The 72,089-nt window shown below is 38.5% G+C and overlaps 2 protein-coding genes across 10 annotated transcripts; both read left to right on the top strand.

Annotated features, from left to right (window-relative positions):
• Positions 1-34,020: 34,020 nt before the first annotated feature.
• Positions 34,021-44,411, top strand: LOC107801450 (transcriptional corepressor SEUSS). Of its 9 annotated transcripts, XR_012697289.1 has the most exons (13): positions 34,036-34,306; positions 34,748-34,894; positions 35,298-35,435; positions 35,502-36,169; positions 36,307-36,426; positions 36,671-36,719; positions 36,842-37,059; positions 37,190-37,258; positions 39,138-39,235; positions 41,129-41,222; positions 42,036-42,105; positions 42,550-43,847; positions 43,933-44,411. XR_012697289.1 is itself a non-coding variant. In XM_075226470.1 (12 exons), exons 2-12 carry the CDS (start codon positions 34,807-34,809, stop codon positions 43,575-43,577), a joined length of 2,640 nt encoding a protein of 879 aa, XP_075082571.1. In that variant the 5' UTR covers positions 34,036-34,306; positions 34,748-34,806; the 3' UTR covers positions 43,578-44,411. The 9 variants fall into 9 exon arrangements, 5 of the variants coding, with proteins under 5 accessions (XP_016480264.1, XP_016480263.1, XP_075082571.1 ...); XR_012697287.1 differs by having other exon boundaries at positions 34,021-34,306; positions 34,748-35,435; XR_012697288.1 differs by having other exon boundaries at positions 35,298-36,169.
• Positions 44,412-45,175: 764 nt separating this feature from the next.
• On the top strand, positions 45,176-53,803 carry LOC107801448 (transcriptional corepressor SEUSS). The gene is made up of 10 exons (XM_016624776.2): positions 45,176-45,545; positions 45,853-47,188; positions 47,326-47,445; positions 47,684-47,732; positions 47,897-48,114; positions 48,239-48,307; positions 48,935-49,032; positions 50,598-50,691; positions 51,606-51,675; positions 52,148-53,803. Exons 2-10 carry the CDS (start codon positions 46,175-46,177, stop codon positions 53,188-53,190), a joined length of 2,775 nt encoding a protein of 924 aa, XP_016480262.2. The 5' UTR covers positions 45,176-45,545; positions 45,853-46,174; the 3' UTR covers positions 53,191-53,803.
• The last annotated feature ends 18,286 nt before the right edge of the window (positions 53,804-72,089 follow it).

The following is a 72,089-nucleotide window of genomic DNA, read 5'->3' as shown; positions in this document are numbered from 1 at the left end:
TCTCAAATTCATCCTTTTACCTTTCTTTCAAAGTTTAAAGCCTTCTGCGCAGCCTAACTGACCATTCTTGTCCTCCGTTAAGGTTCGTTGCCGTGATTGTCATAAAGCCGTCGCTAACTCAAGAAAATGTAAGATTTTGCTATTTAAAAAGTGTGGGGTTTGGCTTTTATAACAAAAAAAAGAAAAAACTGAGAATGAAAGGTGTTACTAATTTTCTTATTATATTTGGGTTTTACTTTTTTTTTAATAACCATAGGGGTCGTTTGATAGGATACATTAGATAAAATAATGCATGCATTAGCTTTGTGTATTAATAATACATTATTTGATACACTTTTTGAACTTATGCATTAGTTATACACCATATTTGGTATTATCTTATACATAAAAAACTATAGTATTAGCAATGCAATATGTTTTAATGCACACATTAGCTCAGTTAAAGACAAAATTGTCCTTCAAAATTTATACTTGATTAAAATATGCTATTATACTAATGCAAGTTTAAAATAATCCAAATAGTGAGAAATAAAATTATATCCCTAGTAAATAAATAAATACTTAGCATATTTTCTTTTTTTATAAATAAATATTCAGTTCTATACTACAATATAGGTAGACTAATCAGATAAATTTTTAAAAACTTTTTCATATAAAAACATTCCTCAACATATGTTTCTTTTAAAAAGACAGAGTGATGGACTGGTTTTGAGAGCATTTTTGTAAACAAATAATTCTTTTAGAAATTGTGCAATGCCTTAATACATCAAACCAAATAATGGATAAGGAATATGTCAGCATAATTAATGTCAGCATAATTAATGTCAGCATAACTAATGCAAGCATAACTAATACCAGCATTACTAATACACTCTATTCAGCATTATTCTTATGCACCCTACCAAACGACCTCATAGTGTCCAAGCCAGCTTGCACGCACCTCGACTAGTTCCATGGGATACCTGCTATCTCTCACCAGCAACAAATACTAGGTAACTTTGTCCACCAAAACTTGAATATATAAGAAGAAATCACCTAATTTTTTTGCGTCCATTGAAATTTGTTACTTTTTTTTAATTAAGGACAAATATTTATCATGATTGATTTTTACTTTTCCAAAAAATATACATCATCCTTTTTCAGATGACAACACAATAGATCCACAATATAGTCATTAAAACCCTTATTTAGGCAGAGATTATTCTCTCATAAGTTTTTATTCTTTCTTTTATCTTAGTTTATGTATCTATAGTTTAATTGACCAAATCATATTAAAGTAGTGTGTCTCTTTTAATATATTTTTCTTTGTTGTGTGATTTATCTTCGTTCAAGATTTGCTTTGTTATCTTTCACATGATACTTGAGTTATTTCGATCCCAACAAAAGGAACAAGATACTTAGGATTCAAAATGGTGGAACTAGGGGTGCGCATCGATCAGATCGGATTGGAATTAGCATATTTCGGATTTCGGATTCTACAAAATGCAATCTGAATCCAATCTGAATTAACGTCGGATCTATCACGACCCCAAAATCCCACCTAAGGTAGTCGTGATGATACCTAGTCGCTAAGACTATGCAAGCTAATATTCATAAATAACTTAATAGAATTTAACAACTAGATAATAAGATAATTCGATAGAACTCATAATAACTCTAAAACAGAACTTCTGTAATAAGATTTTCAAAACCGGTGGAACTCAGTCATAAGCTCTACATAGATGGTCTAAACACCTCAAATACAACACTGTTTTGAGTAGAAGCTAAACAATGGTAAAAGTAATGACTGAAGGTGACTCCGAGGCATGCGATCACCAAGCAGGTATACCTTGAAGTCTCCAGAATGTATAGCCAAATCACTTATGCCTAGCATGAGATGAGGTACCTGGATCTGCACAAAAATGTACAAAAGCATAGTAAAAGTATACCACAACAGTACCCAGTATGTATCAAGCATAACCTCGGTAGAGTAGTGACGAGGCCAGATCAAGACACCACTAGGATAAGAAAAAAAACTAAACAAGTATATTGTATAGTCTGATAATATAAACAATGAAAATAGTGACAATAAAACAATACAATAAGGTAAGCTAACAACTGAATTTAAAGCAACAAAAGCAACAAGGAGGGAACACATGATAAGAACATCAAGGAAACAATACAGACACAAACAAGTGAGGTAACTAAGATATAACAACAAGAATCACAACCGAGGTACCGCCTCGTAACTTTATTTCAGAATCGCAATCACAATCTTTCTTTATACCGCCGCGTGAGCCTTACATTTATATAGTTTTGAAAATATTTTTCCCGAAATAACTACACGCACTTTAGCCAACCTTATGTCGCCGCGTGACTTCAAGTAATTCACTTACTAGCAGCACACACATAAATCCTACCTTATGCCGTCGCGTGCACATTAACCCCTATCCTTATACCTCCGCATGCACATCAATATCACAACACAATAATAACTCGTACCATAAGTGTCCATATACCACAACTTATCAAAAATCAACAATAAAAAATTTTCACAACATATAGCCTACGACTCAACCACAAAATGAACAAGAATCTCAATAATAACAATAAGAACGAGAATTTCTCAACAAATAAAGATATCTCAATAATCAACAATTTCAACCTCAAGGTGATATTAGCTTTCATAACTTCAACTTCAACAATTCAAAATGAAGGTATTTGCACTGAATGACAATTTTCAATTTCAAAAGTACAATGTAAGCTTAACAATAAGAGAGATGTTATGAAGTAGTATCTATATCTAAATACATGGAATAACTCAACAAGGAAGTACATCATGAAATAACAACTCTAAATAAGAATAACTCGACAATAAAAGAGGTATGATGACAATAATAGAGATAACAAATACAATTAAAGCATAAAGAATAGAGCATGTGATAACAACATCAAGTAAAGTATGTAAGAGCAATTTAGCAATGGAAGATATAACATGACATTACAATTTCTAATTTAATGCAGGAAAGAGTCCAAGAGTCTAGTTCGGTCAAAATACCATACATAAACCCATGTACACACTCATCACCTCGTATACACGTCTTTCACATAACTCAAACAACATAAATCACCCAATTCCTAAGGGGTAGTCCCCCCCCCCCCAACAAAGTTAGGCAATATACTTACCTCAAGCAAGCTAAACTAACCCACTAGTAAGCCTTTCCTGCAAAAATCCAACTCCGGACGGATCGAATCTAACCAAAAAAATTTAATACCATAAATACAAATCATAGGAAACAATTCTGGATCATAACGTTGCAATCTTTAAAGAAAATCAAAAATTCAACCTCGGGCCCGTACCTCAGAACTTGATCAAACTTACAAAATCTGAACACACATTCAATAACGAGTCCGACCATATTAAAATTATCCAACTCTGACCTCAATCGACCTTCAAATCCCCAATTTCCATTTTAGAAAGTTTTACAAAAATTTCCCATTTCTTCACTTTAATTTACTAATTAAATGATAAAAACTAATATGGAATCATGATTAATTAACAAATCCGAGTCAAAAATACTTACCCCGATCAAAAATGTAAAACTTCCCTCCAAAATCGCCCAAAACCGAGCTCTACAACTCAAAATATGAAATAATAACTCTAACCCTCGATTTGAATTTTTAAATTTGTTGCACATATGTTGTGCATCGCTATCGTGGGACCCACGTCGCGATCGCGAAGAACAAATAATCACTGCCTCCAAAATGTTCTACGCTAACGCGAAGACACAGTTATGAACGCATGGCTTACCGGGTCTGATTCTTCGCGAACGCGTGCACATCTTCGCGATCGCGTAGGCTCCAGCTGACCACTCCTCTGCGCGACCCCATGAACCTTCTCGCGTATGTGATGACCCGAGCCTCAAAAAGGTACGCGAATGCGAGCTTACTAATGTTAACGCGATGAATAAATTCCAGCTGCCAACAATAACTCTTCGTGATCATGCCCCTACCTCCGCGACCGCGAAAGAGGAAACAAGATACAGAAAATCAGTAGTCCAACAAAGTCCAAAATGGAGCCAGACTTGATCCGAATCACCCAAGGCCCCCGGGACCATGTCCGGACATACCATCAAGTCCCAAAACACATAACGAACCTACTTGAGGCCTAAAATCACATCAAACAACATCAAATCTATCACGCCCCGACCTCGGGGAGCGCGACCGGTGCTCAATAGAGTTATCCCGGTCGAGCAAGCCCGCACTGTGCCGTCTACCCAACTCGCCCATGAATAAAGAGAAGAATACATTTCATTAATCAGACAGTAAGAGGTCATGTGAATAACACCAGTTCATTTCCATTAGTTACGTCATTAACAAGTCTCAAAAACAGTACATTGTACAATCATAGTTAAAGTGGAACATATGATACGATTACAACATTTTTAGTTTAACCTTCCCAAAAACAGATACAATCCACACTATGTCTATGGAGCCTCTAACAGAAACAAAAGAGTGCTACGACAGTGCCGGCAACAAGGCCCCGACTATACCTCAAAATGCTATGCACAAAGGATAAGAGATATATGACCCCGAAATGAAGTGGGGCTCACCAAGTCAGTTGAGGAGAGGGTGTGTTGCTATCGCTGATCAATACCACATGCTATGGAACCACCTGCATCCATTAAAGATGCAGCACCCCCGACAAAAGGGACGTTAGTACATATGGAATAGTACTAGTATATAAAACTAAACACGCTCTCAATATAACGAGTAACAGTAAATGGAGAAGAAAACATGAAATCAATAAGAGACTCAAACAGTGTCAAGGTGACAAGTTAGGGAAAGGTAAATTTCAAGTAAGTTTCGGTATTTTAAGTTGAGAGATCTTTAGCACCGATACACCACCGTATTTTTAGCGTGGAGTCTGATCACAGCCCGACCTGCTAAGCCATCTCACCTCGAGACATTCACTTACAATACCACTATGTGCGCGACATGGCATCCGATCTCAGCCCGATCGGTTAAGCCGTCTCACCACAATGACGTGTGGGTCGACATCACATCACATCTCGCTATCAATAATCTCATCCCATTCAAGGGGAAACATCTCAACACATCATTCTCATCCCATATAAGGGGAAGCAACCTCATCACATTAAAACGGGGATTTACCCCTCAATCACTCCTACACCAGCACATGTAGTTTCGGGGTTAGGTTATTTTGACCTACCCTTACTCGGTGACTAAATGATACTCACAAAGCATTTATTTTTAAAAGGATTCACAACTCATTTCAACATCTTGTTCTTGCCACTTTGTTTTATTGTCACTAATGGCCCCAAATATAAAGTCATTGTTGGCACGTTGACCGTATTTCATATTCTTTATTTATTGTTTCACTTTTAAACATTATCACGGATCGTCAACAACAAACATTTCTATTCAAGACTTTAAATACACATTTGAGCAACTAACCAAATTAAGGGTCTTAGGCATATGTGATTTCTTACACAATTCGATATGCTAGTTTTCATTAGAATCACGTTTTCAAATCATAACATATTAACACATAGCCCATGCTTAATCACCTTCTTAAATAGTAACTCAACATAACAAGAACATTTGGAATACAAATTGAACGCATATATCTTTTGACACAAGGCTTATTCGAAATAATCAATTTATAATGAGAAACACGAGACTTACAAGGATATTGTGGGGTTCAATTTTAAGAGAGAAGTTTAGCCAACATACCTCGCTTTGAGCTTTCTTTAATTCGCTACACCGTTTCGGAAATCCTAGCAACTTTGATCTATTTAGAGGTATAGCAAAATTGAACACAAATTAGGGAGGAGTCCATGTTTCCACCTCATTTGAGCATTTTATCAAACACTAGGTGGGCATTATTATTTATATCTTCTCCTGTGGAGGATTTTCGTCACCCCATAACCCAAGGTCTACCCATTTGAGTTCAACTACCTTCCCACAACTCATAAATGTATATGCATGCATAAACAACAACCCTCATCCTCAAAATCTTCCTACCTATTACCTATTCCCAAACAAAATTTTGAAATTGAAGGTTATGGCTAGAATCTTACCTCTTTGTTGAAGACCTTGTGAGCTTTCTTGTTGAATTTCAAGGCTTGAGCAAGATTTTGGATGAACAATTAGCTTAGGGATTTCACCTCACACTCTAGGGCACTCCCCCTCTCTAAAAATACCATATATTCCCTTAAACAATGGTCCCTTATGTCTAATTATCGTGATATGGTTGGGTTAAAAATTTATAAATACAGATCTATGGTCGCATATGCAATCGCATAACGCTTCTGCGGTCCGCGGAATGGACCGCATAATGGCCCTCCAGAACTGGACACTCCTACCTCACTTTGCGACTGGTCTGCGGTCCGCGGACCTATTCTGTGTTCGCATAATGCGCCGCAGAACTTCCCTTCGGAATTGTTTTTATGTTGGATCTGGATGGGTTGTGCGGCCCGCGAAATGATTATGCGGCCGCATAATGGTCCAAAAATTTGCCCAAATTTCTGCTTCAGTTTGCGGCAGATCTGCGGTCGCCGCGAAGAACCGCATAATGAACTGCGGCGAGCTTAGAATCTCTACAATCATCAATGCATAAGTCTACCTCGGCATCACAAAACCCCGGGTTTTAGGTAAAATTTTACGGGGCCTTATAAAATATACTAATCGCACCCAAATTAAAACATATTGAATCAGTGAACATTCAACTTTCAAAACTAACGCCGAATCATATCACATCAACACCGAATGAGCTCAAATTTACTAGTCCCAAATGACATAATAGACCTATGACAACTTCCAAAATCACAGTCTGAACTCGATATCAATAAAGTCAACCCTCGGTCAAACCTATCAACCTTTCAAATCTTTAACTTTTCAACTTTAGCCAAAAAGCCTCAAACCAACCTACGGACCTCCAAATCAATATCCAGGCATACGCCTAAGTCCAAAATATCATACAAAGCTAGTGGAACCATCAAAATTCCATTCCGGAATCGGCTATATAAAAGTCAAACTTCGGTTAACTCTTTTAACTTAAGCCTCCCACTTTGGGACTAAGTATCCCAATTCACCCCTAAACTCACCCAAAATCAAATCAACCACCCCAGCAAGTCACGTAACCTAAATTGAACATAGAGGACACAATAAATAGGGAAACAAGGCTAAAATATGCAAAATGACCGGCCATGTCGTTACATTCTCCCACTCTTAAAACAAACGTTCGTCCTCGAATGAGTATAGAGATATACCTGAAGTACTGAAAAGGTGAGGATAACGGCTACGCATATCATGCTCGGTATCCTAAGTCGTCTCCTCGATTGTTGACCCCTCCATTGAACCTTCAGTGAAGCAATGTTCTTTGACCTTAACTTTCGGACCTACCTGTCCAAGATGGCCACTGGCTCCTCGACATAAGTCAAATCCTTGTCCAACTGGACTGAGCTGAAATCTAATACTCCCTTTGTTTCAATTTATGTGAACCCATTTGACTGGGCACGGAGTTTAAAAAAACATAGAAGACTTTTGAATTTGTGGTGTAAAATGAGGCATATATATTTTGTGTGCCTATAAATTATTGCATAAAGGTAAATTATTTTCAAATAAGGAAAATGGTTATTTTTTTGGCACGGACTAAAAAGAAAATAGGTTCACATAAATTGAAACGGAGGGAGTACATAGGACGGATCACCGTGATACTTTCGAAGCATGGAAACATGGAACACCGGGTGAATTGTAGACAAGTTGGTGGGTAATGCAAGCTATTAGTCCATCTCCCAGACTCTCTCAAGGATATCGAAAGGACCAATATACCTAGGGCTCAACTTGCCCTTCTTCTCGTACCTCATCACACTCTTCATTGGGTGAAATCCGCAGCAAAACCCTCTCTCCCACCATAAATGCTACATCACGAACCTTATGATCATCATAACTCTTCTGCCTAAACTGTGATGTATGAAGCCGATCCTGAATCAACATGACTTTCTCCAAGGCATCCCGAACCAAATCAGTGCCTAACAACTTAGCCTCTCGCGGATCAAACCAATCAACTGGAGAACGACACTGCCGCCCATACAGGGCCTCATAAGGAGACATCTGAATACTCGATTGGTAGTTATTGTTGTAGGCAAACTTTGCAAGCGGCATGAACTGACCCCAAGAACCCCTAAATCCATAACACAAGCACGTAGCATATCCTCTAAGATCTGAATGGTGCGCTCAGACTGCCCGTCCGTCTGGAGGTGAAATATTTTACTCAACTCAACTCGTGTGCCTAACTCATGTTGCACGACCTTCCAGAAATGTGATATAAACTGTGTGCCCCGATCAGAGATAATGGATATTGGCATGCCATGAAGTTGAACAATCTCGCGGATATAGATCTGAGCCAGCTGCTCTGAAGAATAGGTGGTCACCACCGAAATGAAATATGTTGACTTGGTCAACCGATCCACAATCACCCAAACTGAATCGAATTTCTTCCAAATCTGTGGGAGCCCAACAACGAAATCCATGGTAACACGCTTCCATTTCCACTCGAGAATCTCAAGTCTCTGAAGCAAACCACCCAACCTCTGATGCTCGTACTTCACTTGTTGACAGTTCAAGCACTCACATACTCCACTATATCTTTCTTCATTCTCCTCAACCAATATTGTTGCCTCAAATCTTGATACATCTTTATGGCACCCGGATGAATAAAGTACCGCAAACTGTGGGCCTCCTAAAGTATCAACTCATGCAACCCATCCACATTGGGCACACATATCTGGCCCTGCATTTGCAACACCCCGTCATCTCCAATTGAAATCTCCTTGGCATCTCTGTGTTGCACCGTGTCCTTAAGGACAAGCAAATGGGGGTCATCATACTTACACGCTTTGATGCACTCATACAAAGAAGACCGAGAAACTATGCAAGCTAGAACCCGACTAGGCTCCGAAACATCCAATCTCTCAAACTGATTGGCCAATGCCTGACATCTAATGATAATGGCCTATCACCAATTGGGATATATGCAGGGCTACTCATACTCTCTGCCTTTCTACTTAAGTCATCGACCACCATATTAGCCTTTCCAAGGTGATATAGAATAGTGATATCATAGCCTTTCATCAGCTCTAACCACTTTTGTTGCCTTAAATTCAGGTCCTTTTGCTTAAACAAGTGTTGTAGACTCCGGTGATCTGTGAATACCTCGCAAAACACATCATAAAGATAATGCCTCCAAATCTTTAATGCGTCTACTATAACTGCCAACTCTAGATCATGAACGGGGTAGTTCTTCTCATGGGGATTCAACTGGCGCAAAGCATAAGCAATCACCTTACCCTCCTGTATCAAGACACACCAATACCAATCTGCAAAGCATCACAATATACTATATATGACCCCGATGATGAAGGCAAAACCAGGACTGGAGCTATGGTCAAGGCATTCTTGAGATTCTAAAAGCTCTCCTCACACTCATCAGACCACCTGAATGGAGCACCCTTCTGGGTCAATCAGGTCAAAGGTGCACCAATGAACGAGAAACCCCTTACGAAGCGGCGATACTATCTTGCCAAACCAAGGACACTCCGAATTCTCAGTAGCTGAAGACGGTCTAGGCCAACTCTAAACTACCTCAATCTTCTTTGGATCTACCTTGATCCCCTCACTAGATACCACATGACCCAAAAACGCCACTTAATCAAGCCAAAATTCACATTTTGAGAACTTTTGCATACAACTTCTTCTCCTTCAAGGTCTTGAGCACTATACTCAAATGCTTCGCATGATCCTCTCGACTGGGAGAGTACACCAAGAATTCATCAACGAATACGATGATGAAAGAATCAAGATATGGCTAGAATACACTATTCATCAGGTGCATAAATGTTGATAGGGCATTAGTTAGCCCAAATGACATCACTAGGAACTCGTAGTGATCGCACCGAGTCCTAAAAGCAGTCTTCAGAATATCCCGATCTCGAATCTTCAGCTGATGATACCCTGACCTCGAATCAATCTTCGAGAACACTCTGGCTCCCTGAAGCTGGTCAAATAAGTCATTAATGCGCGGTAATGGGTACATATTCTTCATTGTAACCTTGTTCAACTACCGATAATCAACTCTGCCGGTGCCATATGATATGGTGGAATATAAATGGGGCGAGTGACCGGCAACAACTCAAAACCGAAATTGATATCTCTATCGGGCGGCATGCCCGGAAGATCTACTGGGAATACATATGGGAAGTCTCTCACTACTGAAACTGACTCAACGGTAGGAGTATCAGCACTGACATCTCTCACAAAGTCTAGATATGCTTCACACCCCTTCTCAACCATCCGATATACCTTAAGAAACGATACAATCCTGTTAGGAATTTAGTCCAATGTACCCCTCCACTCCAACCGCGACAAACCTAGCATAATAGTGTCAAAGTCTTGGCGTGACAATCTAGAATAACATGATAGGGCGACAACCAGTCCATGCCCAAGATCACATCAAAGTCTACCATATTGAGTAACAATAGGTCAACCTTCGTCTCAAAACCACCAATAACAACTAAACACGACCGATAAACATGGTCCACAATAATAGAATCTCCCACAAGCATGAACATATATACAGGAGAGCTCAAAGAATCACGGGATATACCCAAATACAGAGCAAAATAAGATGATACATATGAGTAAGTGGAGCCTGGATCAAATAAAATTGAGGCATCCTTGAAACAGACCGGAACAATACCTGTGATGACTACGTCTAAAGCGGTAGCCTCCGTCCTACCCGAAAAATCATAGAAACGAGCCTGGCCTTCCCCTCTAGGGCTACCTCTACCTGCCTGACCTCCACCCTAGCTGGCAGTGCAGGTGGGGCGACAACTGGAGCAGCAACCATGGCATGTGAACCTTGTGGATCCTGTGGAATCCTGTGTTGTCAGTGGAGGTGCACCCCTCCTGAGTCTGGGATAGTCCTTCACCATTTGTCTAGTATCACCACACTCAAAACAAGCTCTCGGTAGGTGTGGCTGCTGAAACTGACCCTGGCCTGGTCGGTTGGACTGAACGCTGAAAGCACCCCGTGCAGGAGGTGCACTGGTCAGTGGAGGTGCATAATTGGCAACCTGAGACTTGGAAGTAGCCGGAGCACTGCTAGTAGCTGGAAGTGCTAAATGAATTGGCCGACTCACATATCCCCTACCATAATAGACTGTAGTTGCAACGTGGCCACAACTAAATCTTTTAGTACCTCGAGGTTGTTTGGCCTCTCTGTCCTCTCTCTCCCCCCACACCGCATACCCTCCAACCTCCGGGCGATCTCCAGCACCTGCTGAAACGGAGTATCCGTCTCCAACTCTCGAGCCATGTTGAATCTAATATCATAGTTGAGCCCCTCGATGAATTTACGGACTCGATCTCTGACTGTAGCAACCAAAGCAGGCGCATGTCGGGATAACTCACTGAATATGATAGCATACTCTAACACTGACATAGCACCCTGACACAGCTGCTCAAACTATGTGCGTCATGCATCCCGAAGGGTCTGGGGAACAAACTCCCTAATGAGCATCTTTGAAAACTGATCCCAAGTGAGTGAAGCTATATCGGCTGGGCTACCCTCCTCGTAAGCCTGCCACCACCTGTAGGCCGCTCTAGATATCTGAAATATAGTAAACGTAACTTCGCTTGTCTCCACAATACCCATGGTGCGGAGAATACAATGGCACTTTTCTAGAAAACCCTACATATTCTCGGTAGCTAGGCCACTGTAAGTAGGAGGATGATACTTCTTGAACCTCTCAAGTCTGAGGTTCTCCTCCTCCGATGCTACTGCCCTAACCTCGGGCTGAACTAGAACAACATGTTGCGCTGACATAACCTCCGGGACCTGATCAATATGGACCCGCTGCTCTAGAGTTTGGGCCGCGGGAGTCTGAACTCCTCCCCCACCCTGAGATATAGCTGGTGTAAGGGGAATCAATCCCGTCTGAGCTAGAGTGCCAAACATGCTCAAAACATGTGCTAAGGTCTCCTGAAGTGTGGGGGACAATAGGCGCCTCGAGGGGCCTGTCCCCCAACTAGAGCTATTGGTGGCTCCTCAGTCGCTGCTCGGGCAGGTGCTCTGGCTGCACTACGTGCTCCTCCTCGGCCTCTACCCCAGCCCCGACCTCTCACGGCTCTAGCAGGGGGCACAGGTGTCTGATCATCAAATCTCTTAATGCGTGTCCTCACCATATGTGAGAGAATAGAAAGACAAAAACTTAGATTTCGAAATCAACAACTTCGCACGATAAGGAATCAAAGAAGTGGAATTTTTCCTAACAGTTTCGTAGCCTCTCGAAGATAAGTACAAACGTCTCCGTACCGATTCGCAAGATTCTACTAAACCTGCTTATTACTCGTAACACCTATGAACCTAGAGCTCTGATACCAACTTATCACGACCCCAAAATCCCACCTAAGGTAATCGTGATGGCACCTAGTCGCTAAGACTAGGTAAGCCTGACATTCATGAACTTAACAGAATTTAACAACTAGATAATTCGATAGAACTCGTAATAACTCTAAAACAGAACTTTTGTAACAAGATTCCCAAAATCGATGAAATTGAGTCATAAGCTCTACAGAGATGGTCTAAACACCTCTAATAGAACATTGTTTGAGTTAAAGATAAACAACAGTAAAAGTAATGACTAAAGGTGACTCCAAGGCCTACGAGCACCAAGCAGGTATACCTTGAAGTCTCCGGAATGTATAGCCAAATCACGGATACCTAACCCGAGATGAGGTGCTTGCTGTCATGACCCAAATCCCACTATAGGTCGCGATGGCGCCTAACGTCGCCATTAGGCAAGCCAATGATGAACTAACAACTTAATTATTCATTTTATTATTTTTGAAATCATAATTGTAATTAAGTAAGGAAGTTTACACCTCTAAAATCACGGGTATCTACATAACTAGTAGTCTGGAAAAGGAAATGAAAGGTGATAATAATATACAAATCCATAGTCATCACCTAGAATATCCCAAAACTCGGTGTCATAAGTGCATGAGCATTTACTAAGGAGTACAATAATAATACAACATCTGTACGAAATGTAAATAAGATAGGATAAAGTAAGTAATACGATGGAGACTATGTGGGCTGCGATACGTAGCCTGGAATTTGCAGTTCACCATAAAGTCCCCTCAGCAGCTGCGCCTATGCGCCAAGGTGACCACCAATAAACATGTTAGATCATGCACATTTAGTGTAGAAGTGCAGCATGAGTACGTAAATCAACACGTACCTAGTAAGTATCTAGCCTAACCCCGGAGAAGTAGTGATGAGGGATCGACGTCGACACTTAATAAAGGTCCAATAAAGCAATATAATAAAACATAAGCAGATATGAAGCACACAACAATAATGGGGTAAATCTGTAAGTTACATAATCTTCCAAAAAAAAAAATTAAAGGTATGAATTTCTCAGTCTTGTATTCTACCTCAACAGCTCAGATGTATCAAGTACCAGTATCAAATAGATAAGAAATACCATATAAAATGCCAAGCATCAGTGGAAGGATAATCTCATGAATATTCGGACTGCCAACGAAATAACGCACGATTATGCTGAGGTCATTCGGCCCGATCCAGAATAATGTGTACACTACCGAGGGTCGAGCGGCACGAACCATAGATGCATCTATTATACTGCCGAGACGTTCGGCCTGCTCCACAAGAAAGGAAGAAAATTACTGAGTTACGAGACACATGCTTACAATACAGTACATGAGCACAAAGTGAATATAACCTTTACCGTTTCTCAAATAACTTGCCAACAACTCAAGGTGATAAGACTCGGCCTAATATATACATCTATTACTAAATCAATTTCAATTAGAAATTCAATTAATTAAGCCAGCAGAATGAGTTCAAATAATTCAAATATTACATGATAAAGTCCTACCCGGACATAAATATGCTTTAGCTACATACGAACTCTCGACATCTCGTGCGTACATAGCACCCACAACTAGTAGCACATTACAATTACATCACATAGGGGGTAGTTTCCTCCTCACAAGGTTAGACAAGAGACTTACCTTGCTCTGAAGTTCCATAACCAGCTCCAACGTCACTCTAACACCTCAAATTGATGCCCGTCGCTCCAAAACTAGTCAAACGATGTGCACACCAATAAAAATATACTCTAATACTCATAATAAATCAATTTTATAAAAATTTCCAACTCCGTTCGAAAAGTCAATAAAGTCAACCCTCGGGCACCACGTGCTCGGATTCCGAAAATTATTAAAAATAAATATTATCCATAACTCCTATGGTCTATATCCAGAAAATCATCCAATTTCGTCCATGAATCAACCCTCAAATCAAGGATTTACCATTTCTCAACTTTGGGGCTCAAAATCCTAATTTCTATAATCCAAATACGGATAAAAATAATAACCAACGAAAATAATCATGGAGAAACATCAAAATAAGGTTAGATGTTTACTCCCTTGTTGGGACTAGAACAACGTCGTGAACATCACCTCAAACAGAGCTCTAGAACTCAAGATATGCCCAAAATACTAAAATTCTCGGTTTAAAACACTGTTGAGATGATTTTTATTCATCGCCTTCGCGGGAGACCTTCGCGTTCGCGAAGAGCAATTTTTCGCGTTGATCGATCAACCCATAAATCCTTCTTCGCGTTCGCGGAACCTCTCTCGCATTCGCGAAGAACAAAGCTTCGCACCATAAACCAACAATTTTGTCTGACACCGAAATGTGCATAACTCTCTCATACGACATCGAAATTCGACGATTTTTATTGTTATGGCTCCATAATTACAATACTGATCTAATTGTTCAATTCAATCATAAATCAAAGGTCGTTGGATCAATATAGTTCCCTTTATGCCCAAAGAAACGATGTCGAAACATCAAATAAGAGCGCGGCACAACCTAAACACCTCCGATTACACAAACCAGTCCCAAAACATAACACGAACCTGCTCGAGACCTCAAATCATACCAAAAAACATCAAAACTACGAATCGATGATCAAAACCTTTCTTTAAACTTTCAAACATTCAAACTTCGACGAATGCGTCCGATTCATACTTAAACATACCAGAATGACGCCAAACTTTACGCACAAGTCACAAATCACGATACAAACCTATTCCAAGGCTCGGAATCTCAAACGGACATCGATAATACCAAAGTCTACTTCAAATCAAACTTAAGAAATTCTAAAACCTTCAAAGTGCCAATATTCCATATTAAGCGCTGAAATGCCCCCGGATTACCCGATACTCAACCCGAATATACGCCCAAGTCCGTAATTATCATACGAACCTATTGAAACCTTCAAATCCCTATTCTGAGGTCGTTTACTCAAAAGTCAAACCTTGGTCAACTCTCCAACTTAAAGCTTCCGAATTTAGAATTTTCTTTCTAAATCAACTTCAAATTCCCGAAATTCAATTTCGACCACACGTACAATTCATAATACCTGAAGTGAAGCTAATCAAGGCCTCAAACCGCCAAACAACGTGCTAGAGCTCAAAATGATCGGTTGGGTCGTTACACCCGGATCTGCACAAAAATATGCAGAAGCGTAGTAAAAGTATACCATAATAGTACCCAGTATTTATCAAGCCTAACCTCGATAGATTAGTGACGAGGCCAAATCAAGACACCTACTAGGATAAGAAAAAAAACTAAACAAGTATATAGTATAGTCTGATAATAAAAATGATGAAAATAGTGACAATAAAAGCAAGACAATAAGGTAAGCTAACAACTGAATTTAAAGCAACAAAGGCAACAAGGAGGGAACACATGATAAGAACATCAAGGAAACAATACTGACAAAAACAAGTGAGGTAAGTAAGATATAACAACAAGAATCACAACCGAGGTACAGCCTCGTAACTTCATTTCAGAATCATAATCACAATCTTACTTACACCGCCGCATGAGCCTTACATTTAGATAGTTTTGAAAATATTTTTTTCGCAATAGTTACATGCACTTTAGCCCACCTTATGTCGCCGCGTGACTTCAAGTAATTCCCTTACTAGCAACACACACATAAATCCCACCTTATGCTGCCGCATATATATTAACCACTATCCTTATACCACTGCATGCGCGTCAATATCACAACACAATAACAAGTCGCACCATAAGTGCCCATATTCCACAACTTACCAAAAATCAACAATAAAAAGTTTCCACAACATATAGCCTATGAATCAACCATAATATAAACACGAATCTCAATAATAACAATAAGAACGAGAATTTCTCAACAAGGAAAGATATCTCAATCATCAACAACTTCAACCTCAAGGTGATATTAGCTTTCATAACTTCAACTTCAATAACTCAAAATGAAGGTATTTTCACGGAATGACAATTTTCACTTTCAAAAGCACAACGTAAGCTTAACAGTAAAAGAGATGGTATGAAGTAGTATTTATATCTAAATACATGAAATAACTCAACAAGGAAGGACATCATGAAATAACAACTCTAAATAAGAATAACTCGACAATAAAAGAGGTATGATGACAATAAGAGAGATAACAAAGGCAATTAAAGCATATAAAATCTTGTTTCACAATAAAAGATAGATCATGTGATAACAACATCAAGTAAAGCATGTAAGAGCAATTTAACAATGGAAGATATAACATGATATTATAATTTCTAATTTAATGCATGAAAGAGTCTAAGAGTCTAGTCCGGTCAAAATACCACACATAAGCCTGTGTACACACTCGTCACCTTATATACACATCTTTCACATAACTCAAACAACACAAATCACCCAATTCATAACCTATCCCTTCCCCACAAAGTTAGGCAAGATACTTACCTCAAATAAGCTAAATCAATCCACTAATAAGTCTGTCACGTGCAAATCAACCTCCGGACGGCTCGAATCTAACCAAAATAACTTAATACCATAAATACAAACCATAGAAAACAATTATGGATCATAACGTTGCAATCTTTAAAGAAAATTAAAAAGTCAACTCCGGACCCGCACCTCAGAACCCGATCAAACTTATAAAAGCTGAACACCCATTCAATAACGAGTCCAACCATATCAAAATTATCCTATTCTGACCTCAATCGACCTTCAAATCCCCAATTTCCATTTTAGAAAGTTTTACAAAAATTTCCCATTTCTTCACTTTATATCACGATACCCAACGACCCAATTTCACTCTGTTGGGTATCGTGATGGCACCTAGTCTTAGGGACTAGGTAAGCCTAACATTTATTAAATAACAATAATAATTAAATAACATCTAACAATCTTTGAAATGAAAACCTCCAAAATAAATTTAAAATTCCCAAAACCGGTAGTACAAGCCATAAACTCTAGAGAGTGTTTGCTAGAAAACTTCTAAATACAACTGTCTAGAATTAAGAATAAACAGTGCCAAACAAAAACTTGAAGGTGACCCCGAAGTCTGCAAATGCAACAACAAGTTTACTTTGAGTCTCCACAGCAACAACCCACACAGCAGCTAACGAACAAATACCTAGATCTGCACAAAAATGTGCAGAAGTGTAGAATAAGCACACTACAATGGTGCCCAGTAAGTATCAAGACTAACCTCGGTGGAGTAGTAACGAGGAACAGTCAAGACACCTACTAGTCTAATAAACTGAACAAGTATAAGAATATGAACAACAGAAATATGATATATACATTAAGACTATGCAATATGGCTCGCAAGTATCAGCGGAATACCATAAAAATGACTCAGAAAAGTGAATGGAACACGACCTACACCCAGAATCAAAAATACAGCAAGGACAAGTAATAACTCAACAACTACAACCGCTTTTACATCATGTTTTAGTCATCAAACTCCACGAGGTACCGAACCTCGGACAAATCACAACTCACGGGTCTCAATACCTGAACCCTAACACTTGGCATCTTGTGCCCTCATTACACTTCATAACCGCACTGACGACTCACGTGCCACTAGAGTCATTCTCACATAGAAGGCAAGTAAACAAGGGTGAGCATCTATGCTCAACAATATCAAGAACACCTTTTATCCGATAAGAGTGTTTAACTACGTGTATGCTTGTGCACGTGTCCTAACATAGTCCATACTGGGAAATAAGCATAAGGAAAAAAGAACGGACAACACATAGAATATTTTATCACAGCTTTCACAAGATAAAGCTCACATAGGTAAGTGTACCACTACACAAATATTAACAACAAGAATGCCACCATGCCATCACAAATCAATCCCTGACACATCCCACCTTGTCTCGCCACGTGTGCAATAATAAAGTAAGTGCCCGCCTTGTCTCGCCACACGTGCATAACAATGTCCCCACCTTGTCTCGCCACATGCGCAACCCACATATATATGTCATGCCGCATGTGCAAATATCAATAGTAACAATAGCATGGCAGAAACCTCGTGCAACCCCATAATAACAACCGCACGACAGAAACCTTATACATCACCACAACAAGTACAACATCAACAATGGCAATAATACAAAGTATGATAAGTAAATCAACTCAAGAACTTTAAATCACATGAAACGGTAGAACCAATTCGCAAGGAATAACCACAGTAAAGAATGTTAGGCGTAAAGATATCAGCTCAACAAGGGGAAACTAATATGTAGCAACGATCCCATAATATACATTTCAACAACATGGAAGCTAACACGAGTCAAATAATTCCAAATAAAACAAGTCGACTAAGATATAGGATATCTAAACTTCTTTTTAAGGTTGAGAAATTACGAAGGATATTCAACAATTCAAAAGCAGCGTAAAGATAATCATAACCTTAATTAAGACTGAACAATTATAGGATGAGATAATAACGATTCCAAATAAAGATAAGCAGACATGAAAAAATAGCATGGCAATAGAAGAGGTAAAATCTTTAGTTAAGTCAAATAAGAGTGAATCCTGAAGCAATTAATTCTAATTAAAGCATGTAGAGTTGAAACTAGTAAATAAGAACTTAATCATATCAAGAACAACTTCATACTCGGTGAATATAAGGACCTAAGAATCCTAAAAGGCCAAGTTTCCACAAATAAGTCTGAGCACGTACTCGTCACCTCACGTACATGGACTACAACCAACATAAAAGACTCAAATCTTAAGGGGAAAATCCCTCACACAAGATTAGGCAAGATACTTACCTCGAACCAAGCTCAATCAATCGGTCACAATGCCTTTCCCACGAATATCCAACTCCGAATGGCCCAAATCTAGCCAAAACAATTACATATCATAAATACAACTATAATGGGCTAATCTAATTAATGAAATCAAGATTTTAATAAAAATTTTGAAATCCGTCCTAAAAAGTCGACCCGGGCCCACGTCTCGGAATTGGGTAAAAGTCACAAAATACGAATACTCATTCACTCACGAGTTCACTTGTACCAAAATTATCCAAATCCAATGTCTAAATCCCAATCAAAACTCAGAAATCTTAGTTGAAGAACTTCTTCCCATTTTTCCTAAATTTGCAATCCAAACCCGAAATTTAATGAAGAAAACAACTATAGATTAATGAAATACAACCAAAAACGAGTTAGAAATCGTTACCCCAAATCTCTCTCTGAAAATCCCTCGAACAATCGCCAATTCCCGAGCTCCCAAGTCCAAAAATGAATAAATGAATCAAACCCTTGATTTGTCCCCTTTTCTACTAGTTAAACCGCATCTGCGGACCTGCCTTCGCACATGCGTCACCGCACCTGCAGAATTCCCATCGCAAGTGCGGATTCCACTCAAAACTCAGTGTCTGCTTCTGCGATCCAAGGGTCATACATGCGGGTGCGCACCTGCGGACCCATGTCCGCTTCTACGGTCCTTTACCGCTCCTGCGATTGCTCCATCGCATCTGTGGGCATCGTAGATGCGGAATTTACCTCGCACCTGCGACCCCTAGCACTCCTCCACTTTTCCGCTTCTGCGCTTGCCTCTCCGCACGTGCGATCCCGCATCTGCGGTCTCTCTACCGCATGTGCAAAAATTCTAGATGCCTGAAGACTTCAGCAGCAATACAAATCCAACTTTTAATCCGTTAAGCACCCGAAATTCACTCGAGGCCCCCGGGACCTCAACCAAACATACCAACCAATCCTAAAATACCATACGAACTTAGTCGAGCCCTCAAATCATATCAACTAATGCCAAAATCACGAATCACCCTCCAATTCAAACTTAAAGAATTGGGCACCCTATAACTGATGCCGAAACCTATCAAACCACGTCCGAATGACCTCAAATTGCGCACACAAGTCATATTCAACATTTCGGACCTACTCCAACTTTCGGAATCGGATTCTGACCCCGATATTAAAAAGTCCACTTTCAGTCAAAATATCCAAAAATTCGACTTTCGTCATTTCAAGCCTAAATGAACTACAGACCTCCAAAACACAATTCAGACATGTCCCTAAGTCCAAAATCACCCAACGGAGCTAACGGAACTGACGAAACTCCATTCCGGAGTCATCTTCACACAGTTTCAACTAAGGTCAAAATCCTAAAACTTAAGCTTTCGTTTTATGGATTAAGTGTCCCAAATCACTTGAATCACCCGGTAACTGAATTCAACCACGTACGCAGTCAATACACATAATAAGAAGATGCTCAGGTCCTTATGCCGCCGAACAGGACTTAAATTCTCAAAACGACTGGCCGGGTCGTTACACTTTAATTTATTAATTAAATGATAAAAACTAAGATGGAATCATGATTAATTAACAAATCCGAGTCAAAAATACTTACCTCGATCGAAAATGTGAAAATTCCCTCCAAAATCGCTCAAATCCGAGCTCTACAACTCAAAATATGAAATAATAACTCTAACCCTCGATTTGGATTTTTAAATCTATTGCCCAGGTGTTGTGCATCGCGATCGTGGGACCCACGTCGCGATCGCGAAGAACAAATAATCACTGCCTCCAAAATTATCTACGCGGACACAAAGACACAGTCACGAACGCGAGGCTTACCCGATCTGACTCTTTGCGAACGCGTGCACAACTTCGCGATCGTGTAGGCTTAAAGCCTGATGCTCCAACTGACCACTCCTCTGCACTAATGCGTGACCTCTCCGTATCCGCAATGACCTGAGCCTCACAATGCTATGCGAATGCGAGCTTACTAACGTGAATGCGATGAATAAATTCCAGCTACCAACAACAACTCTTCGCGATCGCGCCCCTTCCTCCTCGATCGCGAAAGAGGAAACCAGATACAGAAAATCAGTAGTCCAACAAAGTCCAAAATGGAGCCGGACTTGATTTGAATCACACTCGAGGCTCCCGGGACCCTGTTCGAATATACCATCAAGTCCCAAAATACATAAAGAACCTACCCGAGGCCTAAAATCATATCAAACAACATCAAATCTACGAATCATACCCAATTCAAACATATTGAATTAATGAACATTCAACTTTCAAAACTAACGCTGAATCATATCAAACCAACTCTGAATGAGCTCAAATTTAGCATACTAGTCCCAAATGACACATCAGACCTATACCAACTCCCGAAATCTCAATCCGAATCTGATATCAATAAAGTCAACCCTTGATCAAACCTTTCAAACCTTCAACTTTTCAACTTTCGCCAAAAAATCTCAAACCAACCTGCGGGCCTCCAAATCAATATCCAGACATACGCCTAAGTCCAAAATTACCATATAAAGCTATTGAAATCATCAAAACCTCATTTCAGAGTCGTCTACATAAAAGTCAAACTCCGATAAACTCTTTCAACTTAAGCCTCCCACTTTAGGACTAAGTATCCCAATTCACTCCGAAACTCACCCGAAACCAAACCAGCCAACCCCGGCAAGTCACATAACCATAATTGAAAATATAAGAGGCAATAAATAGGGGAATGAGGCTAAAATACTCAAAATGACCTACCGGGTCATTATAAGATCAGATCGAATTCTAAAGTTGTAGCAGATAAATATTTCAGATTTTTTAATCGGATTGTACTTTATTAAGGCTATTGCTAATCTAATTGGCTACTGCACTTTTTAAGTCTAGTTCGATTCATCATTCTAATAAATTTAAAGGCAACAAATGTCTTTCATTGCATAAACAAAATACAATCTTCATAGCAAAATAAAATAAACTGAATGTCTCAAATAGATGTCTAATAAACTGAAATCATCAATAAGAATTCTTTAATAGATTACACAAAAGAGTTCCAAGTTCCAACTTCCATGGCCATACCACTCAATTCTTGTCTTCTTGATGTACCCCCCTTCATTCTGCAACAATAAAAGAGAGGTTTATATTGTACAATCCTGAGAATGTATACTTATACTTGTTCTCTTTATAAAGAAAATTAGAGAATATGAAACGGTTAATTTTTTATTATAGGTTTAAATGTACAATCCTGAGAAAGTATGGAGTTAAATAGTATATAAAATAGTGTCATTCGCCATAAGTTAGTCTTAATCACAAATCTTGACTTCCTTGGCTCCTTAAGAAAAATGACATAGCCCCTCGTTAAGTATTTTGTTAGTTTTTTTAGTCATATCATACCAAACAATCATCTCAAATAGGCTGGTTACAACAAGAATCATTAAAATATATATATAGATGCAACTTGTTATAAAATAGGACAGATAATCAAGTATAAGAATGTAATAAAATAGCAGTAATACTAGAAATCCTTATACAATATGCACACACCAAAAACAAAATACTGGCAATAGCAAACAATAATCTTCATCACTATATGTCGGCGGTGCAAGGCTCATTTTCGGTATTAATAAATTATGTAGAATAAGATAGTAATAGAAGAAATTAGTGTAAGAATAATCTAAATAAACATACAAATAAATTATACATTAAACACAAATAATAAAAGAAATAAGATAGTCTTATCAGCTTCAAGTTGTTCAAGATTATCTAAATCTTTTTCAATTTTAACTGGAGTTGTTGATTCATTTCGAAGCCAATCTTGGACACACACAAGAGCTTGAATCAATCCAGGAGTCAATGCACTCCTATATGGATCAAGTATGCGTCCGCCGGTACTAAAGGCTAATATTGAGGCAACACTAGAAATCGAAATGGCTAGCACATCAGGCAACATCTTCATTTTGCATCAACTCTTTCAAAGAAGAACAAACAACACACTTATCAACAAAGTGCACAGTAAATGTAATATAAAGTGTACTTGATACCTTTAAGGTGAGTTCATAAAATTTTCAAGAAACTTCACAATGCGTCTTACACTATCCCAGTCAGTACTTAAAAGTGGACCTGCAAGTTGTCCATCCTCACAAAGACAGTTAGAAATACATGACATCAAACCATAATCAATTTCACGATATTTTATAAAGGCTTTCTCATAAACTGTAGCAACCTTCAACATCAAATATGTGGAGTTCTACATACACACCCCCTTCTTTCAACACATCTTGAACAACTAGATTGACGGTGTGAGCCATACATCTAGCATGAACGTGCTTGCCTTCCATCAAGTTAGTGTTCCATCTTGTCACGACTCAAAAATCTATCTATTCGTGATGGCACTTAACCCTAGTGCTAGGTAACCCAAACATAGAACAAGGTAAGTCAAATAACAGATTATCAACAACAAAAAGTAAATATATGAATTATATACAACCTCCCAAGGACCGTTAGTACAAGTCATGAGTTACTATGATCTAGATTTACAATGCCGATGTGAAGATTAAATACAATATCTATTTGAAGTTTACATAAACAAAGATGAATCCTAAACTACCATGAACAAGAGGTAGCTTGAATCTGGAACGCAAGTACGTCTCCAATGCAAGGATCCATCTTCCACAACTACGTAGCTCCAGGATTTGCATGCAAGTTGTAGAAGTGTAGTATGGGTACAACTAACCTCATGTATTCAGTAAGTATCTTGACAAACCTCGGTGAAGTAGTGATGAGGTTTAAGTTAAAAGATATTCACTCAATATTTTAACTGTGCAGATGATAAACAGAGAGAGCAATACGAGAAAGAGACATGTATAATCACATAATAAATGAAACAATCATACAAATGACAGAGGCCCCCAAAATATTATCACTTCTCAATTTCATGACACAATACGATATCAGAAATTAATAGACAAGAATAACTACAATACATCTTCTCCGTTGTGGCGCGCAACCCTATTCCACATATCATATCAATATCGTTGTGATATGCAGATCGATCCCAAATATATATATATAATAAGTTCATACGAAGCTATTCTACAATAACCAAGCACGGAAAATTCACAACGTAACACCAAGGAAACTAACACGCGAAATTCAAAGGAATACAAACTCAAACAAAGTACGGTGAGCAGCATAGCACCCAGAGCTAGTCTCCCACATATAAATCCAAAACTTTCATAAAGTATAAACACACAACCAATTTAAAAGTTACCCAATCCGGCTAAGCAAGGAAGTGTAAAGCATGAAGCGAGAAAGGATGTACGTCAAATAAAACAAGTATCAAGTAGAGGTGTGTAAGGAGTGAAATCATGTAACATGTGGAGGCATATAACAAGTAAAGACATATAATATGTGAAGGCATGTAGTAAGTGGAGGCGTGTAACAGGTCAAGACAACTAATAATTAAATCACGTAACAAATATAGGCAAATAACAGTAAAGGCATGAATTCGAAGAGAACATGTATCAAAGTAAATCAAGTAAAAGCATAGGAGTAACAGTAACAGACAAGGTAGAAACATGGATATAATAGTATCGGGCCAAACATGAATCACAGAGATAACTACATAAGGAACACAAAAGTGAAAGTAGCCTACAAAATAGTAAACATTAATAGAAACCAGAATAGAGGGCACATAAGTGTTTAACGAACAAGTAATCATAACAAGATTCAACTATCATTCCTCTAACATGGTAGCAACCAACTGACCAATCCTATTTCACATTGCACGGCAATACTCATCGTGCCAAACATAGCCCCAACGCCCCGACCATCATCTCTTATTACGGATAAAGAAGCTCAAGTAACATGATAATAACAGGTATAAATGGGTGTTTCTGATGCTAGGGTCAATCAAGCATGTGAATTGTCTCAAAAAAAAATAACACATTAAATCCTTTTAAGATGTCATATATTCCAACATGATTTCTAACACATATAATTTAGTTTATTAGTCATGGAATTAAATAAAGCATAAGTCAATGGATCACCAAAGTTCAACGAAGCACAAAGAAGCATATAATTCCCTCTCCCGAGCATGAAAACCCTGACACATGCATATACGCTCGTCACCTCGCATATGCATCACCATCGCAAGTAGCAAACAATATCATTTAGTAGGAAAAATTCTTCCAACAAAGTTAGGCAAGACACTTATCTCAAACAAGCCAAATCGATACACTAGAAACGCCATCCCACACGAATCGACCTCTGAACGGATTGAAACTAGCCAAAAAAAACTAAAAAATATCAAATAATCCCATAGGAACCGAACCCAAAAGATAAAGGTCGAATCTTTAATCAAATGCTCAAAGTCAACAAAAAAGTCAACCCGGGATCGTACCCAAAAATCCGACAAAACTCATAAATTCTGATAACCCATTCGAATACTAGTCCAACCATACTAATTTCACTCAAATCCGACTCCGAATCGATGTTCAAAACCCAATTATTCACTTTAATTAGAAAAAAACTCCCAATTTCTCTTTTAAATTCATCAATCAAATGTCTAAATCAAAGATGGAATTATGTAAAATAGTCAAGTTCGAGTCAAAGTACTTACCCAATACAATCGTGAAAATCCTCTCCAAGATCGCTCAAATCCGAGCTTTATAACTCAAAATATGATAAAATAACCAAAACCTTCGAAATAGAGTACTTATAAGCACTGCCTAATTATATGCATCGCGATCGCGGTATAGCCCTCGCGATCGCGTAGAAGAAAAAAAGGCTGCCAATAAAATGCACTTCGCGTTCGTGACCCAGCACCCATGAACGCGATAAACACAATGACTGATCTTCGCTAACGCGATCCGCTTATGAGGAACTCCTCCAGCTCCTACATTGAACCGCGATCGCGGATCTTCTCCTACGAACGCGATGACCTAACCACTCAAGCTCCGCGAATGCGATCCTCCAGTCACGAACCATAGAGGAAAAAGCCTAGCTCTAGCTTACACATCGCGATCACGTCCTCTCATTTACGATCGCGAAGACCACCTGAACCAGCAACATAAACCCATCCGAAATGATCTAAAACTACCTCGAAACTCACCCGAGCCCCTCGAGACCCCGTCCGAATATACCAACAAGTCCCAAAATATAATATGGATCTACTCGAGACCTTAAATCATACATAATAATATCAAAATCATGAATCATCGATCAAGATCAATCTCTTAAGTTCATAAATATCAAACTTCGAAAAAACGTTCGATTCAAGCTTAACCAATATGGAATGAACCCAAATTTCGTACACACATTTAAATTGACATAAAGAACGTATTCCAACTCTAAGAACACTAATTCGAACCCGATAAAATCGAAGTCAACCTGTAAACTTTCTAAATCTTCAAATAGCCAATTTTCACCAATTAGGGTCAAAACTTTCTAGAAATCTCCAAATACAAATTCGAGCATACGCCCAAATTCAAATTCACCATCCGAACCTAACGGAACCATAAAAACTCTGATCCGAGGTCAAATAAATAAATGTCAAACTTAGTTAATTCTTCCAACTTAAAGCTTCTTAGTTGAGAATTATTCCTTCAAATCAATTCTAAACCACTCAAAAACCAAAACCGACGGTGCACGCAAGTTATATACACCATATGAAGCTACTCATGACCTCAACCCACCAAACTGAATGCAAATGTTCAAAATGATCGATCTGGTCATTACACATCTAGTAAATTGTTTGGACATTTCTTTAACCATGACATCGTTAGAACTCGCACTATAAACTGTCACAGTAAATACTTTATTCATTCCCCATTCAAGCAAACACTTAGCAATACAATTAGCTAAATATTAACTTTTGTGACTAGTAATTGGACAAAAATTCAATAACCTTTTATGCAATTTCTAATTCTTGCCAATGTAATATGCTGTAACACACATATATTATTTGGATTGAAGTCCATGTATCAGTCGTAATATAATTCTCTGTTTTGATTCTTTAAAAATTGACTTCAAAGCAAATACTCTTCATGATAAATCTCAAGACAATCCTTAGTCATAATAGTACGAGATGCAATATCAAATAAAAGTTGAAGAGTTCTTACAAAGTCTCTATATCCATCTTTTTCAATAGAAATAAAGGGATGTTCATCTATAATTATTATACGAGCTAAAGCCCTCCTACATGCCTCTTGATCAAATTTTCAAGGGATAAGTGAGACATCACCTGTTTGACCTTTCTGTTGAAAAGCTAATCTTGTCTGGCTTGTCTCCGCCTTTCGGGGATTGTTCGGACACTTCAGCATATGCGATAGCAAATTGCTTGTACCACTATTTTTGTTATTAGCTACATATTCTTCTGAACAATACTTGCATTTTGCTTTTTTAACACCCTCGACATTAGTGAACTTGTTGAAGTGGCGCCAAGCAACTGATCTTTCTTTCATGGCTATTTTTTTATTTTTACGAATCAGATTCAAATTCAATGTTGGTTGTGAAATCATTTGAAGCATCACTTTCACCATATTTTTCAAGAGTTTGAAGTTTATTCCCCATCTCTGCCTCATTGCTATTTGCGAAACAAACAAACAAATACATAGTAAAATCAGACGAGCAATTTGGACTATGGACAGTAAAGAAAGTATATTGTTTATCTCATAGTTGGAGTTATTTCTGTTAAAAAAAGTAAAGACCCCAAAATACATTTAGACAAAAAGCAAAAAACTAAAGTCTTAGCAGTAAATTCCTAAAGCCAAACCGATCCATGCACCCAAAAATTAGAAAAAGACAGAACATGATTCAAAAAAATAAAAGAAGAGAACAAACATCTCCTTTTGATTTCTTCCATGAAACAAAAGAAAATAAACACCTCCTTTAAGCTCTAATAAAAGGGGAGAAAGAAAACAAGGAACCAATAATAATAAACAACCAAGTTTTAGAGAGAGAGAGAGAATGAGTCAGTCTTATCGTCGATAAAGGTAGAGGCATCGTCCGATCACCGTCGATAGGAAAGCTAGACTGAGTGAGAGTCGAGAGACACAGAGAAGAGAGGTGGAACAGAGCAGCAGTCTATGAAGAGATCTTAGAGAGAGAGAGAGGCCCGATATAAACTAAGTCTCTAAAAAATGAAACAAGACCTAACCCTAAAATTAAAGTCTAGTATTTATACATGTCCTTATAATTTTGGATTTTGAATCAGATTGAATTAAAATTATACCAATCAGAATCTAATCCGGATATCCGAACTTTTAAAAAACATAACCCATATCCTATCCAAATATCCAAAATCTGAAATCCAAAAATTCAAATAAAGTAGATCGGTTCGGATTCTCGGATATCCGATCCAAATGCACAACCCTGAGTGGAATAGTGGAACCCACTAGAGATGGTCAGATTCCAGCCAAGATATCAATAAAAAGTTTACGACAACGTACCTTTTTTTCTCTCTTCCATATCCGGTCGGTCTTAATTAAAATTCAAAAATATCTCGATAGAAACTTTTGTGTTCTTATATGAGGCATTTAATAGAACATAGAGTTTATTAAATAAAAAAACTTCATGCATAAATTAAATTTATTAAATAAAAGAAAACTTCACACATAAATTAAATGTATGTAAAGTACGAAAATTGCCTATACTAACAGTGATTAAATAAGTAATGGCGAGTGTTTTATGTGTCTTTTTATTCTCTCTTTCCTAATAAAACAATGACCTTTCTATATTAAGTAAGTTCAAGATCATGTCATTAAAGTTACAATTAAAATATGTTAAACTTATGTCATCTTTTAACAGTTTGTTTGGATGTTTGTTATGTGTCATTTCATAATATATCATATCATATCATATTATATTATATTGTATTGAATTGTATTGTTATAAACAATGTTTAGATAGATTGTCATGCACCAACAATATGAAGAATAAACTTGTAACTACAAAAAAGAGAGAGTAAGGTACAATGCGAAATAATTGTATAAAAAAGTATGTTTAGATAGATTGTTATGCACCAACAATATGAATAATAAACTTATAACTACAAAAAAGAGAGAGTAAGGTACAATGTGAAATAATTGTATAAAAAAAGTATGTTTAGATAGATTGTCATGCACCAACAATATGAATAATAAACTTGTAACTATAAAAAAGAGAGAGTAAGGTACAATGCGAAATAATTGCATAAAAAAGTAGCGTAAACGAAAATATGATTATTTAATAATAAGCCAAATCGATCGTCATATAAAGTGATGCTTTTTGTCGTTACATAACGATAAATTTAAATACACGATACAATAAAATTTAAATAATAATCAAGATAAATATTACTAACTTCGTTTCAGTTTATGTGAACCTATTTCCTTTTTGGTCTGTTGCGAAAAGAATGACCTATTTCTAAATTTGGAAATAATTTAGCTTAAATTTATAATTCTACCCTTAATGACAAATTTTTATAACCATACAAATACTCTGACCCCTTTTTGACTTGTTTAGGATCACAAATTTAAAAGTTTTTTTTTTTTTAAATTTCGTACCCAATCAAACATGTTAAAAATTTCGTTCACATAAATTGGAACAGAGAGTATTGTCATGGGCGGCTTTCCAGCCATGCCCCATGATCCCTTGGACGCGCCCCGTGGCGTCCTGGCCAGCCTCCCAACGCCCGTCGCCACGGTCGGCCCCGTGGTCTCGGCAGCTCCAAGTGACAAGCGCGCATGTGCCTCTGTCGCCCCACCGATAGCCATCGCCAGCGCCCAGCCACAGGCAAAAGCCGACAGCGCCGCGCGCGCAGACAATGCCGCGCGCGCAGACCCTGATGCTAAAGACAAAGTTGCTGCCAACGGACTTGCTGCTGCTTTGTAGAAGACTAAGTCCTTTTCATTGTAAATATAGAGTAGTTTTGCTGCATTTTCTTTAAGTGTGATTTTCCAGCTTTCATAGGTCTAGTCATGTAACTTTGGTTTATTTTTTTAAGCATTATTAAGGGGGACCAAGCAATCAAAACTTTCAAGCAAGCAAACAATTCTCTGTACTGGTGTCTCTCCCCCCCGACACCGTCTTGTTTTCTGTAATAGCTTTCATTCAATGCAATCAAGCTTTCTTTCATTCTCAATTCTCTTTTCTGCTCTCTTTCAATTGCTCATGACATTGGTTTTCCCGTACGGCACTGACAATCTAGTCTAGCGTACGGAGGGGACCCCAGTTGGCGGACAGCAACCGTACTGACATCGGTTGCCTAGCCTTACGTCGCCCTTCCAAGGAACTTCAGGAAGGCGCCGCGTAACAGTTGGTATCAGAGCCTAGGCTCGATATCGGACGAGGGATCACATTGCAATTACCACCATTTCTGACCATGGTGAATTATGGGGATCGCATCGCGACCCTTGAGGGAACGGTTGACGCATTACGGCCCATCGTGGAAATGGTGCCCGATCTAAAAACCAGCCTAGTGCAAAGGTTGGACGACCTGGACCGCAGACTCATCCAGGCCGAAGTTGACATAGAAAACATCAGCCGCGACTCTGAAGGAGACCGGCAAACAGCAGCCACAGAGGCAGCTGAAATTTTTGGTAAATTTGAGGTCCTCCAGCAGGAGCGTGCCGAGGATTTAGCCAACAGGGAACAAGAGGCAGACAGGGTGACTGCCATGCAACAAACCATTGACAACTTGACAGGCCAGCTCAATGTTGTCAATGCTGCTTTACAAGGCCTACTTCGAGGAGGCGGAAACCAATTTGGGGGTGGTGTGAACCTCGCCCCCATGGCACAAAAGCTGAAAATTCCTGAGCCAAAGCCATACAGTGGAGCTCGGAATGCCAAAGAAGTGGAAAATTTCATTTTCGACATCGAGCAATACTTCGATGCCGTGGGATTGGGGCCCCAAGCGGGCAAAGGCCTTCGACGCATTGAAGATGGCTATGTCCAGTAGCCCAGTCTTGGCCCTCCCTGACTTGGCCAAGCCATTCGAAGTGCAAACGGATGCCTCCGACTATGCACTTGGTGGAGTATTGCTACAAGAAGGGCATCCCGTAGCGTACGAGAGCCGGAAACTGAAGGATGCAGAGTGACGCTATGCCGCCCATGAGAAAGAATTATTGGCTGTCGTTCATTGCTTACGCCTTTGGAGGCATTATCTACTGGGAGCCCCGTTCGTGGTCAAGACAGACAATACAGCCGTTAGCCATTTCATGACCCAGCCAAAGCTGAATGGACGACAGGCTAGGTGGCAGGAACTCCTAGCGGAATTTCACTTCAACCTGGAGTACCGAAGTGGAAAGACCAATCATGTTGCTGATGCACTCAGTCGGAGAGCTGATCTAGCATCGATGTGTGTTCTCGCCGCCCTAAAGGGAAGCGAAGTAACCACCACCATAAAAGACCAGATACAGGATCTACTCATCAAGGATCCTGCTGCACAGTATTTGGTTGATTTGGTAGGACAGGGCAAGACTCGCCAGTTCTACACCGAAGATGGGTTCCTGAAGGTGAAAGGGAACCGACTTTATGTTCCTAAAGGAGGAGATCTGCGACGGACTCTTCTTGCAGAATGCCACGATACTTTGTGGGCCGGTCATCCCGGCGAGGAACGCACCATGGCATTGCTTCGCCGTGCATATTATTGGCCTCAAATGGTCGATGACGTCGCTCAGTATGTGAAGACTTGTCTAGTATGCCAGAAAGATAAGTCAGACCGCTTGACGCAGGCAGGGCTCTTGGAACCACTAGCTGTACCAAAAAGACCTTGGGAAAGCGTTTCCCTGGACTTCATCACCGGATTGCCCAAGGTCGGAGATCTCACAACTATCTTGGTTGTGGTGGATCGGTTTTCCAAGTATGCTACCTTTATAGCAGCCCCACAATATATATCAGCAGAAGATACAGCTCGACTATTCTTCTCTCATGTCGTCAAGTATTGGGGCTTACCTAAAGACATTGTTAGTGATCGCGACTCACGCTTCACTAGCAATTTTTGGACCCAACTCTTTAAGTGCCTCGGGTCAAAATTGAGTCATAGCTCAAGTTTTCATCCGCAATCTGATGGCCAGACGGAGCGATTCAATGGCATGCTAGAGGAATATCTCCGGCACTTTGTGACCGGATCGCAGAAGAATTGGGTGAAGCTTCTGGATGCTGCTCAACTGTGTTTCAATTCACAAAAGAGCTCAAGTACCAACAAAAGCGCTTTTGAAATTGTTACCGGACAGCAACCGCTACTCCCACACACAGTGAACGCACCAAACATGTCAAAATCTCCTCGGGCTGCCAGCTTCTCAAAAGAATGGAAGCAAAATTTGGAGATAGTGCGGAGCTATCTTGTCAAAGCCCAAAAACGGATGAAGAGGCATGCTGATCAGAATCGCCGCTTTGTGGAATACCAGGTGGGAGACAAAGTGATGGTCAAAATCCCAAAGCGGTACTTGTTTGCAGGGGTCCATGACCCTCGCCTATTGCAAAAATATATTGGACCCTTGTCCATTGAAAGGCGCATTGGGAAAGTTGCATACCGGGTGGATAACCCAGCTTGGTGGAAAATCCATCCTGTTTTCCATGTCAGTCTCCTGAAACCTTTTCGGGAAGATGTGGAGGATCCTTCACGAAGCCAACTCACAATACCAAGTATTCGAGGCCCCAATTCAACCGGAAAAAGGCGTGCTGAAGCTATTCTTGATGATCGAGTGATTCACGCCTCAAGAAAAGATCACCAGGAGTTCTTGGTGAAATGGCAGGGATGTGATGCAGAGGAGAATACTTGGGAGAGGGGAACAAACCTCAAAGCCTACAAGAGCCTGATTGATGATTACCTTGCAAGGAAGGCGCCGAGGACGTCGCCAACTCAGGTGGGGGAGAATGTCATGGGCGGCTTTCCAGCCATGCTCCATGATCCCTTGGACGCGCCCCGTGGCGTCCTGGCCAGCCTCCCAACGCCCGTCGCCACGGTCGGCCCCGTGGTCTCGGCAGCTCCAAGTGACAAGCGCGCATGTGCCTCTGTCGCCCCACCGATAGCCATCGCCAGCGCCCAGCCACAGGCAAAAGCCGACAGCGCCGCGCGCGCAGACCCTGATGCTAAAGACAAAGTTGCTGCCAACGGACTTGCTGCTGCTTTGTAGAAGACTAAGTCCTTTTCATTGTAAATATAGAGTAGTTTTGCTGCATTTTCTTTAAGTGTGATTTTCCAGCTTTCATAGGTCTAGTCATGTAACTTTGGTTTATTTTTTTTAAGCATTATTAAGGGGGACCAAGCAATCAAAACTTTCAAGCAAGCAAACAATTCTCTGTACTGGTGTCTCTCCCCCCCGACACCGTCTTGTTTTCTGTAATATCTTTCATTCAATGCAATCAAGCTTTCTTTCATTCTCAATTCTCTTTTCTGCTCTCTTTCAATTGCTCATGACATTGGTTTTCCCGTACGGCACTGACAATCTAGTCTAGCGTACGGAGGGGACCCCAGTTGGCGGACAGCAACCGTACTGACATCGGTTGCCTAGCCTTACGTCGCCCTTCCAAGGAACTTCAGGAAGGCGCCGCGTAACAGTATATATGAAGTAACAATATAGTAGATAACTACAACCCAACCGAGGTGTTAAAGAACAAATCCACATAAAATGGAGTAGAGAACTAACATTTGCCAGCCTCGTGATGATGCATGTTATTGTTCTCTCACATGAATGGAAGCAGAAGAGGATTTGACTTTGTTTGATTAAGAGAAGAAAACAATAAAAAAGAAAAGAAAAAGGTAAAGAAAGAAAGAGTGAAGGAAGGATAATTATTCTTTTTTATTTTATTTTATAATTATTCAATCCGACGGAATGCAAATTTGACGTCCGCAGAAACACAAACTCTCTCTCTCTAACTTTCTCTCTCTAAAAAGGACAGCGCAGAAACTCGAAGAAACTCTCCTCTCTACTGAAACTTTTTCACTTTGAAAAAGCCAAAGGCGTGGAAAAAAAAAAAAACCAAAGCCCCAACCCAACAAGTGAAAGTTGGTTGAATGAACTAATACATACATGCTTATCTGTATGTATATGTATAGATATCGATATAGATACATAAATTATATTTATAAGCTGATTGTGACTGCGTGCTTTGGTAAGTAACTCCTTGTTCCCCTTTTGGGATGTATTTATATATTTTTGAGCTTGGTGCCCTAGGTGTTGTCGATAATTTGAGCTGTGGATCTTGTCCTTTGTACTTTATTGCGTGATTTAGGGATCGATCAAGTGAACATGTAACTTATGAATCGCTAATTTTTATTTTGTTTTTAAATTTTTACTGTCGAATTGTTTACTGTAGCTTAGTTATTTTGGAGGTAATTTTCATTTTTTTTAGTTTGAGGGTGAATTTTTGTGATTTTCTATTTTGTTCGTGTTTTAGTGTATTCTACTCTTTTGGCTGCTTTATTAGATTAGTGATGAAGTATGGAGCTTGTTTTTTTGATTTTACTTACGGTGTTGAGATTTAAGTTTAGCTATGTTTTTATGGAACAAAGGGAGAAATTTGACACAATTGGACCTTTTCTTTTTCTTGCAGGGGCTGATTGGAAAAGTGGATAAAGATAGTTCCTTGAGCAGAAAAAGAGAAGCTTTAGGATGTTAACAGTTAAAGCTTGTAGCTTGTACCTGGTATTCTGTGATTTCCAACTTTCTGTTGTTGATACACAAAGAGTTATGCCCAGCGGTGAGGGTTCTCCCTTTGTTTTGGCTCAAAACATGGACTTTGGAATGTCTAGCTCCGATTTGGAAAGGAAATCACTGATTCATTTAATTGATATAGTAGATTCTGCTTGTTGTTCTGTGTAATTCTTTTTAATATAAAATCTCTAGATCTGGGGAGTTAGTCTTCATACAATTTTAGTGTTCTATAGTTGGTTAAGTGTTTGTAGATTGTTATCTATTGCATAAAAGTATGGTTCCACAGGGGCCTCCAAATCCACTTGGAGGAGGTGCCCAGCCTGTCCCGTCTTCGTTATTGCGATCAAATTCTAGTTTTTTGGGAGGTCAAGGGGGTGGAATGCCTACCCCAGGTAGTTTCCCTTCTATTGTGTCACCTCGGACTCAGTTTGGTAACATGAATATGCTAGGAAATGCTCCAAATGTTTCATCTCTGCTCCATCAGTCCTTAGGAAATGGCGGTCATAATCCAGGGCTTCCCGGAAATGGAATCTCTCAACGAGTTGATAATGTGGCCGAGTCTGATCCACTGTCCAGTGCTGGCAATGGTATGGGATTTAGTACTCCTTCAACATCGTTTGGCTCATCGGCCATGACAGCAAATCCAATTTCAGGTCAAGTTCAGGGACAGCGGTTTCCTAGCCCTTCTGGTAACCAGATGTTAATTGACCGATCACCGTCCCAACAACTTGATTCCCAGAATTACCAACATAATCAACAATTTCAGCAATTCTCTGCCCCTAGCAATTCCCAAACACAGCAACAGCAGCAGCAATTTCAATCCATGCGAGGTGGATTAGGAGGCTTAGGATCTATCAAACAGGAGCCCCAGGTGACCAGTGATCAAACACCACAGCAGTTGCAAGCCCTGCGAAACCTGGCAACTGTAAAGCAGGAGCCCCAACAGATACAAAGTATGAGAGGCCTTGCCACTGTGAAGATGGAGCCACAACATTCCTCACCCTCTTTGTTTCTACATCAGCAACAGCAACAGCAGCAGCAGCAGCAGCAGCAACAACAGCAGCAGTTACTTCACATGTCCAAGCAGTCCCCTCAATCTGCAGCAGCGGCTCAGCTTTTCCACCAGCAGAGGATTATGCAGCTCCAGCAGCAGCAGCAGCAACAACTCTTGAAGACTATTCCTCAGCAAAGAAACCCACTTCAACCGCAATTTCAACCACAGAATCATGCTATAAGGTCTCCTATAAAACCAGCTTATGAGCCTGGGATGTGTGCCCGTCGGCTGACTCATTATTTGTATCAGCAGCAACACAGACCTGAAGTAAGAAAACTGTGCCAACTATAATTTCTGGGTGGACTATAAACTCTGCACCCTACCACACAGCTTATCTGATCTCAATTGATCCTTTATTTGACTACAGCCCTATGATGTTACATTTGCACTACCTTTTTTTATAGGACAATAACATAGAGTTCTGGAGAAAATTTGTCGCCGAGTATTTTGCTCCACATGCCAAGAAAAAGTGGTGCGTTTCTATGTATGGAAGTGGTCGGCAGACCACTGGAGTTTTTCCTCAGGTTGGTTGTGTTATTGATTTTTCGTAATCAAATGTGAGAAATCTTCTTATATAGTGAAAAAATGTGGTTATAGCAAGTCATATACCACATCCACATCTATGGATTGATAAAGCTTTTCTGAAAATTGATTCTTTTTTCAGCTTTGATAACTAATTTGGATTTGTTGCTTATATGTTATGCAAATTTATTGCTGACCAACTTTTTCCTTGTATTAGAAAATTAATCACGATTATATAATTTGCAGGATGTATGGCACTGTGAAATATGCAACCGCAAGCCAGGCCGTGGGTTTGGTATGTTTCTTTGTAATTTTACAAAGCCATTGTCGTTGACTCGTAATTTCTGCACCCATTTGGTTCATTTTCCTCCATGTAATCTTTATGGGCATCTGATGTTTCTGAACTTATTTGTTCAGAAGCGACTGCTGAAGTCTTGCCCAGGCTTTTCAAGATAAAATATGAAAGTGGGACTTTGGAAGAGCTACTCTATATTGATATGCCGCGTGAATATCAGAATTCATCTGGACAGATTGTCCTAGACTATGCAAAAGCAATTCAGGAGAGTGTTTTTGAGCAACTTCGTGTTGTCCGTGATGGTCAGCTTCGAATAGTGTTCTCACAACCTGATCTGAAGGTTAATTGAAGAGCTCATAGCGTTTTATTTTAATAACTATACTTATTAATCAGTTGTTTAAGACATGGCACATTGCAGATGAATGCCTATTATTTTCTTTTAACTGTTTTCCTTTTTGTCAACTTGGCAGATCGTCTCTTGGGAATTTTGTGCTCGACGTCACGAGGAGCTAATCCCTAGAAGATTGTTGATACCTCAGGTTGCTCAATGTTGCTTTGAACTGCTAATTTACCTTGATCTATGTGAATCATGCTTCGGCTCTAACTAACCTGACTTGTATGTTTCTGTTTTGGCAAAAACTTTTGCTTTCTCTTACCATTTATGCTAGAACAGAAACATTTTGTCCAGATAAGTACGTACGTGCTAGTCAAACGAGGTCTTTAATGTCCCTTTTAGATGTATTTGATGAGATTGAGGTCTTGTGAGGTATAATTTCTCAAATAAGGTTTTGCTGTTGTAAAGTTATATGTATTTCAAACATAATCCGTCGAGCATGCCTTTTTCCCTCTAATTTTCCTTTTCATCGTGACTTGGTATAAGCTAATATACATCTTAGAGATTTGACTTGCTTTCTCTTTTCCATTTTTTATTAAATGCCATCTTGCTAGAAAATAGAACAATGGTTGCTGACCATCTTATTCTCATCCCTGATCCATGGTGATGAATTGGTTGGAGCAGTTAGTAGATTGCACTGTAAATCACTTTCTCTGACTTGAATGCAAATTACCATCCATAGGTTGGAGTCCATCGGTATAAATATAGATCTATGTCTGTTGGATATGTTTGAGAAGGATAGCAGTGCATTGGGTAGTAGGGTTAGCCCTTGCCCCTGATTAAGGGTTTGGTGATGTTATAGTATTGCAGCAGTGGAGGTGCAGTAGAGGAAAAAATTCCAAATGCTGTTTGAGCTGTTGGCAATGGTAACCGAGGCCAGTAGACCCTGGCTTTTGGTGCTTTCAGTTTTGTGTCTGATATCTGTGCTTCATCATGGCAATGTATGATTGGAATTGGTTTGAGTGTTGTATCCCTAATTATGATTAATTTAGTAGAGATAAAGAAGCACTAGAATCAGTATTGTTAGCCCTTGGTTAAGGGTTTGGTGATGTTAAACTATTGCTACAATGGAGAGCGGTGGTGGAAAAATTCAAAAACCTGTGTCGGCTGTTGGCTAGTGCAACCGAGACCAGTAAAGCCTGAAATTTTGTGCTTTATGTTCTGTGTTCGAGGACATTTTTGCTTCTGTCATGCCAATGTACACTTGAAAGTAATTAAGTGTTGAAGGGCGAACTATGAGAATATAGTAGTGATACAGAAGCACTAGAATCAATATTGTTAAGAGTTCACTGAGGTGCACTTAGTGCTGCAGTTAGGTGAAGTGTAGTCTCGGCCCTTCACTTTGCTTCAGACTTCTGCGACGCTTTAGTATTGGCACAAACGCATGTGACTTAGATCCGATGAGCTCTTTCCTGAAATGATTGAGACAACACAGTAAATATAGTTGGAAGAGTGATATGTTGATTTTTAAAGGAACATTATAGATAAATATGTTAGCATCTAAGAATAGAGAAATAGAGATTTAGTATAAGAAAATTAGGTACTAAAAATGACAAAATATTGGAGATCAAATAATCTGTCTGGTTTTGCTAATACTTTTTGCTTTTATATTTGAAAAAGACATTCAAAATTTGGTGCTAACAGTCCTGGCTTTGAATGTGCTGATTCGGGGTTATCATTATATTTGCCCGTGAGTGATCCACATATGCGGAGTTGTGTTGAATATCTTCTCATAAAGTTTAAGTTTTTAGATGACGTTGACCTGATGAAGCATTTAGTTCACTATCATTTCCGTTGCACCTAATTGACTGCAAGACAGGGTTAACTAAATTTCTCTTCAGAATGTCTCTTTATAAAGTTTTCACATATTCTTGTTTCCTGTCCTTCTGTGTGCTTTACTTCTTATGGGGTTTGTCACATCTTTTAGCAGATTGTTTGTGTTATCTGGATGAAGCTGTCTTTCATTTTTGGATATAGTGGCATTTGCATCTCTTTGATTTGTTTTTTATGATTTTCATGTGTAGGTGAGTCAACTCGGCGCTGCAGCTCAAAAGTACCAGGCAGCCACCCAAAACGGATCATCTACAGCGTCTGTTTCTGAGTTGCAGAATAACTGCAATATGTGAGTCCCAGATATTTATGGCACAGGTTTTATACGAAATGTTTGGGCTGACACTGTTGTACCATGTCTTTGTTTAATGGGGTCTAACTATTTCGATTTAGCACATATATCTCACTCTGTGTTGAAAACTTATTTTCCTTAAGTAGGTAATAATGATGAGCTTTGTCTCCATTTAGGGATTGGCTTCTTTGATGGTCTGCTGGTACTTTAATTTTACAGATCATTGTTAGCAGACTTAAATTGAGACTTTAATGTTATTGTTGTGATATTTGACCAGTCAGTCATCCTATTAGTGCTTTATCTTACTACGATGTGTACGTCTGATAACAGATATAGCTCAAATTTTGGTGTTATGGATCGCTATTGCTGGTCATGCTGCCAAGTCTTGGAAGCTCAATTGCTCCTGAAACTATAAATTTGGAAGTCTAGTTGATATCCATGATTTGTTAAATTTGGATGAACAACTGAATTGCAGTTGTGTTTGATTGTTAAAATGTCTTTATTAACTGAAAAGAGCATATCCTTTTTGGGTTCTGAAAGCTCAATTTTCCATTCCTGATAAATGAAAGAGAATATTGGTCTTGAACTTTTTTGGAAAGAAAATATCCTCTTGAAAGTGGTGAATTAGCTATCCCGGTGTACCTGTGAATATAAGACATGTTCCTACAGCTTCAAAATGCAGATCTTACACGGAATGTTGGTCTTGAACTATGGATTTGCATTTTGTCATGTCTCTACTTGGTTATGTCAAGATTCAAGGAGAAATGATATTATTTCTTGGTCGCCAGTCAGAATATGAGTTTATCTCTGTTTTCTATATTTTAAAGTACTTCACTAAATTTCTCTCTGATTGATTTTCCTCACTGTAACCAGGGGCGGAGCTTATATTAGTGGTTTGGCAGAACCCAGTAGCTTTAGCTCAAACCCTGTATTTGTATTAAAAATTAAAAAAATCGTTTAATATGTATAAATAATCTATCCAGAACCCAATAAGCAAAAAGGATTGTGGTCTAGAACCCATAACTGAAAATCCTGGACCCGCCTTTGGCTGTAATTGTTGACTTGGAAAGGCAGGTTTGGGTGGGAGGAGCCATGCAAGGTCTGTGATGTATTGAATCTTCCAATAGAATAATGGGGATTAAAAATGAAAGGACTTCTGGTGATTGTATCTTTTTTAATTTTTATTTTTGTATGGAACACATCTAGTTGTTGTTCATTGGTAGTGTACAATGGAGCTACATTAATGTAGGGAGCTATATGTAATGGTGGAGAAGGGGAGGGATGAGGGAAAGTTATAGACATGCATGTCCTTTTTATGTCATAACTTGTATAACGAACAAACAATACATAATCAATCTATCAACAACTACAATTTTATCGCAAAGAAGGTTGATTCAACTTAATCATCCAATTATTTTGTTCATAAATAATTTTCTTTAACGCAAATTAGGATTTCTATAAAACTGGAGGTTGTTTACTCACAATTTTCTTGCATTAATATACCACTCTCTAACTGGACTGAAAGGACTTCTGGTAAACATCAGATCTAAGGTAACAATAATAACTAAGCGTTAATCTTTGACTAGTTGGTGTCGCCTATTTGGATCATTTGCTTTCATTATGTTCTCTCATAGTTAAGTCCGAACTGATTCGTGAAACTGTAAGCTTTTAAGGACAACTCCTCTCCATATGATTTTAGGCCTTGTACCCTTTTAGCACCTTCAACCATAATCAGGAACAATGTATATATATGGTTAAAGTTATGTCTATAGATTCTCTTATTCTGGATTTTTCTTATGCTTGTGTATTTGCTAATGATCGTTTATCTCTTCATTTAGCTGTTAATTTTAAGTAATATCACTTTTGAGATTTTGACTTATGATTTTGATTCAGGTTTGTTGCCTCAGCTCGTCAGTTGGCAAAAGCTTTGGAAGTTCCGTTGGTAAATGATTTAGGGTATACAAAGAGATATGTGCGATGCCTTCAGGTATACACCTCGTTCTAATGCTGTAAGGTTTTTATTTTGGTTCTTTTCTGGATTTGTTTGGAGATTTTCCGCTTGTTTCGATGGGGAAATCACTACAAATTGTTGAAATATTTGCTTCTGTTAGAGTTTTTAATTTCCCAACCAGGTTTTATTTGCCTGTTCTGTGTGTTCCGACTCAACCAGTTCTACCCAACTTTCTTATCCTCCCTGTGCCCTCTCTCTCTCTCTCTCTCTCTCTCTCTCTCTCTCTCTCTTTTTAATCTGCCATCTTCCCATGTAATTCAAAGCACAGCTGAAAATGAAGGCCAAAATTCGGATTTTGTAGCAGGTAGCAGCTCAGGGATTTTGATAACTGTTCTTTTGTCATATTGGGAATTCCTAAATCCTACTGGCAACTGACTTATGAGTTAATCTATGAAGTAGACGGAACATATTTCGGCCTGTTCTTAGGATAGATATTTCTGATGCCATTCTGTTCTTCCTGTTGAGAAGCGTTTTCTTTTTAATTTTTAGAGTTTACTCTGTTTCTATAATTTTATTTCAGTGGGTCATAGAGGGTCTAGTGGCACAAGATAACTTCCAGTTCAGCGATTTCCCCCTTTTTTTTTTTGTACTTTCCAAGTGTTTATCACGTAGGCCTAGACTTTTTTCCAGTGACATTTTTAAAATGAAGCTAATCTGGCTGAAAGTTGCACGATGATGCATTCAAATGATAACTCTTCTGATGTAATTGTATTTCGCTTTAATCTCGTCTTCAATTCAGTCTTATGGATATAATTTATATTCTTCTGTATACTGCTGGTGCAATTGCAGATATCAGAAGTAGTTAATAGCATGAAAGATTTGATAGACTACAGCAGAGAGACAAGGACAGGGCCTATGGGTAAGTTCTGCGTTTTTACCTTTCAACTTGTTCCTGTTGGCTGTTGCTAGTTTAAAGGTCTTCTATATCCACCAAGTAATCACAAAGATCAAAAGTGAGGTTGCAGGGGCTAATCTTTCTCTGTGGTTTGATGGTTTAGAGATTAGGGTACAATTGTTATTCATCACAATTCACAAGGCACGAATGTTATCATCTGAAGTTAAATTTTACGCGCAAGATAAATTGCTTTTTGAGGTCGAAACAGGTGACTACCTAATGTACATGTGCAAAAATCCAAACTGGCTGTGTCTGAATGTAGATTTCATTGTATATGCATTTAACTTGTTGAATTTAATGTAGTGGGTTGTGTGGTGTTAAGAACTTAACCCTGGGAGTACCACATGAATGTGGGGTTGATACAGTTCTGTAAACCTTACAATTGTGCTTGAAATTTGGCCTTTCCAGAGAGCTTGGCTAAGTTTCCTCGTAGGAATGGTTCATCGGCTGGGGTACGTGGTGCAGCTCAACCATCTGAGGAGCAGTCTCAGCAGCAGCAGCAGCCACAGTCTCAGCAGCAGCAGCAGCAGCAGCAGCAACAGCAACAACATACGGCCAGTCAGAACTCAAACCACGAAAGCTCTGTCCAGGCTGGTACAATGCAGCTTGCTTCCAGCAATGGTATTCTGAGCGAAAACAACTCTTTAAACCCTGCACCTGTTACTTCGTCTAGTAGTACTGGTGCTCGGCTATTGCGCCAAAATTCCATGAACTCTAGGCAACAGGCAACAATGAATGGGGTGAACAGCCCTTATGCAGGAAATGGTGTGAACAGTCCTTATGCAGGAAATGCTGTTCAAATGGCTTCACCAAGTTCTTCAAATACAATGCCACAGTCTCAACAAAACCTGTCTGCATTCCAATCACCAACACCGTGTTCATCAGGCAATCCGCCACAAACTTCGCATGGTGGCTTAACATCTGGATCACACGTGAATTCTGCCAATTCCCCGAATATTTCAATGCATCAACCCACTCTTTCAGGTGATATTGATGCTAACGACTCTCAGAGTTCTGTACAAAAGATCATACACGAAATGATGATGTCTTCCCAACTTGGTGGAGGTGGCCTTGTAGGTGGTGGTGCCACGCGGAATGATATGAAAAGTGTAAATGGTTTGATAACAACTGCTAATAACTCCATTCTTAATGGAAGCAGCTGCCTTGTTGGGAATGGGACAGCAAATGCTAATATTGGTATCTCTCCAGGATATGGCAACATGGGCAACGGACTGAGCCAGGCTGCAATGGCCAATGGAATTCGGGCTGCATTAGGTAATAGTTCTGTTGCTATGAATGGAAGAGTAGGCATGCCAATGGCACGAGAGCAAAGTGTGAGTCAACAGCAACAAGATTTGGGAAACCAACTACTTAGTGGTTTAGGAGCAGTCAATAGTTTCAGTAACCTTCAGTTTGACTGGAAAACATCCCCCTAAAGGTTTTGACTTGGCTTTAGCCTAGAAGGATGAACAAAGTGACAAGATCCTTTAGGAGATAGGGGTGCCCTCTTGTGGTTGTAATTGCATATTTGGTCCTCATGTGCTGCTTTGTGCTGCAAAGATGACATGATTTTGCCTTGCACACTGAGAGTAGGTATGAATCCTGAAGAGCAATCATTTCAGGGCTTGCCTCTGTTGTAGTGATTTGCCCGAGAAGGAAAACATGTAGCACAGTAATTTCATGATTGAAATGTTACATCACCTGAGGTAGCATAAGATTCTTCTAACTTGATTTTGTCTGGTTTATTACAGTTATATATTTGCACTAACAGCCTTGAATAGGACATTCCAGGAGTGACTTGGCAAACACTTGTACCTTTTCGAGGCATTTGTAAACTACTGAATCGCTGAGCTCTTGCCCATCTTGTGCTGTACCTGTGCCACCACTCCGGAACATGAGTGTATATAGTCTGAATTGTGTGGAAGGTATTTTATATTAGAACTTTCAGAAGCTGGTAGAAATTGACTTGCCACTTGTTCCATGGTAATGTGTCTAATGCAATCACTTCATTTCTCCTCTCTCCCGACACCTACTATGTTTTTGTATATCAATTAAGCAGTTTTGATTGTTGTGGTTGCTGGCTTTTGGAGTGGCTGGATGCTAAAGATGAGGATTTACCTCTCTGAGGAGGGGATATTGGTATCAGTGCTTTAATTTCTGTTAAGGGGGCAATTTTTGACTTTTTGACTCTTTCCTCATGATTTCTCGGTCAAAGTATTTGTATTCGCCTGTTCTCTAATCCAAAAAAAGAAAGAAATAGAATTCCTTAATTCCTCTCTTTTCTCTTTTTTTCTTCTTCTTTTGGTGGCTAAGCAAAGTGCTATTTGTTGAATCGCGTATGTTGGGGACATTGGTTGGGTGCTATCAAATCTTTGGTAATCACAACGCGGTATGCTAAATGATGGTAATCATAAAAAAAAAGATGAGACTGGGCAAAATGATGTTACTTAAATATGACATCGCTATATAGTAAAATTTATCGTATTAGTGTAGTTTTGTTAACAAACCTTAAACTACGTATTATAAATTTGGACTGCTATTCTTAAATAATATGAATATTTCTATATTCAATTTTCAACGCTTGACCTTTCCGAAAATCGTAAGGCGATACACATAGAACGAAAATCATCTCAAGTTTTAGAAAGTCCATCATTTCCTTCTTCCTTCTCTATCACCCAATCTCTTTTTTTCTCCCCTTTTTTTGCTGGAATACCCATTTTCAACATAGAGCTCTTATATGTATACCATTTACTTAAATAATTTAAGAAAAAAATTGATGAATATGTTAAATAAATAATAATAAATTAATTTGATTGACAAAATTCATGTTAAAACTTAATATATAATTTAATAAATTTAAACTCTTGAAAGTTGTGATCTAAATTTTGTAGACTAACAATATAAGTAAATGTTTTTAAATATGATGTGTAAGTTGTAACTGAGAAATCGATTCAAAGTTAAGGGTACTTATGCCTTTTCATCCATCTCATGAACCGAACGTCCATATTTATGAGCTTTTGCACTATGCACATGCATGTACACCAGAACATTTCTCCACCCCACACACCCACAGGAAAAAGGCAGAAGAGGATTTGACTTCGTTTGATTGAGAGAAGAAAAATATTTAAAATTTAAAAATAAAAAGAAAAAAAGGTAAAGAAAGAAAGAGTGAAGGAAAGAGAAATATTCAATCTGATTGAATGCAGTTTTGACGTCCGCAAGAACTCTCTCTCTAACTTTCTCGCTCTAAAGAGGACAGCGCAGAAACTCAGAGAAAACTCTTCTCTCTTTCTCTCTACTGAAACTTCTTCACTTTGACAAAGCAAAGTCCCCAAGCTAATTTGAGCTGTGGATCTTGTTCTTTGCACTTTATTGCGCGATTTAGGGCTCGATCAAGTGAACATGTAATTTATTAATCACTTGTTTTTATTTTTCTACTCTCGAATTATTTACTGTACCGAGCTTCGTTTTTTAGAGGATTTTTTTTTTCGTCTTTTTATTTCTCAGTTTTCTGATTTTCTTTCTTGTTTAAGTTTTCGTGTATTCTCCACTTATAGCTGCTTTATTTGATTAGTGATTGAGTATGAATTTTTTTTTTTTTTGATTTTTCTTACTGTGTTGAGATTTGGGTTTAGCTATGTTTTTATGGAAGCAAGGGAGAAATTTGACACAATAAAACAATTTTTTATTTTTTTGTTTTTTTTCTTGCAGGGATAAGTGGATAGAGATATTTATTTGAGCAGAAAAAGAGAAGCTTTGGAAGTTTAAGAGTTAAAGCTTGTAGCTTGTACTTGGTATTCTATTGATGATGCACAACAGGTTTTCTCAGCATGAAGGTTCTCCCTTTGGTTTGGCTCAAAATAGGGACTTTGGAATGTCAATTGATGTAGTAGGTTCTGCTTGTTGTTCTGTGTAATTCTCTTTTTCAGAGTAAAGTATGAAGTCTCCAGATCTGGGGTGTTAGGCTTCATTCCGTTTTAGTTTTCTATAATTTGTTAAGTGTTTGTAGATTGTTATCTATTGCATAAAAGATATGGTGCCACCAGGACCTCCTAATCCACTTGGAGGTGCCCAGCCTGTCCCGTCTTCGTTATTGCGATCAAATTCTAGTTTATTGGGTGGTCAAGGGGGTGGAATGCCTACCCCAGGTGGTTTCCCTTCTATTGTGTCACCTCGGACTCAGTTTGGTAACATGAATATGCTAGGAAATGCTCCAAATGCTTCGTCTCTGCTCCATCAGTCCTTAGGAAATGGTGGTCATAATTCAGGGCGAGCTGATAATGGGGCCGAGTCTGATCCAATGGCCAGTGCTGGCAATGGTATGGGATTTAATGCTCCTTCAACATCGTTTAGCTCATCGGGCATGGCAGCAAATCCAAATTCAGGTCAAGTTCAGGGACAGCGGTTTCCCAGCCATTCTGGTAACCAGATGTTAACTGAGCAGTCACCGTCCCAACAGCTTGATTCCCAGAACTACCAACATAATCAACAATTTCAGCAATTTTCTGCCCCTAGCAATTCCCAAACACAACAACAGCAGCAGCAATTTCAATCCATACGAGGTGGATTAGGAGGTGTAGGACCTGTCAAACAGGAGCCCCAAGTGACCAATGATCAAACACCACAGCAGTTGCAAGCACTACGAAACCTGACGACTGTAAAGCAGGAGCCCCAACAGATACAAAGTATGAGAGGCCTTGCCACTGTGAAGATGGAGTCACAACATTCCTCACCCTCTTTGTTTCTACATCAGCAACAGCAGCAGCAGCAACAACAGCAATTACTTCACATGTCCAAACAGTCCCCTCAAGCTGCAGCAGCAGCTCAGCTTTTCCACCAGCAGAGGCTTATGCAGCTCCAGCAGCAACAACAGCAACAACAGCAACAGCAACTCTTGAAGGCTATTCCTCAGCAGAGAAACCCACTTCAACCGCAATTTCAACCACAGAATCATGCTATAAGGTCTCCTGTAAAACCAGCTTATGAGCCTGGGATGTGTGCCCGTCGGCTGACTCATTATTTGTATCAGCAGCAACACAGACCTGAAGTGAGAAAACTGTGCCAACTATAATTTCTGTGTGGCCCATAACACTCTGCACCCTACCACACAGCTTCTCTGATCTTAGTTTATTATTTTTTTTGACTAAGCCCTATGATGTTACATTTGCACTACCTTTTTTATAGGACAATAACATAGAGTTCTGGAGAAAATTTGTCGCCGAGTATTTTGCTCCAAATGCCAAGAAAAAGTGGTGCGTCTCTATGTATGGAAGTGGCCGGCAGACCACTGGAGTTTTTCCTCAGGTTGGTTGTGTTATTGGTTTTTCTTAATCAAATTTGAGAAATCTTCTTATTTAGTGAAAATATGTTGTTATAGTAAGTCAAATACCTCTTATACGGTTTGCCGTTATGAAAAAATAGATTCTTTTTTCAGCTCTGGTAACTAATTTGGACTTGTTCCTAAAATGTTATGCAGTTTTATGCAGACCAACTTTTTCCTTGTGTAGAAAATTAGAAGTAATCACTATCATATAATTTGCAGGATGTATGGCACTGTGAAATATGCAACCGCAAGCCAGGCCGTGGTTTTGGTATGTTTCTTTTGGTTTGATATCTTTTCTGTTGTCGAAGATTCATTCTTCTTTGTAACTTTACAAATCCATTATTGTTGACTTGTAATTTCTGCACCCATTTGGTTATCCTTTCACCGTGTAATCCTTATTGGGGTCTGATGTTTCTCAACTTATTCATTCAGAAGCGACCGCTGAAGTCTTGCCCAGGCTTTTCAAGATAAAATATGAAAGTGGGACCTTGGAAGAGCTACTCTATATTGATATGCCTCGTGAATATCAGAATTCATCTGGACAAATTGTCCTAGACTATGCAAAAGCAATTCAGGAGAGTGTTTTTGAGCAACTTCGCGTTGTACGTGATGGTCAGCTTCGAATAGTGTTTTCACAGCCTGATCTAAAGGTTAATTGAAGAGCCATTTTGGTTTCAATAACCATAGTTGTTAATCAGTTATTAAGACATAGCACGATGCTGATTAATGTCTATTATTTTCTTTTATCTGATTTCCTTTTCGTCAACTTGGCAGATCATCTCTTGGGAATTTTGTGCTCGACGTCATGAGGAGCTAATCCCTAGAAGATTGTTGATACCTCAGGTTGATCAATGTTGCTTTGAAGTACTAATTTACCTTGATCTCTGTGTAGTCATGGTTTAGCTCTAACCTGACTTGTGTGCTTCTGTTTGCTAATCTGGTTTAGCAAAAACTCTTTCTTTCTTTCCTTTATAATTTATATTAGAGCAGATGCATGTTGTCTAGCTAAGCAGCTATTTGCTACTCAAATGAGGTCTTTATTTGTTAACGTCCCTTCTAGATATATTTGATGGGAAGGATAGCAGTGCATTGGGTAGTAGTGTTAGCCCTTGCCCCTGGTTAAGGGTTTGCTGATGCTATAGTATCGCAACAGTGTAGATGGGTGGCGGAAAAAATTAAATTGCTGTTTCAGCTGTTGGCAATGATAACCAAGGCCACTGGAGCCTGAATTTTGGTGCTTTAAGTTCTGTGTCCGGAGGAAATTTGTGCTTCTTCATGCTGATATATCTTTGTAAAGTTTCCTCATATTTGTGTTTCCTGTCCTTCTGTGAGCTTTAACTTCTATATTGGTTTCTCACATCTTTTTGGCTAATTGTTTGTCTTGTCTGGATAAAGCTCCATCTTTAATTTTTTTTTGGATATAGTGATTTTTGCATCCTTTTGATTTGCTTTTATGATTTTCACGCGTAGGTGAGTCAACTCGGCGCTGCAGCTCAAAAGTACCAGGCAGCAACCCAAAATGGATCATCTACTGCATCTGTTTCTGAGTTGCAGAATAACTGCAATATGTGAGTCCCTGAAATTTATGGTACAGTTTTTGTACGGAATTCTCAGGCTGACAATATTGTGCTGTGTCTTTGTGTAATGAAGCATAACTATTTTCATTTAGCACATATATTTCACTGTATGTTGTAAAGTTATTTTCTTGGTGATTCATTATGGATTCCAGTTTTTACGTGGGTGATAATGATGAGCCATGTCTCACATGTTAGATAGCTTTTAATCTATTTATTTTTTGGGTATTGGCTTCTTTGATGATCTGTGCTGGTACTTCTATTTTACAAATCATTATTAGCAGACTTAAGTTGGGACTGTGGATGCTAAGGTTGTGATCTTTGACCAGTCAGTCATCCTATGGTTTTAACTCATAGTGAGTTTGCTGTGAAATAATTTTTTATTTGTGTTAGTTGTGTGTACGTCTGTTAGTAGATTTAGCTCAAATTTTAATGTTATGGATTGCTGTTAGTGGTCGTGCTGCCAACTCTTGGAAGCTCAATTTCTCCTGAAACTATAAATATGGATGTCTAGTTGATACCTGCGGTTTGTTATATTTGGATGAAGACCTGAATTACAGTTGTGTTTGATTGTTAAAATGTCTTTATTAACTAACATGAGCGTCTTGTTGGGTTCTGAAAGCTCAACTTTCCATTTCCTGAGACAGTGTACAATGGAGCAGTTCAGGGTCTGTGATGTGTTGGATCTTCCAATAAATAATGAGGATTAAATATAAAACGACTCGTGTTGTTTGTATCTTTTTTTTTTTTTGTGTGTGTGTGGAGGATGAAACACATCTTCTTCTTGTTGTTGTTCAGTGACTGTACAATGGAGCTACATATATTTGGGAGCTATATGTAACACATCTTGTTCAGTGACTGTGTACTAGTGCGAGAAGGGGAAGAATGAGGGGGGGAAACACATCTTGTTCAGTGACTGTGTACTAGTGCGAGAAGGGGAAGAATGAGGGGAAGGTATATACATGCATACCCTTTTATGTCAATCTATCAACAACTATGACCTAATCCCAAAAAGAAGGTTGGCTTAGTCTTACGAATCCAAATCCTCTGTAACCATTCAACTCTATTAATAATCTGCTTATAAATAATTTTCTTTTAATGCAAATTAGGATTTCTCTAAATCTTGAGGTTATTTACTCACAATTTTTCTTGTATTGGAATACCTCTCTAACTAGACTAAAAGATTACTGGCAAACATCAGAATTAATGTGAGTGTAATAATAATACCTAAACTATAATCCTAACTTGTCGGTGTCACCTATTTGGATAATTTGCTTTCAGTATGTTCTGTCCTAGTTAAGTCAGCATTGATTCGAGAAATGATAATCTTCTGGCAACAACTCCTCTCCATATGATTTTGGGTCGACTGCCCCTTTAGCACCTTCAATCGTAATAAAAAAACAATCTATATATAAGGTGTAAAATTATGTGTACATATTCTTGTATTCTAGAAAATTGTTTTATGCTTTGCGTATTTGCTGATGATCATGTATTTTTTTATATAGCTTTTAATTTTAAGTAATATCACTTTTGAGATTTGACTTATGATTTTGACTCAGGTTTGTTGCCTCAGCTCGTCAGTTGGCAAAAGCTTTGGAAGTTCCATTGGTAAATGATCTAGGTTATACAAAGAGATATGTGCGATGCCTTCAGGTATGCACCTTGTTCTGATGCTGGAAGGTTTTTATTTTGGCCCTTTTCTGGAATTTGGAGACATTCCGCTTGTATCAATGTGGATATCACTACAAATTCTTGAAATATTTGCTTCTGTTAGTGCTTTTAACTTCCCGACCAGGTCATGGTTTGCCTGTTCTGTGCGTGATATCTGACTCAACCAGTTCTATCCAACTTTCTTATCCTCTCCGGCCCCCCTCTCCTTTTAATCTGTCATCTTCCCGTGGAATTCAAAGCAAAGCTGAAAATGAAGGTCGAAATTCAGATTTCTAGCATGTAGCAGCTCAGACAACCAAGAGGTTGTGAGTTCGAGTCACCCAAGAGCAGGGTAGGGAGTTATTGGAGGGAGGGAGCCGAGGGTCTATCGGAAACAGCCTCTCTACCCACCCCAGGGTAGGGCTAAGGTCTGCACAAACTACCCTCCCCAGACCCCACTAGTGGGATTATACTAGGTTGTTGTTGTAATATTGGAAATTCCTACTGGTAAATCTGACTCATGAGTTAATGTGTGAAGTAGACGGAATGTATTTTGGCCTATTCTTGGGATAGAGATTTCTGATGTAACTCTGTTCCTGTTGAGAAACGTTTTCTTTCTCACTTTTCAGAGGTTACCCTATTTCCACAATTTTATTTCATTGTGTCATAAAGGGTCTAGTGGTACAAGATAACTTCCAGTTCAGCAATTTTCCCCCTTTTTACTTTCCAAGTGTTTATCACGTAGGCCTAGACTTTTTTCCAGTGACATTTTCACTATAAAGATAAACTGACTGAAAATTGCATACGTGGTGCATTCAAATGATAATTCTTCTGATTTTGTTTTAATCTTCCTTTCAATTAACAGTCTCATGGGATATAATTTCTTATTCTGCTATGTACTGCTGGTGCAATTGCAGATATCAGAAGTTGTTAATAGCATGAAGGATTTGATTGACTACAGCAGAGAGACAAGGACAGGGCCTATGGGTAAGTCTGCTTGTGTACCTTTCTACTTGTTCCTGATGCTAGCTCAAGGTTTTCTATACCTACCTATTAATCTCAAAGATCAAAGTGAGGTTGCATGGGCTAATCTTTCTGTGGTTTGATGGTTTAGAGATTAGGATACGATCGGTTTTCATCACAAGGCATAAATGTTATCATCTAAAGTTAAATTTTCACAAAAGACGATGAATTGCTTTTTGAGGTGGCAACTGGTAACTAATAATGTACAGGTGAAAAAACCCAAACTGGCTGTGTTTGAATGCAGATTTCATTCTATGTGCCTTTAAGTTGTCAGAGGTAAAATACTGATTCAAAGAAAAAAAAATGAACTTCTCGAATATATATAAAATAATGGGTTGTGTAGTGTAAGAAGTTAACCCTGAGAGTACCGCATGAATGTTGGGATTGATACAGTTCTTTAAACCTTACAATTGTGCTTGAAATTTGGCCTTTCCAGAGAGCTTGGCTAAGTTTCCTCGTAGGAATGGTTCATCGGTTGGGGTACATGATCCAGCTCAACCATCTGAGGATCAGTCTCAGTCTCAGCAGCAGCAGCTACAGTCTCAGCAGCAGCAGCCACAGTCTCAACAGCAACAGCAACAGCAACAGCAACAACAGACGGCCAGTCAGAACTCAAACCACGACAGCTCTGTCCAGGCTGGTGCAATGCAACTTGCTTCCAGTAATGGGATTCCAAGTGTAAACAACTCTTTGAACCCAGCATCTGTTACTTCCTCTAGTAGTTCTGTTGTTCGGCTATTGCATCAAAATTCCATGAACTCTAGGCAACAGACCCCAATGAATGGTGTGAACAGCCCTTATGCAGGAAATGGCTTGAATAGCCCCTATGCGGGAAATGCTGTTCAAATGCCTTCACCAAGTTCTTCAAATACGATGCCACAATCTCAACCAAATCCGTCTACGTTCCAATCCCCAACACCGTGTTCATCAAGCAATCCACCACAAACTTCTCATGGTGGCTTATCATCAGGACCACACGTGAATTCTGCCAATTCCCCGAATATTTCAGTGCATCAACCCACTCTTTCAGGTGATATTGATGCTAATGACTCTCAAAGTTCTGTACAAAAGATCATACATGAAATGATGATGTCTTCCCAACTTGGTGGAGGTGGCCTTGTAGGTGGTGGTACCATGAATGATATGAAAAGTGTAAATGGTATGATAGCAACTGCTAATAATTCCATTCTTAATGGAAGCAGCTGCCTTGTTGGGAATGGGACAGCAAATGCTAATATAGGTATGGGTCCAGGATATGGCAACATGGGCAACGGACTGAGCCAGGCTGCAATGGCCAATGGAATTCGGGCTGCATTAGGTAATAATTCCGTGGCTATGAATGGAAGAGTAGGCATGCCAATGTCACGAGAGCAAAGTATGAGTCAACAGCAACAAGATTTGGGAAACCAATTACTTAGTGGTCTAGGAGCAGTCAATGGTTTCAATAACCTTCAGTTTGACTGGAAAACATCTCCCTAAAGGTTTCGACTTTGCTGTAGCTAAGAAGGTATGAACAAGGTGACAAAATCCTTCTTGTGGATGTAATTGCTTATTTGGTCCTCATGCCACTGCTTTGTGCTACAAAGTTAACGTGAGTTTGCCTTGCAAGCTGGGAGCAGATATGGTTCCTGAAGAGATCATTTCAGGGCTTGCTTCCGTTGTACTGATTTGCGAGAGAAGCAAAATATGTAGCACAGTAATTTCAAGGTTGAAATGTTACATCACCTGAGGTCGCATAGATTCTTCTAACTTGATTTTGTCTGGTTTATCACAGCTACATATTTGCACTAATAGCCTTGAATAGGACATTCCAGGAGTGACTTGGCGAACACTTGTACCCTTTCAAGGCATTTGTAAACTACCGATTCTGATGAGAGCTTGCCCATCTTGTGCTGTACCTCTGTCACCACTCCGGAACATGAGTGTATATAGTCTGGATTGTGGGAGGAATTTTTATTATAGAACTTTCAGGAGCTGGTAGAATTGACTTACCGCTTGTTCCATGGGTAATGTGTCTAATGCAATCACTTCATTTCTCTTCTTCCCGACTCCTACTATGTTTTTATATCAATAACAGTTTTGATTATTGTGGTTGCTGGCTTTTAGAGTGGCTGGATGCTGAAGATGATGATTTGCCTGGGGGAGTTGGGGTGGTGGGGAGAGAGTTGGTGTCGGTACTTGAATTAAGGGGCCATTTTTGACTTTTGAGCTTTTCCTTCCTATGTTATCTCAGCCTTTAAGTATTTGTATTTACTTGTTACTCCGTCTCTAATCCACAAAAACTTAAAAAAACTCGGTAGTTTGCCCTTTTTTGTGTCCAAACCAAGTGCTTTTTGTTGAATCGCGAATGTTGGTGCTATAAAATCTTTGGTAATTTCAACGCGGTATTATAAATAAGGTTGGTAGTAATCATAAAAAAAAAAGATGGAACTGGTACTGTACTTTGTAGGGGATGCATCTAATTATTTGCATTCGGTGATACACCAGAACAATGAATATATAATGTGGGATTTTCTCATAGTTCTCTCACTTAAGTATGGTTAATCAGTAGTATATATATTCACCTCAGTTCATCACTTAATCATGGTAGATTAGTGTTTGCTAATGTATAAATAGCAGGTGTGAGTATGTTATTTTTCTCTTGCAATTATCTTCCCGGAAATGTAAAAATCGAAATGAATTGTGAGGGTAGCCGTATTTTCTTGTGCGTTAAGGTTGGGGTTTTATTATTACTAGTTTCTTCCCATGTGTGTATCAAGTCATAGTATTATATATGGTTTCGCAAAATAATATCAATATTATTTAAACAAATTTTGAGTAAAATACATGAAAAAATAAAGTATAATTTTATGTGATTGATTAATATGGATCGTAATATTGTACTTGTTCGAACCTATAAAGATACATGCGATTCTTTTACATATTTTTATTTTATGAGGAACAAACATATAATTAAGTGTAGCTCATTTAATACTTTCTCATATACGGTATTTTTGGTGTATATCCCTTTCATTCATTGTGATTGCTCTGTCATGATCAACACTCTTTTTGTTCACATTGATATTCTTTAAAAGTACAGCATAAACTTTTGAAAATTCATTCTAAACAAACATCAAACTTTGAAAGTTTCTTACAAACAAACACCAAACTTTGCGTACCTTGTTTGCGCCATAGGATTAATTGGCTAGAGTTTGTTTCTTTTCCTAGCAATCCTTTAAAACTAACGCTGCAAGAGATGATGGATGTAAAACTAACAGCTCACACAAGCTGTAACTGCACATAACAAATCCATACTTTTTCATTTTTTTTTTATGCCATTAATTAACTCTCCACAAAATATATTCACATATATAATCACATATTTATTATATTCTCGCAGATTCTTTCACACATTAGTAATACCATTTTTACACTGCACCATCAGATAATTTCATTACAATTCTAATTTTACATGGCATCTTTACACACACTCTCTACTACCTGCATGCAAATGAAAATGAATGTACACACGAACACTCAGAATCCACATACAACAAAATACAACATCCCTTCACAATTTTTTTGATTCTACACATCAAAAAAATTAAGTAATACAACAAAATACAACATCCCTTCACAATATTTTTGATTCTACACATCAAAAAAATTAAGTAATCAACTTGGTGCGTTGCCTAAATTTTCACGTTCCATAGAGTCTCCTTTGATCTATCACTTTCATCAAGCTTATGAAAAGTGCATATTGATTTTAGATGAATTCGACATGCTCTATCTTCTAATTAAAATATTTGAAAGCGTATTTTCTTTTTCTTTTTTTTTTCCCCTTAGAAAAGCTAATATTAAAAGGTTGCTAAGAAACCCCGTGAACAATATCCAAAGTTACAAACATACACGTTGTCATCCAACAAAGTGTTACTCTAGTAGATATAGCCTTACACCTTTTTCAAAAACATTATAATGCTCAAAAGTAGATTGATAAAACATCATCTTTTATGAGCACTATCACAAAAAAATGAAATAAGAACACAAAGAAATCATACAAAAAAAAATAGAAGCATGCATTCAATTCATAATATGTGTGATATGATCTATTCATTTTAATTAGCCACGAAGATATTAATTAAATCATATGCTGTTCTTCTTATGTTAATTCTATGGTATTCAGTAATCCAAATATCACAAGCATAAATACAAAAAAGCTAGTTTACTACACACCAAAAAAAATAAAAAAAGATTTGAACTAAGCAACCGCAGAATATCAATGATTAAAAAAGACTTAGATCCATGACTGTTTTAAAAAAAAGATTGTGCCAATTATTTCAATTGGTTGGACTCTGACAGAAAATTGCGGAGTTTGTACAAAAGCATTTTTCTTTATGAAGCGTTGGCTTAGAATATGTTGTTTGTAGGCGTCGGTTAATAGTATGTTATTTAGAATGGGCTGTATGTGAAGCGTTGTGACAGTCAAGGAGTTTGTTATAGGCGTTAGTTTTTCAATTTTTGAAACATTTAAAAATAGGTATTTAGGTTAATAAAAAGGGCATTAAAATAATTTAACTTTTGACTTACGGGCTTTCCACTTTTAATATAGTACTAGTATCGATGAACGTGCGTTGCACGTTATTAATGACGCGTGATAGTTTAAACATTTATTTATATGAAGGAACAATAAAATTTAATTAACGAGAAAAAAATTATGTATAATAATACAAGAATCATCTAAATGGCGGAAAATATTATTACATTAGCATAATAAGTGAATTCAAAATGAAAGGACATCATCAAAACTCACACAATGATTAATTTGGTCATGTTAGTTAGATAATTATGTATTATAGTTTAAAAGTATTTAATGTGATGGTATCTTACTGAACACTTCTTTGTAGACGATATTTTTTTTTGTGTATGTTTCCTTCTAATGCTTTGGTTGCTCTGCCATAACCTTGTCTTGTTGTCGATATTGATATTCCTCTTGAAAGTGCAACATATAGTTGTCCGTGCAAGAAAACTTATTGCGATAAACATAGTCCAATAATTGCAAAATATAAACATACTGAAAATTATTTTCACACACATTTAAAAGGATATTCTTTAGTTTTGGAAGACGAAAGTTGAATTAAGAGATAAAAATATACTTAGAAGCACATTGACCAGTATCATAATTTTTTCATGTATGATGTTATTGTCAAAACTTCTATATACCATTTGTGTGCTATTACATAAGCTATTCAGCGGATCTAAAATTTTCAATAGCATGGCGGGCATACTTTTCTTCAAAATCAATCTATATACAACGTAATATCAATTTAACTTAGTCTATTATATATACGATGATGGTAAAGTGGGTTGCTCTGATGGTAAGCACCATCCACTTCCAACCAAGAGGTTGTGAGTTCGAGTCACCCCAAGAGCAAGGTGGGGAGTTCTTGGAGGGAAGGATGCCGAGGGTCATTTGGAAACAACCTCTCTACCCCAGGGTAGGGGTAAGGTCTGTGTACACACTACCCTCCCCAGACCCCACTAGTGAGATTATACTGGGTTGCTGTTGTTGTTTATTATATATACGATGACACTAACATACGTAAAAAATAATAAACTTGACAATAAACATATATGGTAGAAGGCCATTTGGTATTAAAATATTTAAGTATTCTTTTTGGTAATAATTATTGGTATCATCTTCTGCTAAGTCAAAAATTGAAAAATATTTTATTTTTACCATGAAATTTGCTATCAATCTTTTATTTAGTTGATCAACATATTCATTTGTGCTAGCTAAAATAACTTTTTAATTTCTATCATGCAATTTGCAAATTGTGTTTTAATCTAATGATGGAAATATTACCCTTATTAAATGCACTACTCTTTCCACTGAGGTTGATAACCAAGTGTTTGAAAGAATCAAATCATCTTTTATTGGATGTTCTTTTTCGTTTCCGACACGAAGAAAGAAGTCACTGAATACTGGATGTTATTCTTACTTTATATTTCTTATCAGTTGAATTTTTTTTCATTTGAGGCCATAAGTATAATTTTGGCAAGTTAACTTTTACAGTTTTTGCTTTCGTCGATTTTGAAACTACTGGTAGTATTTGACAGAAATCACCTCCTAAATCATTAATTTTCCACCAAACGGTTCATGACATTCAGTATATCTCTAGAACTCCGGACAGTTATTTCGATCGTTTGACACTTAGCCATAAACGCTTCATCCCATCTTATTAATTTTGCTTTCATTATTAACAATATTGCGCTGCTTTGATATATTTGTGATGGTCATTTCAGTTGTTTGAGGAAGTATATCAAATATAAAGTGGGTGATCTCATAATAAAATTATTGTTGGTACACCACTTGTTATTATTGCTAACAGTATCATGCATGTGGTCTAACATTTGCAAGTAATGCATGACATAAAAATATTATTTCGATTTCGCCGGAGGCATCTACAAAAGAAAATTCCGATATACAAGAGTCGACTCTTTATAATATAGTCTTGAAAGCTTATTCTTGTTCATTTTTTTAGCTTTGATTATGCTTCCTCAAACACTTGTATGGCGTTTTGAATCTTAATACTATACTAACCTTTTTTTTACTTTTTGTTCAATTTTTTTTTTTTTTAACTCTAACGCTCTTTTTATGAAATAAATTTATATACCCTAAGGGGTTATTTGGTACAATGGTGGAATATCTCATGAGGTGGGATATCCCATGGGATTAATTATCCCACCTTCTATATGAGATAACTAATCTCACTATTTTAGTGTAAAAATTATCCGGTATTAGCTTATACCCCAAACTGTCACGACCCGAAATTTCTACCTTCGGACCGTGATGGTGCCTAATATTTCACTTGCTAGGCAAGCCAAAGTTAGAATAATATTAGCCATTTTAAAATAATTTTTAAATTTATTAATAACAAAGAAATAAATGCGGAAGTAAGGTCTGAAATATAATGAATAATCCATAAAAATAGGTGTCTAAATACCATCCTAGAATTGGTGTCAAAATACTATCCAAGAATTGGTGTCATAAGTGCACGAGCTTCTAGAATAATACAAATAAAGGTCTGAATAAAATAAAGCTGTCTGAAAGTAAATACACAGCTAAATAAGATAGACGGGGATTTTAGAACTGCGGACGCTCTGCAATTATACCTCAAGTCTCATATGAATAGCTGAAATCCGAGCAAGTCTATGGTATGCCGCTGAGACCAACTCTGGAATCTGCACAAGAAGTGTAGAGTGTAGTATCAGTACAACCGACCCCATGTACTGGTAAGTGCTGAGCCTAACCTTAACGAAGTAGTGACGAGGCTAAGGCAGGTCACTTACATTAACCTGTACGCAATATTAGTAACAACAACAACAATATAAATAAATCAGATAACTCATTTTTAATAGTTGAATCCAACTCAGCAGTCATATCCAATTATTATTTCCATCAATTTCCGTTGCAGCGTGCAAACCGCTCCCACAATATATTCATATTCAATCCTTCAATATATTCATTTTAGTCAAGTATATATATAGACTTTTAAATAAGTCTGTTGCGACATGCAATCCGATCCCCCAATATAGACTTTTAACAAGTCTGTTGCGGCGTGCAACCCGATCCCCCAATATATAGACTTTTTAATAAGTCTGTTGCGGTGTGCAACCCGCTCCTCCAATATATTCATTTACCAATTTTTATAGAAAAAATTACCCCAATAAATACAACAATTAATATAAAATTATAAGACAACAAGTATACAATAATTATGATTTAATTATGAAACAAAAAATGATAAATAGCAATTTATTATGAAAATTAGGGAGAAAATAGACAGTTTAATATTTAATATGTTAAATGTCAAGTAGCAATTAATACACATAAACCAAATACCTTGTAACAATTATTATAGGAATTCAAGAATTAATATTTGTCAAAGAATAGGAAAGAAATAATTATTATAACAATTAATTCGTGTCTTAGAATAATTTATGATTTTCAAATAATTATGCAAATAATTAATTTGACCACATATAGACACTCGTCACCTCGCCTATACGTCGTTCACATGTATTTCACATAACAAATAATTTAAGGGTTCTATTCCCTCAAGTCAAGGTTAACCACGACACTTACTTCGCTTTGCAAATTTCAATAAATTATTCGACCACAACTTTCCCTTTTGAATTTGTCTCCAAAAGCGTCAAATCTATTCACAAACAATTCGATATACTCAATACGAATCATAGGAATTAATTCCATATAAATTTACTAATTTTTCGGATAAAAATCTGAAATTTAAATATCGACAGTGGGGCCCACGTCTCAAATCTCGAAAAAACTTATGAAATCCGAACACCCATTTCGAGACGAGTCCAACCATACAAAATTTATCAAATTTCCGATGTCAATTGGACCTTCAAATCTTAAATTTTTGTTTTTGGAAGATTTTATAAAAATCTAATTTTTCTTCCCTAAATTTACGGATTCATGATGTAAATGAGTATAGAATCATGAAATATAATCAATATAAGAAAAGGAACACTAACCCCAATATTTTTCGTGAAAATCGCCCAAGAATTCGCCTTACCCGAGCTCAAAATGACCAAAATGAGTAAAAATCTCGGAAGCCTTCGTTTTTAACACTGCCCCGGCATTTCCGCACCTGCGGTGCCTGGGCTCTCACTTGCGAGAAAAATCTTGCATCTGCGAAATGGCTTGCCCAACGTGTGTCCGCATCTGCGGTCGCGCTTCTGCGCAAAAATGGTCGCACCAGCGAAGACCCCAGGCTAGCTGTCACGACTCGAAATTCCCACCTTCGGACCGTGATGGCGCCTAACATTTCACTTGCTAGGCAAGCCAACGTTAGAATGATATTAACCCATTTTTAAACAATCTTTAGATTTATTAATAACAAAGAAATAAACGCGGAAGTAAGGTCTGAAATATAGTGATCATTCCATAAAAATAACGGTGTCTAAATACCATCCCAGAATTGGTGTCACAAGTGCACGAGCTTCTAGAATAAATACAAATAAAGGTCTGAATAAAATAAAGCTGTCTGGAAATAAACACACAGCTAAGATAAAATAGATGGGGACTTCAGAACTGCGGATGCCATGCAGTTATACCTCAAGTCTCCTCTGGAAGCTGAAATCCGAGCAAGTCTATGGTACGCCGCTGGGACCAACTCCAAAATATGCACAAGAAGTGCAGAGTGTAGTATCAGTACAACCGACCCTATGTACTGGTAAGTACTGAGCCTAACCTCGACGAAGTAGTGACGAGGCTAAGACGGTTCACTTACATTAACCTGTACGCAATATTAATAACAACAACAAATAATAGAAATAAAACAGGTAACTCATTTATAATAATTTAAGCCAACTCAGCAGTCATAATCCATTATCATTTCAACCAATTCTGTTGCAACGTGCAACCCGCTCTCACAATATATTCATATTTAAATCTGTTGCAGCGTGCAACCCGCTCTCCCAATATATATATTCCTTTTAATCAAGTCTGTCATATATTTATTTCAATCAAGTATATATATATAAACTTTTAAATAAGTCTGCTGCGGCGTGTAATCCGATCCCCCAATATTGACTTTTAAATAAATCTATTGCGGCGTGCAATCCGATCCTCCAATATTGACTTTTAAATAAGTCTATTGCAGCGTGCAATCCGATCTCCCAATATTTCCATTTACCAATTCTTATAGAAGAAATTTTCTCAATAAATGCAACAATTAATATAAAATTATAAGACAACAAGCATACAATAATTATGCTTTAATTATGGAACAAACAATGACAAATAGCAAATTATTATGGAAATCAGGGAGAAAATAGGCAGTTTAATATTTAATATGCTAAATGTCAAATAATAATTAAGACACATAATTCAAATAACATGCAACAATTAATGCAGGAATTCAAGAATTAATATTTGACAAAGAATAGGAGAGGAACAATTATTATAATAATTAATTCATGATTTAAAACGATTTATGATTTTTCAAGTAATTATGCAAATAATTAATTTGACGACATATAGATACTCGTCACCTTGCCTAAACGTCGTTCACATGCATTTCACAGAACAAATAATTTAAGGGTTCTATTGCCTCAAGTCAAGGTTAACCACGACACTTACCTCGCTTTGCAAATTCCAATCAATTATTCAACCACAGCTTTTCCTTCTAACTTTGTCTCCGAAAGCTTCAAATCTATTCATAAAGAATTCAATAACATCAATACGAATCATATGAATTAATTCCATATGAATTTACAAATTTTCCGGATAAAAATCCGAAATTCATTAAAATATTCGGTAGTGGGACCCACATCTCAAATTCCGGAAAAACTCGCGAAATATGAATACCTGTTCCGGTACGAGTTCAACCATATAAAAATTATCCAATTCCGATGTCAAATGGACCTTCAAATCTAAATTTTTGTTTTTTGGAAAGTTTTACAAAAATTCCAATTTTTTCCATCTAAATCTGAAATAAATGATGAAGATAGACATGGATTTGTGAAATATAATCACTTTTGGTTAAAGAACACTTACCCAATTCAAAGTCGTGAAAATCCCTCTTGAAATCGCCCAAATCCGAGACTTGAAACTCAAAAAATGAGTAAAAATGGCGACTTCCGAATTTATGGGCTCTGTCCAGTCATTTTCGCATATGCGAATAAAGGTTCCGCATTTGCGGACTCGCATTTGCGATGCCAGGCTGCCAGGTGAAGTTCCGCATCTGCGGACACTCCTATCGCACCTGCGACATCTGCTTCTGCGTAAAATGGCTAGACCCCAGGCCAGCCCAGTCCCGCATCTTCGTGATTTGGTGCGCATCTGCGGACACGCTTCTGCGAGAAGCTATCCGCTTCTGCGATCGAAGCCTGGACACGCCTGGGCGCATCTGCGATGGAAGGCTCTCTTCTGCGAGCTCGCACCTGCGGTCAAAAATTCGCAGGTGCGATTACAACAGAAGGAAAAATTCAGATTTTGCTTAAGTCCAATTCTTGATCTGATTTCAATCCGTATCACTCTCGGGGTACTCGGGACCCCGTACGAATATATCAACAAGTCTAATAACATAATACGGACTTACTCGGAGTCTCGTATCACGTCAAACAACGCTGAAATTACAATTCACACCCCGATTCAAACTTTGAGTTTTAAACTTTTCAATTTGCAAATCTCGTGCCAAAACATATTAAATGAATCCGGAATGACTTAAAATTTGGCACACAAGTCTTAAATGACATAACTGAGCTGTTCAAATTTTCAGAATTAGATTCCGGCTCTGATATAACAAAGTCAACCCCGTGGTCAAACATAAAAATTTTTAGCCTTTAAATTGCTAGTTCCGTTAAATGGTCATAACTTGAGCTAGGAATCTCCAAATTAAATTCCGGGCATATTCCTAAGTCCCAAATCACGATATAGAGCTACCGAAACTATCAAAATACTGATCAGGGTACGTTTGTATAATGACCTGACTTGTCGTTTCAAGAATTTAAGTCCCGTTCGGTGGCATAAGGCCTAGAGCAGCTTTGTATTATACGTATTGACTTGCGTGCATGGTTGAATTCACTTACCGGATGATTCAGAGTGATTTGGGACACTTGGTCCCTAAAAAGGAAGCTTAAGTCTTAGGATTTTGACCGTAGTCAGAACTGTATGAAGACGACTCCGGTATGGAGTTCCGCCGGTTCGGTTAGCTCCGTATGATGATTTTGGACTTAGGAGCGTGCCCGAAAAATTATTTGGAGGTCCGTAGTGGAATTAAGCTTGAAATGACGAAACTCAAAATTTTGGAAAGTTTGACCGGGGTGTTGACTTTTATATATCGGGGTCGGAATATGATTTCGGAAGTTGGAGTAGGTCCGTAATGTCGAATGTGACTTGTGTGAAAATTTGAGGTCAATCAGATGTGATTTGATAGGTTTCGGCATAGATGGTAGAAGTTGAAGTTTTAAAGTTTATTAAGTTTGAATTAGGGTGGGATTCATGTTTTTGATGTTGCTTAATGTGATTTGAGGCTTCGAGCAGGTCCGTGTTATGTTATGGGACATGCTGGTATGATTGGACGGGGTCCCGAAGGGCGCGGGTGTGTTTCGGGGTGGTTTCAGACCAAATTGGAGCTGTTTGGAATGCTGTTGCTGAAGTCTGGTTTCCTTCTTCGCGAACGCAAAGGGAGTCCCGCATTCGCAAAGGGGAATTTGAGGGGGGGCTGTTGGTTGGCCTTCGCGAACGCGAAGCAAGGGACGCGAACGCGAAGAAGGATCTGGGCAAGCCTTCGCAAATGCGGACAAAGCAACGCGAACGCAAAGAAGAAAGGAAGAGTGTGGCCTGAGGGTGTTTTGCCTTCGCGAACGCGAAGGAGCTGGTCAGCTGGTCATCGCGAATGCGACGAGGAGTTCGCGAACGCAAAGAGGAAATGATAGGGCAGAAACAGTTGGCCTTCACGAACGCGACGAGGAGGTCGCGAACGCGATGAAAGATTTGAGGCAGTTGGGTTTTGCTCTTCGCGAACGCGAAGCAATGGTCGCGAACGCGAAGCAATGGTCGCGAACGCGAAGAAGGCCTATCTGGGCAGAATTAAAAGTTCCAAAAACTGGGGTTTGAGTTCATAACTCAAAATCTAATTGGGAGCTCGGTAGAAGGCGATATTTGGAGAGATTCTTGCGTGGGTGTTTGGGGTAAGTGATTCTTATCCAGTTTTGATTAATTTCCATCATTATTTCTTCGAATCCATCATTTAATTCAGATTTAATGGAGGAAAAATCAAGATTTTTGTAAAATCTTCCAAAAACGAAAATTTAAGATTTGAAAGTTGAGTTGTTATTGGAATTCGATAAAATTGGTATGGTCGAACTCGTATCGGAATGGGTGTTCGGATTTCATAAATATTTTGTCGGGTTCCGAGGGGCAGGTCCCGCGTTGACTTTTGTTGACTTTTTGGAATAAAATTTTAACTCAACGCATTAATATCCGGAATTATTTCCGATGAACATTAATGAAGTTATACAATTAATTTGGATAGATTTGAACGGTTCGGAGGTCAATTCAAGCAAGAAGGCGATTTTTGAATATCGGCATAACTTCAAAGAGGTAAGTATCTTGCTTAACCTCGAGTGGGAGAATTACCCCTTAGGCATCGAGTCTTATGCGCCATTTGTGAAATATGAAAAGTAGTGTACGTGAGGTGACGAATACGTACTCGGCTTATATGTGTAAATTTTTATTGAGTTAAAGTCTTAAGCATATTGTGTGATAAATTGGGTAATTGTTAGTATATATATTTAATCATCTATTTGTCGTGCCTAGATCCTTGTTATTGTTAAATCTGTTGTTATATGACAATTTGATGTGATTGTTACTTGATTGTTTATGTGATCCCGTGATTTTGTTGGTTTGATAATTATTGTAATTGAATTTCATTATGTATTTTTCCTCTGCAAATAATTAATTAAATGAGCTTAAGAAGATGTGTTTATATAATTATTAAATTTTTTAATTAAATGAAGACTTTGCTTTATGTTGAGTAATTTCTATCTCTATTGGTTATTTTTTTGGGTGTTGTACACATTGTGTGGAGTTTTTGGCTATTTGTTATGAAATTAATTGATTTTGTTATATTCTTGGAATTTGTTGTGGCCATTGAGCAAACTGTAAAGTGAATTGATTTTGTTATGTTGCCGTGATAATTTACCGTGTAAATTATTGTGTTGTGTGAATTATTATTTTGAGGATATAAGGGTGGCATTTTACTATTGATATTATGTGGGTTTAAGGGTGGCATTTCACTATTGTTGTGTTGTTAGAATATTGTCTGGGCGGAGCGATAAGGGTGGCAATAGGAGCGATAAGGGTGGCAATTGATATTGTCTGAGCGGAGCGATAAGGGTGGCTATATGAGCGATGAGGGTGGCAATATGAGCGATAAGGTTGGCTATTGTCAGGGATGATATGTGATGATGTGGGGTTGTGGTGTTGACAATTTTCATGTGATGTTGTGATTTTCTTGTGTTTATTCTTATACCTTGTGTAACTTGTCTTGTTGTTAGTAAATTGATAATAATCTGATTTATGTTTAAATTGGGAGCCTGTGGCTATTGCCAGGCGGTTTATAAAATGAAATGTGGGCACGAGGTGCCGGGAATTGTGATATGAAATGGGGATATTGGCACATGAATTGTCCGTGCAGTTGTGATATAAAATGTGGGCACGAGGTGCTGTGATGAAATGATAATGATATTTGGCACGTGAATTGTCCATGCAGCTGTGATATGAAATGAGGGCACGAGGTGCCGGAGAAATATGATGATTTAATTATGGACACGAGGTGCCGTGGAAATATGAAAATGGCCTGAGACCCGTGTTTACGAAAAATATAAAAATGGGCTGAGACCCGTATTTTGATGATTATGAAATGAGGTGTCACATCATGACTTTTTAATTGAAAGAATTATATTCAAAATATTTATTTGGAAGGATTTTTACTTAGAAATTATTATATAAAATAATTGTATTTGAAAGATATTTATTTGAGAAAATTGTATTTGAAAAGATTTATTGAAAGAATTATATTTGAAAAATAATTATTTGAGAAAATTATATTTGAAAGAGAGTTATCTGGAAGAACTATGTAAAAGATATTTATTTGAAGGGCTTGATTTAATTGGGTGTAATTGTGTTTATTAATTGTTGAGTGATATTTATGGTATTCTTGTTGTCTGTTGTGCATATCACTGGTTGTTTTATCCTGCCTTTATTATTATTTATTCCTATTAATTTGTATATTATATTGCACAGGTTATTAGTCTAGTGAGTGTCTTGACTGTACCTCGTCTCTACTCCATTGAGGTTAGTCTTGATACTTACTGGGCACCGCTGTGGCATGCTCACTCTACACTTCTGTACATTTTTGTGCAGAGCCATGTATTGAAGATAACGGACTTGAGCAGAGTTAAAGCTGGATCGTAAGGATTCAAGGTAGAGCTGCTTGGTCGTCGCAGTCCCTTGGAGTCTTTTCATTTCATTGTACTGTTAACTTGTAATCAAACAGTATTGTATATTCGGTCCTCGTGATCATTCTATGTATTCAGTTAGAGTTCATGACTCAGTGCTACCAGTCTTGGGAGGTTGTATATTGTAATTATTTCCGCTGTTAGTTTCAAAAAAAAAAATAGCTTCAAAAAGTAATTGAAATCGGCTTACCTAGTCTTAGAGATTAGGTGCCATCACGATGCCTGTGGTGGGATTTTGGGTCGTGACAAGTTGGTATCAGAGCTCTAGGTTCATAGGTTCTACGAGTCACGAACGAGTCTAGTAGAGTCATGCGGATCGGTACGGAGACGTCTGTACTTATCTTCGAGAGGCTACAGAACTGTTAGGATATTTCCATTTCTTTCATTCATGTCGGAATTTGTTGAATTTGGAATTTGAACCTTTGTATCTCCATTCTCTCATAGATGGTGAGGACACATGATACTGGGTTAGCTGAGCAGGCATCCGCACATACTGCTAGGGCTGCGAGAGTCCGGAGCCGAGGTAGAGGTCAAGGAAGGGCATGTGCTGCGACTAGAGCACCTGTTAGAACAATAGTTGAGGACCCACTAGTAGCTCCAGTTGGGGGACAAGTACCAGAAGCACCTGTTGTTACCCCCGGACTTCAGGAGACCTTAGCACAGTTCCTGAGTATGTTTGGTACATTAACTCAGGCGGGATTGATCTCTGTTGCACCAAATATTTCGCAGATTGAGGGAGTAGCTCAGACTCCTACCACAACTCTAGAGCAGCAGGTTTATGTTGGTCAGGTTTTGGGTGTAGTACTAGTACAATCTGTTATTCTGGTTTGGCCTGAGGTTAGGCCCGAGGCATCAGAAGAAGAACAAAAGAGACTTGAAAGGTTTAAGAAATATGATCCACCAACTTTCAGTGGCACAACTACAGAGGATGCCCAAGGATTTCTGGAAATTTGTCACCGTATTCTCCATACCATGGGTATTGTGGAAGTGAGCGGAGTTGCCTTTACTACATTTCAACTGTCAGGCGCAGCGTATCGGTGGTGGAAAATCTATGAAGAAGGTAGACCAGCCGATGCAACACCACCAACCTGGACTCAATTTTCGGAAATGTTCTTGAAAGAGTTTGTTCCCCAGACTCTCAGAGATGCATGGCGCGCAGAGTTTGAATGGTTGTGCTAGGGCACTATGACAGTGTCAGAATATGCTATCAGGTTTAGTGAGTTAGCCCGTCATGCACCTATCTTGGTTCCTACAATCAGAGAGCGGGTCCGCAGATTCATTGAAGGGATCGAATATGATATTAAAATATGCATGGCTCGAGAATTGCAAACTGATACTCCATTTCAACAAGTAGTGGAGATTGCAAGGAAGATTGAGGGTGTCTTAGGTGAGGAAAGGGAGTCTAAGGAGGCCAAAAGGTCTCGAAGATCTGGAGGATTCAGTGGGTTTTACTCTTCAGCTAGAACCCATTATAGCGGAGGCTCGAGCAGTCGGTTAGCTCAGCCCGCACATCAGATTACTCGGAGTTCTCCAATTTGCAGTGCACCACCGACACGAGATTCTTACAGTGGTTATTCCAGTTATCCGGCACAGACTCAGTATGAGTAATCACGACCTCAGAGGGGTTATTATGAGTGTGGTGATACTAGGCATATCATGAGAGATTGTCCCAGACTTGGGAGGGGTGGATTTCATCAGAACACTCCAACTACAAGCTTTATTCCAGTTGATACTCCACGTGCACAGTCAGCTAGAGGTGGAGGACAGGCGGGTAGTGGGCACCAAAGAGGTGGAGGCCCGACCCGTTGATTTAATCGCTATGTTTTGGCTGAGGCCAATACACGAGATGATGTTGTTACAGGTACGATCCTGATTTTTATTATAAAAGGATATTTTCCTTAACTTGATTCGGTTCTGAATATTGAGGTGAATCATCCTATTATGCTCCACCTATGGGTGAACTTCATAAATTTATGATCCACATATATGTGTATCCCTGTTGGGAGATTTAAAGATGTGAGCCTGTGTCTGTCATTTTATTTTTGTGCACCGTTGAGGGCTATAAGTCCAAAAGCAAAATTTTATTATTCAATACAGTGGGTTTAATGTATTTCGGAATAATTGATTCCAATTTTTATGAATTATATGCCCTAACGGTAGGAGGGTTCATTATGTGTTGTGAAAATTATTTATGAAATATATTGAAAAGAAGAAAGAAAGGAAATTGAAAATTTCAATTGGCACAATGTGCAACATACTTGTGATTCAGAGTTGAGGACTAGATCCTCGCATTTTTACATGATGTAAAATATTTAAACCGGGCTGCAAGCCGTGATGGAAGTTATGTAAGGACGAGGTCCTTGTAGTGAAATATTTATGAGTTTAAAATTTTCCCTTTGTGAAATTTAATTGTACAATAGTATTAATAGGGAGTCATGCCTGTTAGGATTATTTGATAATTCTTGTATATTTTTCTGTGCATATTCAGCCATTTCTGTGCTGTAAACATTGAGTTTTAACCTATGAGATGAGTGCCCAGGTGGCGTTAAATGTGACTCATTAATCCGATTAAGCAATCATGAGGTCTTCATGCCTCACATTCTGTTGTCAGTATTATAAAAATTCGAAATGAGGTGGTGGTTAATATGAGATTAATTGATGATGTTGGGATTAATTATGAACAACTTTTAAGACCTGAGATGTGGTGATGAGCATGCATATGATGTGCTTCTTGTCCTGATATCATAATGATAATGCAGTACTTGTAATGCTGAGATTGGTGTTATTCATATATACTTTGAGGTATTTTATTGTGTTGTGGATGTGTTATTAGGAGTTGTTTTGGTGTTACTCTGACAGGTAGATAGGCCCAATTACAGGGGAGACTCTACCAAAATTTCTGAAAAATTTGGGAGTTAGTAAAATTTGAAGGATTGAAAATTTGCAAAAGAAGAGATAAATATGTTATGTGTTTGAGGGAGAATGATCCTAAGCGGGGAATAATGCAGCACTCCAAAGAAAGTTTTGAATTACTTCAACACTATCGAGAAAATTGATGTGTGCATAGGCATGAGTTGCTATAGCCAGTTGAGACTAATACCGTGCGTCAAAGTAAAAAAATCAGGCATTTTGGAAATGATTGGAGGGTTAGAGATTTTTGCTCTAAAGCTTATAAGAATGGAGAAAAGAAATAAACTCAATTGAGATGGTGTTGTCGGACCCGTGCTAAATTGCGGGAATGTAGAATCACCCACAAGTATGTGTGCAACAATATACTCAGTAATGTAAAATCCTCAGAACGATTCTTAGCACGTTCGAGGACGAACGTTTATTTAAGAGGTGGAGAATATAACGACCCGACTTGTCGTTTCAAGAATTTAAGTCCCGTTCGGCGGCATAAGGCCCGGAGAAGCTTTGTATTATGCGTATTGACTTGCGTGCGTGGTTGAATTCAGTTACCGGATGATTCAGAGTGATTTGGGACACTTGGTCCCTAAAAAGGAAGCTTAAGTCTTAGGATTTTTGACCGTAGTCGGAACTGTGTGAAGACAACTCCAGAATGGAGTTCCGTAGATTCGGTTAGCTCCGTATGATGATTTTGGACTTAGGAGCGTGTCCATGAAATTATTTGGAGGTCCGTAGTGGAATTAAGCTTGAAATGGCGAAACTCAAAATTTTGGAAAGTTTGACCGGGGGGTTGACTTTTTGATATCGGGGTCGGAATCCAATTCCGGAAGTTGGAGTAGGTCCGTAATGTCGAATGTGACTTGTGTGAAAAATTTGAAGTCAATCGTACGTGATTTGATAGGTTTCAGCATAGATGGTAGAAGTTGAAGTTTCAAAGTTCATTAAGTTTGAATTAGGGTGCGATTCATGATTTTGATATTGTTGTTTAATGTGATTTGAGGCTTCGAGCAGGTCCATGTTATGTTATGGGACAAGATGGTATGATTGGACGGGGTCCCGAGGGGCTCCGGTGTGTTTCGAGGTGGTTTCAGACCAAATCAGAGTTGTTTGGACTGCTGTTGCTGAAGTCTGGTTTCCTTCTTCGCGAACGCGAAGGGAGTCCCATGTTCGCGAAGGGGAATTTGAGGGGAGCTGTTGGTTGGCCTTCGCGAACGCGAAGCAGGGGACGCGAATGCGAAGAAGGAACTGGGCAAGACTTCGCGAACGCGGCCAAGGCAACACGAACGCGAAGAAGAAAGGAAGAGTGTGGCCTGGGGGCGTTTTTGCCTTCGCGAATGCGAACGCGAACGCGAACGCGAATGCAAACGTGAACGCGAAGGAGCTGGTCAGCTAGTCATCGCGAACGCGATGGGGAGTTCATGAACGCGAAGAGGAAATGATGGGGCAGAAAGAGTTGGCCTTCGCGAACGCGACGAGGAGGTCGTGAACGCGATGAAGGATTTGAGGCAGTTGGGTTTTGGCCTTCGCGAACGCGAAGCAATGGTCGCGAACGCGAAGAAGGCCTATCTGGGCAGAATTAAAAGTTCCAATTTGAGTTTATAACTCAAAATCTTATTGGAAGCTCAGTAGAAGGCGATATTTGGAGAGATTCTTGCGTGGGTGTTTGGGGTAAGTGATTCTTATCCAGTTTTGATTAATTTCCATGATTATGTCTTCGAATCTATCATTTAATTCGGATTTAATGGAGGAAAAATAAAGATTTTTGTAAAATCTTCCAAAAACAAAAATTTAAGATTTGGAAGTCGAGTTATTATTGGAATTCGATAAAATTGGTATGGTTGAACTCGTATCGGAATGGGTGTTCGGATTTTATAAAACTTTTGTCGGGTTCCGAGGGGCGGGTTCCGCATTGACTTTTGTTGACTTTTGGGAATAAACTTTTAAGTCGACGTATTAATATCCAGAATTGTTTCCGATGAATTTTAATGAAGTTGTACAATTAATTTGGAGAGATTTGAGCGGTCCGGAGGTCAATTAAAGCAAGAAGGCAATTTTGGAATATCGGCATAACTTCAAGAGGTAAGTATCTTGCTTAACCTCGAGTGGGAGAATTACCCCTTAGGCATCGAGTCTTATGTGCCATTTGTGAAATGTGAAAAGTCGTGTACGCGAGGTGACGAGTACGTACTCGACTTATATGTGTAAATTTTTATTGAGTTAAAGTGTTGAGAATATTGTGTGATAAATTTGATAATTGTTAGTATATATTTAATCATCTATTTGTCGTGCCTAGATCCTTGTTATTGTTGAATTTGCTGTTATTTGACAATTTGATGTGATTGTTACTTGATTATTTATGTGATTCCATGAATTTGTTGGTTTGATAATTATTGGAATTGAATTTCATTATGGATTTTTTCTCTGCAAATAATTAATTA

The sequence above is a fragment of the Nicotiana tabacum genome, chromosome 12, assembly GCF_000715075.1.
Source record: "Nicotiana tabacum cultivar K326 chromosome 12, ASM71507v2, whole genome shotgun sequence".
In the NCBI taxonomy this organism is placed as follows: domain Eukaryota; kingdom Viridiplantae; phylum Streptophyta; class Magnoliopsida; order Solanales; family Solanaceae; genus Nicotiana; species Nicotiana tabacum.
This window is presented reverse-complemented; position numbering and strand designations above follow the sequence as displayed.

Excerpts from the sequence above, each read along its gene's own strand:
- LOC107801450 (XM_016624777.2), top strand. The coding sequence starts at position 35,123 with ATGGTTCCACAGGGGCCTCCAAATCCACTTGGAGGAGGTGCCCAGCCT. Across the intron at positions 37,060-37,189 it reads TCTCACAACCTGATCTGAAG|ATCGTCTCTTGGGAATTTTG; the intron begins GTTAATTGAAGA and ends TCAACTTGGCAG. Across the intron at positions 39,236-41,128 it reads TTGCAGAATAACTGCAATAT|GTTTGTTGCCTCAGCTCGTC; the intron begins GTGAGTCCCAGA and ends ATTTTGATTCAG.
- LOC107801448 (XM_016624776.2), top strand. The coding sequence starts at position 46,175 with ATGGTGCCACCAGGACCTCCTAATCCACTTGGAGGTGCCCAGCCTGTC. Across the intron at positions 47,733-47,896 it reads CAAGCCAGGCCGTGGTTTTG|AAGCGACCGCTGAAGTCTTG; the intron begins GTATGTTTCTTT and ends TTATTCATTCAG. Across the intron at positions 48,308-48,934 it reads GAAGATTGTTGATACCTCAG|GTGAGTCAACTCGGCGCTGC; the intron begins GTTGATCAATGT and ends TTTCACGCGTAG.